General features: G+C 43.8%; 3 protein-coding genes across 3 annotated transcripts in view; 2 read left to right on the top strand and 1 right to left on the bottom strand.

The window, feature by feature from the left end:
- The window catches only part of LOC115786063 (phospholipid-transporting ATPase ID-like), a 37,217-nt gene extending 5,336 nt beyond the window's left edge, over nt 1-31,881 (top strand). Inside the window, exons 2-28 of the mRNA XM_030738085.1 lie at nt 9,581-9,678; nt 11,506-11,564; nt 14,023-14,136; nt 14,665-14,763; nt 17,834-17,895; nt 19,437-19,509; nt 19,895-19,965; nt 20,049-20,131; nt 20,781-20,939; nt 21,039-21,127; nt 21,850-22,040; nt 22,164-22,372; nt 22,541-22,584; nt 22,781-22,946; nt 23,137-23,325; nt 23,430-23,545; nt 23,959-24,123; nt 24,248-24,359; nt 24,469-24,574; nt 24,654-24,780; nt 24,959-25,142; nt 25,252-25,475; nt 25,977-26,060; nt 26,155-26,400; nt 26,491-26,629; nt 27,026-27,156; nt 28,228-31,881. Coding sequence (XP_030593945.1) covers nt 9,636-9,678; nt 11,506-11,564; nt 14,023-14,136; nt 14,665-14,763; nt 17,834-17,895; nt 19,437-19,509; nt 19,895-19,965; nt 20,049-20,131; nt 20,781-20,939; nt 21,039-21,127; nt 21,850-22,040; nt 22,164-22,372; nt 22,541-22,584; nt 22,781-22,946; nt 23,137-23,325; nt 23,430-23,545; nt 23,959-24,123; nt 24,248-24,359; nt 24,469-24,574; nt 24,654-24,780; nt 24,959-25,142; nt 25,252-25,475; nt 25,977-26,060; nt 26,155-26,400; nt 26,491-26,629; nt 27,026-27,156; nt 28,228-28,557 — 3,615 coding nt within the window. The 5' untranslated portion in view covers nt 9,581-9,635 and the 3' untranslated portion in view covers nt 28,558-31,881. The remainder of the gene's footprint in view (nt 1-9,580; nt 9,679-11,505; nt 11,565-14,022; nt 14,137-14,664; nt 14,764-17,833; nt 17,896-19,436; nt 19,510-19,894; nt 19,966-20,048; nt 20,132-20,780; nt 20,940-21,038; nt 21,128-21,849; nt 22,041-22,163; nt 22,373-22,540; nt 22,585-22,780; nt 22,947-23,136; nt 23,326-23,429; nt 23,546-23,958; nt 24,124-24,247; nt 24,360-24,468; nt 24,575-24,653; nt 24,781-24,958; nt 25,143-25,251; nt 25,476-25,976; nt 26,061-26,154; nt 26,401-26,490; nt 26,630-27,025; nt 27,157-28,227) is intronic.
- A 3,378-nt stretch (nt 31,882-35,259) lies between these two features.
- On the top strand, nt 35,260-36,954 carry LOC115786318 (RING finger protein 208). The gene is made up of 2 exons (XM_030738429.1): nt 35,260-36,100; nt 36,635-36,954. The coding sequence occupies exons 1-2, from the start codon at nt 35,394-35,396 to the stop codon at nt 36,885-36,887; spliced, it is 960 nt and encodes a 319-aa protein (XP_030594289.1). The 5' UTR covers nt 35,260-35,393; the 3' UTR covers nt 36,888-36,954.
- Nucleotides 36,955-48,331: 11,377 nt separating this feature from the next.
- LOC115786109 (intersectin-1-like) lies at nt 48,332-57,340 on the bottom strand. Its single transcript, XM_030738152.1, has 8 exons — nt 57,306-57,340; nt 53,969-54,122; nt 53,620-53,866; nt 53,276-53,376; nt 52,910-53,060; nt 49,368-49,515; nt 48,949-49,097; nt 48,332-48,421 (listed from the first exon to the last, which is right to left on the bottom strand). The coding sequence occupies exons 2-8, from the start codon at nt 54,115-54,117 to the stop codon at nt 48,332-48,334; spliced, it is 1,035 nt and encodes a 344-aa protein (XP_030594012.1). The 5' UTR covers nt 54,118-54,122; nt 57,306-57,340.
- Nucleotides 57,341-71,024: the final 13,684 nt, after the last annotated feature.

Genomic DNA, 71,024 nt, shown 5'->3' with positions numbered 1-71,024 from the left:
TCCTTGTGCATCAAATGCAGCGTGAATGTGAATGCTGGCTGGATCAGTCAGTATCTGCCTCTCATCACTTCAGACTCAGAAACCAAAGTCCTGCTAATTCTGATACATACATGAACAATCTCACACCTTTCCTGGGAGCTGTCTGCAGCAGGTTGCGTGCACTCAGCAAACAAGTGGTTTTCTACAACAGCTCCATCCAGACCACGGTGCGTCAAAGGCACCAAACTGACTGAAGCTGTGGTTTAACTGTGGCCAGGTGACATCCAGAGCCCCACGCAGAGCGAAAGTTTTACACGTTACTGTACTCAGTGTATGAGCCAGATACATTTTAATGACCTTTATTTGGTTTCTTTCTTTTTCTGTCCGAAAGCGAGTTCAGAAGTTACTGCTGATCAGCCAGTAATCATCAAACGGCTGTTTCCTGCTGATATGAAGTGGTGGTGGATAAAAAAAAATCATTTTAGATTTCTCAGTATTTTAATGTAACCACAGATCCCCAGGTTTTTGTGACTAGTGTGAAACATCACGAGGTGAATGGATCCTCAAATGTAATCACATTAACAGCTTTGTGAGTGTCGGTGTGTGCAGTCTTGAACACTTTAGTGGCTCTGAGTTGGCTCACAGTCGGTTTTTACTGGAATTCTGAACGCGCTGCTGTTGAGGACATTAAACACGATCTGGCTGCTTCCAGCAATTGTTGAGTTTCTGTAACAGACGTGTGGACAGAAGTCGGAAAGCCTGCAGTGAAATAACACAAACGCCCCGGTTCTGAACCTGCCGCTGCAGGTGCAGCTCTGAAATCACCTCCTGAGCTGTTCGACTGAGGCAAACACGGAGACGTTAGCCTTCTGTCTGTCATGGTCCTGTGCCGTCTGCCCAGCATTTTGTGTTTAGTTCTGTTTTCCCATGAGTTTTGTTATTTTTCAGTTGTTCTGATACGTGTGTTCCCTTCATCCCTGTCTCCCCTGCTCCATGGTCTTGTCTGTTTTTGTCATGATGTCTGAACCCTGACCTCCTGTGTTTTCATGTTGAGTTTATTCCTAGTGTTGTGACTAGTCTGCGTCTCTGCCCCGTGTCTGTGTGCCAGTCCCCCGTTTGTAGTCTGCGTGCACCTTGGTTAGTCACTTCCTGTTTTATTTTGACAGTCTTGTGTTCCCTGTGCTTTGTGTTTAGTTTTGCTTCCCCTGTTATTAGTTTCATTTGCTTCACCTGTTGCTCCCTGCTGTTTCCTCTTGCCCTGATTACCTGCTGTGTATTTAAGCCCTCAGTTTGCCTCTGTTCTTGGTCGTGTTGTCGTCTTGCCTCTGTCATGCGTGTGATCCATTTCTTGCAGTTTAGTTCTGGCTTCAGCCCAGTTTTTGTTATCACCTTTCTGTTAATAAAACCACTAAATTCATCACCCCCGAGTCCTGCGTTTTGGGGTCTCCCTGCTTCAGCCACACGGCCCGACATGACACTGTCAGAGCAGTGTTCTGTGAATCAGGCTCAACTTAAGCATTGCTGTCCTAACTTTGTGAAATGAAATCTAACACATCAATATATCCAAAATAATTTCCTTTATTCCTGAAACAGTCACATGGGGGAGTATTTCTCAGGACTGCACAGAGTCCTGAGACCCCCCTTCCATGATTCAGCAGCTTGTTGAACCACCTTTGGCACCAAGAGCTTGAAGTAATTGTTCTCTGTGTGACTTTATCGGCCTCTCACATCTTCGTGGATGAATTTTGGCCCACTCTTCTTTGCTTTGCTGCACTCCTTGAGGTTTGTGGGCACCTTGTTTGTGCACAGCTCTCTTGACATCCGGCCGCAGCATTTCAGTGTGGTTGAGGTCTGGACTTTGAGAGGGCCGTTGCAGCACTTTGATTTTTTTTCAGTCATTCTGTTGCAGATTTGGGGTTGTGCTTGGGATCATTATTGTGTTGCACAACATCATTTTGGTCACCTGTTGGACAGATGTTGAACTCTGGTTTACAGAGGACCTCGTGGTTGGCTCAGTAAGGCGCCCGGGACCTGGAGTCCGAAATATGACCCCTCCACCACCGTGCTGACAGCTGCTGTTTGAGTTTGGTTTTCTCCAAACATGGAACTGTACATTACAGGGTTCTAACCAGAACAGGCCAGCTCTATCAGACGGGGTGGGGGGGACTGAGGTCTGGAGACTGACTAACCCCTCCTGGACCTTAGTCTGCTTTTTCTCTAGCCACTCCTTTGTTGCCTTGGTAGTTTGTCTTGGGCTGAAGGATATTAATTAATAACTCAATTATGTGTTGCAGCTGTCAGTCGGCTGAGGGCTGCTGAAACATAGAGACTACAGGGGGCTATTATTAGCAAGAAGCCTGATAACACAAGTACTTGCTGATAGAGATGCAGCAGGAAACTTAGGAGGAGGTTTGGGAATGCTGAGTACTGACAATCCAAACCAGGATCACCAATAAAAATATGAGTTTTTGTCTTAATAATTGGTGGATAATTATTATTTAACGTAGGGTTTTTTTGGAAAGTCACAGAGTTCAGAGTAAAACTCGATGCAAACTGACTGTGAGGATAAAATATCCACAAATTGATTCAAAGTAATCACATGAAAGATGGAAAACCCAACAACTTTGATTCTGTGTGTCTTCACTAAGCTCTGCCTCACTGCTTTGTAGGAAGCAAACCTTTCCTCCAGAAACAACCTAAACATGTTTCATCCATGCTGCTCTGACCTGCAGGTATGTTTTCAGCATGTTTGCTGTCATATATATATGTGTGAGCTAGTATCATCATCTTTAGGTGTGACAGAAAAATTGGTTTTCTCATAAAGGCTGTAGTAAAGGCTGTACTTCAACCCAGTCTTCAGTCCTCAAACAAGTAGTTTGGTGTTTAATCCTGATCCCACAGTCAGTGAGAACAAACGTGAAACAGTGAGTGAAACAAAGCTGAACTCCAGGCTGTCTGCTTCCTGTCACTTCTTCGCCGCGTTAAAGCGAAACCACTCCTATACCGGATGCTGCTCAGGGGAACGCTTACGGGATGCTTTCAGTTGTTGTTATAGTTGTTGTTAAACCCATGGCTGTGGCACGTTTAGGCACAGGGTGGGTTACAGCGCCTGTGAGAGGGTCTGTAACAGCTGCTCCTTACACAGGAGTCTCCACAGTAGGTAACTTTGACTGAGAACCCTTAAACCTGTGAGCACAGGAGAACACCAAGAGCCATTAAGAGTTTGTCTCCTGCTGAAACACCTTTTCTCCTCACTGAGAACAGGAGAGCAGGGCCCATTTATCCAGAGCTCTGTTTGCTATTAGACAAAATACACACAGAGGGAGAACATGTGAAAGCGCAGCAGCTGTGCTCATTGGCTTATCTTTTACTGTGGGCCGTTGTCGGATTGGCTGTTCTATGGAAACTATGTTGCAACCCTCCGGTCTGTGTCAGTCCATCACTGAGAGCACAGAGCTCAGTTCTGTCTGTTTCACTGGTTTTGATATGCCTTATTGGAGAGCTCTATGAATTTAACATAAACATTCGAACCACAGCACTTCCATGGAGCTCAGATACATTTTAACGTGTCCTCTGGGAATTCTGTGCTTTCCTCAAACACTCGTTTTAAAGTAAGACAGCATCTTTGATCCACAGGTCACTATCACAATCAGCCATTTGGTTGTTAGCCTTAAGTAGAGAACAAACTAGACACACACACACACACACACACACACACACACACACACACACACACACACACACACACACACACACACACACACACACACACACACACACACACACACACAGGAAATGGGTCTTTGAGCTGCAGTGAAACAGTCAGTTTTGATAATAGAGCTCTGTTCAGCTCAGAAACCAGAGATCAGCCATCAGACAGCACAGCCATTCATTCGTGTGACCTCTGACCGGCCACAGGTGACTCTGACACTTGGATACTCTTACACACCTTTGTTTGCATGGAATAACTGATGCCAGTGTTTGTTGCACGTTACAGAGGGGAGCTGCACAGAGGAAGTGTGTATGTGTGTGTTTTTCTTTAGAGGCAAAAATCTGTTGTTTGTTATACTGTGAGGATGCACCTACAGGTCCAATGATCTGATATTTGTGTCTCAAAATCTATTTAAACACCACTAAATCTAGTTTTGAAGGATATTTTACCAGAAGTTTGGTGAGATTTTAAATATTTTTTTTCTGTTTTGTAAGAATTCCTGTACTTTCATACTTTTTTCATACCTAATGGTTTTGCAATCCACCAGCTCAGCACTGGCTTACATATCTGCACTGTACGGTATGAAAAGCAATTATCTGACTCTTCTCTGCCTGATATGATTTACCAGTGAGTGCACATGTGATATTTACAATAAGAGATTACACAATCCAAGCATGTTTCATAAGCCTGATAGTTGAATTACATAACTAAACCTAAGAAAATGTTTGTGTCATAGAACAAAATAGATACAACAAAAATGTGCAGCATGGATGTCAGACGCTACCTGACTCATAAAAATGGTTCCCAAAACTGTAGTTACTAGAATATAACACTGTGATTCAATAAGATGTAGGAAATGAGGCAGATATTAATACCATCGTGGAGGAAACAGGTTTCAGAGACTCGTGTGACGGCTGCACTCGCTGACTCAGGAACGCGATGATTTCCAGCACCTGTTCTGGTTTATAACGATTAGTCCGCTCTTCAAATTCACAGCAAATGCTGCACAACCACATCCTAATGAGAGGACACAGAAACGCTGCTCGCTGGTGATTCAATGCTTCAGTTCATGAATGTGCCTCTGATTACTCTGGACTATATAATATATTAATATATAATATATACCCTGGACAGTAGTATAGAAACATTATGCAGCACCACCAAAATAATTAAAACAAGAGCATAAAACAAAGACTTCAGAGGTCCTCAGAGGACCTTCTGTAACGTATTCAGCAGAATCAGTTTGGGCTTCATGCAGCAGTCAAACCTGGACCTGAGGGACACGCTGACCTTTGGACATTTTAAGTCCTGTTAAACCTTCATGATGGATCCAGAAAATTGAAATGCTGTTTTTTCCTGTTTCATAGGCATTTGTGTGCATCTCTGTTGTGAGCATGTGCATATATACTGAGACACAGCAGCTGCTCATGTGGAGGAACTCTGGATTCCTGATGATAGCTTTGGTGTAAATAACAGTGAGAAGTTGCCTTGGAAACTTCAGTCTCTTATCTCAGAGAAAGTGAGTCCTGATAGTGTTGTTTCATAATCTGTGATTGATTACAGAGTGAGCGAGCTTTAGTTGGGCAGTGCATAAAACCCAGTTTTTACTTCAGTGCCGTTTGCTCTGTAAAATTTCCTATTGATTTTTTGTTTAATGATTACAAGCAGGATGTCACAATGAGGCTGTGCGACAGGCAGAGTCGGACCCACATGCAGGCCTGAAAATCCCAAACCCAGGGCAGGATAAAGTCCACAACCCTCGGGAAAAAACGAAAACACGAAGAATGCGCGTGCACGCAACATGTGGGAAACATCGACGACGACGCGACAAAAGACGGGGAAACACAGACAATATATACACAAGAGATAACGAGGACAAGTGGAAACAGCTGGGACGAGAACTCAGGAAGCAAAACTGAACAGAATAAACACGGAACGATGGATTACCAAAATAAAACAGGAAAAGACCAAACATAGCACAAACGTGAACTTAACGCAACACACAGGGAAGAGAAACCAAACACAAGACACGAGATAAGGGACGAAGACACGGGGAACGAAACAGACACGGGAACGGAGACCGAACAGGAGGACACGGGACACGCCGGAGAACTGGGAATCTAAACATAACTGACCAAGAACATGACTCTGATAACTAAAGTGAGACCTAAAAATACAAACTGCAAACCCAAAATGAGACTGAGGCAAAAGCAAACTAAGAAACACAACTAGGGAAATTAAACAGAACAAACACACACAACACTGGGCAAAAGGCCGAGGACCATGACACAGGAGTTAAAGTGGGATTTGGCAGTTGGGGAAATCCTAAGATTGGCACCATGGGGTTAAAGAATTACTCAGCAATAAGTCACATAATAACTCGTTTTGTGAAGTCCAGTAGATTTTGGGCTGGGATCAGCTGACCTGAGGCTGGGATTCACTGTGAAACTCACAGAAGGTTAAAGCTGGTTTAAAAAGTTGAATTCTGTGAGTGAATCGAATCAGCGTCCTTCTGCTGATGGAACCTCACACCGACCATAAACACCACGTCTGCTCTGCACCAGTTCAGTTTGCTGCATCATCGCCACAAACTGCAAACAAACCACCTGCTACAGCGTGGATACATCCCATATCTGACTGCAAAAAATAAAGTGAATTCAGACATTACATGCAAACTTTAGAGTTGCATTCTATAACAGTCCTCGCTTTGAAAACAACCCCTCACTTTCCTCTCCACCCCTCAGTGTTGCTCATGGTTTCTTGAACACATCACAGGGATGAGAAGCAAAGAAGGAGCTGCAGTGCTGCAGAGGGTCTGTGACTGTGAGCTGCAGTCCAAGATGGCAGAGGTCATTTGTCAGATAGTGGGATTCAAGACTCAAGACAGCTGAATCAGAACCAGCTGGTTTCCAGGGACTGAATTTCCAAAGTAAGAGCGAGGGGGTTCAGCGGTAGTAAATCAGTCATGTTTATGTCTTTGATGAATTAAGAAAATAAATCCCCAAACATCCCAGGGCAGCCCGCCCAAATGTAATGTGGGAAACATGGCCCTGAGTGACCAGATTCAGATTTCAGTTGGTCCAAATTGGATCTTTCCAGCCCACTCCCACTCCAGCGATGTTTTAACAAAGCCACGGGTGCCCTGAGACGGCTCTGTTACCACCAGCATGTCACATATGAACGCTTCTTTGGGACCATTTGACATCACATTGAAAATATGCAAAAATAATGTCCAGGGTAAACCCTATTCCAAAAACTGAGGCCCTGACTTAGAAATTTGAGTCTCAGTGAGACTGTGTGGCTTCTTAAAACAAACCATTAGCTCACTGCATCAAGCACCAAAGCCAAAGGATAGCCGCTAGTTTGGAGCCTCTGACAAACATCAGCGTTTGATGGCAGGAGAACGCAAACTGAGAGTGTCACAGTGTTCCTGGCCTGGTGATTGTTAACAGTACAGAAGAAGCTGCAACACAAGCTTTAGGAGTTCCAGTCAGTGAATACACTGATTACAAAGTAACGGAACAGAAAGAAGCAAATGCTGAGAGTCTGTGAAACAGGAGAAGTCTGATGAAGTCACAACCTGAAGCTAAAAAAATAAGTGAAATTTCCCCTTACCCAGAAGTGTGTGTGTGTGTGTGTGTGTGTGTGTGTGTGTGTGTATTTCCAGACTTCCCTCTTAAAACGCACAATCATCAACAAACTCATGTGGTTGATATTTATGACTCCCACGCTGACGTCACTGTGGCAACCAATACCTGAGAGGCGGGATTTGAAAAACCACAACAACTACTACACACACACACATGCACGCATGCAGACGCACTCATAACCACGTATATTTGTTGTACATTTCTTGTTCCTGTACAAATGTCACTCCCATCTAGCAGCTTCTTTTCCTCGTTATTAGAAACACGACGTGCTCACAGTCCCGTCTGCAGACTCTCTGCTGCAGCCACGGCTGTGAGATACATGATAACGGCCATCGTGACTGTCTTTATGATTCCTGCTGCTGCTTATAGAAATGCAGTTGCATCACTTCCTGTGTAACTGGCACCACGGTTCCTTTGACTGTAGGATACGTTACCACATCAACTCACATGTCACTCTATGTGCCTAAAATTCTGTCTTTTAAGACTGTCTCAGTCTTTAAATGTCAAATTAAACAATCGTTAGAAAGAAAATGTCAAGAGGCTAAAAGTTTCCACCACACTGTGCCTTAATTGATCCTCCGGATCCCTAACGACGTTCAGATCTGGATGGGTTTGTTATTTCTTCTTGAAAACATCAACACAGTGTCTCCTAATTTTACTGTTTTATTTGGATATTTATGAGGATTTGATGCCAAAGTGTTGCCACAACTTGCAATGGTATTAAAAGTAATAGTGATAAAAAACTCTTCCAAAACTTCCTGGATCTGGATCTGGATCTGGATCTGGATCTGGATTGACTTCAAAAGTTCTCACGTTTTTGTGTTCATGTTCTTTAGTATTGTGAGTGTGAGGTATTGGTTCCTTCAGGGTTCTGGTTTCTCGTCAGTGGTTCTTTGTTCTTGAGATCTTGTTGTTTGGTGTTCTCTCTTTATGTTCTCAGGCAGTTCTGTTATCGGGCTTCTGTTCCTTGTTTCGGGCATGTTAGCCTCTCTGTTGTGTAGTAAGCTTTCATCTATTAGTGATTCCTGTTTAGTTACTTCCTGTTTTATGTTGTCGGTCTTTCGTCTCGTGTGCGTTGTGTTTAATTTAGCTTCACTTGTCTTATCTGCCATGATTAGTTTCAGCTGTGTGTGTTTTCTCCCTCCTTATCTTTATGGATTTAGAGCCTCACTTTTCCTCGGCTCCTTGTGGGATCAGACTGTTTGCTCTCTGTGAGTTTTTCCCTGTTTGGATTTTTGAATCATGGACTTTTGCTTCCTGTCAGAAGGTTGTTTTTTTCTGTTGGATCAGCTCCGATCTGCATTTTCCTCTCTATGACATCGTTGCTGCTCTGTACATCTGTAATCACCTTTGTAACTCCTTTATGGATGTAAATCCCAGGAACAAAGACGTTTGCACTGTTAATTGTGTTTCATATTGAGTTTATATAATGAGTGTTTCACACATTTGTTATTGAGCAAATTTTCAGATCATATCAAACCTGTTTAAAATAAAAAATGTGATGTGCTGCCGCCAAGATGACAAATAACACAGATCAATTTCTATATTGTAGTAATGACATGTCATCCTTGCTCCATATAAAATGAATCAGTTTAAATTCATGTGCCCTCTCACATGGATCTTTATGGGCAGCTTCAGCTGTAACCATCAGCAGCTACATGGCTGAAGGTCACTTTTTGGTCTCAGCCTCTCTTGGCTGAGACAGACACCAGGACCGGATGTGGCTCCTGGCTCCGGCCTCTTCCTGTCAGGGATGCTGTGAGAAAAGAAGAAGTGAATATCTGGCCTAAGACTGGAGCCTCCCTCTGAGTCAGTCTGCCCTACATGGGCAAGACATCAAGAAGCCTGATGTAAACCTGGAGTAAGACTTTTGGCACAAAGGAGGAGTCTTTCCCTCGAATAGATAGCCTCAAAGGTGTGTTTACTTAGTTTTTCCCCTATATGGAGACATTTCCTAACACACCTACCATTTAAATGTCTAAACCTCTCCTTGGTCTGAAAAATGCCTCGTAAAGGGCCGTCTGGAGAACAATTACCTCATAGAGCACATTACAGGAAAACGCTCTAATGACAGCTGGCAGCAGTTCCTACATCGGCAGTAGGTTGGAACTGGTAGTTTCCAGGAGAAAGGCAATAGTATGCTGGAGAATGACTTTATTTCCTGTAAAGGAGATAATTGGTGACTCGGCTGTGACCGTTGTGAGGCCACATTATGACAGTTTCCTCTTGCTCTTCACAGATCGGCATGATGGGCAGATAGCAGCAGCAGCAGCAGGAGTTCGAGGAAAAGGAAGATGTCGTTCTTCGGCCTGGACTGTCTCAGGAAGAAAGAGAGAGGTACACTCAGACCCGGTTTACTTTATTAGTATCAGCACATATCATAATATGTAATGTCTGTATCCTTATCACTGGCATTTCCTGAAAATGAAAATGAAAAATGGGCGTGTCCTAAAATGTTACAAGAACTTCCTCTGCACATGTAGCAGTGTTATCAAGGCACTTTCTAATATTTAGAGTCATAAAGTTATTGTTTTAAGTGCATTTCTTTAACACACACACACACACACACACACACACACACACACACACACACACACACACACACACACACACACACACACACACACACATACATAACATCATCAACAGCAGCAGCAGCAGAAAGCTCCTGCACTCATGCTGATGACCTCAGATGAAACTGAAGCAGAGCCTGAGTTAACTAAAAGATAACTACTGCTGTAATAATCCACTAAGCACTGCTAACCCAAAGGTAGCTCAGCTATGTGGAACTTGTTTTACAGCAAATCCCTCTGGTGAATCCAGGCGGAGGCACTGAGGGTCACCAGACTGTGTATTCACGTAGCCGCGCTTTGGGGGAGCCTGAAAAGGAAGCTGGGTTGTTAATAAGCACACAGAAGCGAAGGCGGATGCACCTCACACGTTCAGCCTGATCTTCTTCCCACCACATTATCCAAGCTTTGGCTGCATCATGCTACAAAATTCAAACCTGTCAAAATATGGGCTGGTCCTCTAAAGGCAGAGCTGGTGATGCACCACCACAAACACCACATCACAGCAAAGAGGTGCTGGTGGGGTTCAGGTCTGCCTCCAGGCTCAGAGATGCACCTTATTGCATTGTTGACAGTCAAAACAAATACTCTGATATTCACAGCAATTATGCTTTCAACACCATTGTTTTTATATATACTGTATATATATATATAAAATATATATATATATATACACACTGTGTTGATGGCAGGAGAAAGATAAAAATTGAGGATCTACTCACAGCTGAAACAAATAAACATGAAAAACAATTTCAATTCAATTCAATTCAATTCAATTTTATTTATATAGAGCCAAATCACAACAAACTGTCGCCTCAAGGCGCTTTGTATTGTGGGTAAAGACCCTACAATAATACAGAGAAAACCCAACAGTCAAAACGACCCCCTATGAGCAGCACTTGGTGACAGTGGAAAGGAAAAACTCCCTTTTAACAGGAAGAAACCTCCAGCAGAACCAGGCTCAGGGAGGGGGGGTCATCTGCTGAGGGGGGGGCTGAGGGGAGAGAAAGACATGCTGTGGAAGAGAGCCAGAGATTAATATCAATTAATGATTAAATGCAGAGTGGAGTATAAACAAAGTAAATAAGGTGAATGAGAAACAGTGCATTATATGAACCCCCCAGCAGACTAGGCCTATAGCAGCATAACTAAGGGATGGTTCAGGGTCACCTGATCCAGCCCTAACTATAAGCTTGATCATAAAGGAAAGTTTTAAGCCTAATCTTAAAAATAGAGAGGGTGTCTGTCTCCCGAATCCAAGCTGGAAGCTGGTTCCACAGAAGAGGGGCCTGAAAGCTGAAGGCTCTGCCTCCCATTCTACTCTTAAGTATCCTAGGAACCACAAGTAAGCCAGCAGTCTGAGAGAGAAGTGCTCTGTTGGGGTGATATGGTACTATGAGGTCTTTGAGATAAGATGGTGCCTGATTATTCAAGACCTTGTAGGTGAGGAGAAGGATTTTAAATTCTATTCTAGATTTAACAGGGAGCCAATGAAGAGAAGCCAATATGGGAGAAATCTGCTCTCTCTTTCTAGTCCCTGTCAGTACTTTAGCTGCAGCATTTTGGACAATCATGGTGGTTTTATTTTTTTCAGAGTTGGAGAGGAAGCTCAGAGCAAATGACCGCGAGTACAACCTCTCCTTCAAATATGCAGTAAGTACCGAATATAGGTGTGTGTGTGTGTGTGTGTGTGTGTGTGTGTGTGTGGGGGGGGGGGGGGGGGGGGGGGGGGGGTTGTTATCTGGATGTCAGCCAAAGAGAGCTGAAGCTGCTGCTGAACAAACTCCTTCAGTTCCTGCTCTCCGTCTTCTGTGTGAATGTTGTTTTAAAAAGCAAAATAAGAACATGGATACATTGTTTCAGTCTTGTGAACATGGATGTAGCAGACAACGCTCTTTTAGAGTTGGCTCTAAATCGTCATAGAGGATATTTTTACTCAAAAATAAATCCTGAAAAATATCTGATAATCATGAGTGAATAGTTCAATGTTAAAAGGAGATGCTGGATATTGAAATGAGAGTCAGATATTGTGGAAACACTGAGCTGCATGTTAATTAACATTCAGTTTAAAGTGGACCAAACCTTTGGAAAATCACCCAAAACAGACATAAACAGTCATTTCCTCTGCTTACATAATTGTTCATTTACAGTCACAACAGCGTTCTCAGTGTGTGGGAGGTGCAGATAACGTGACACGTGAGCCGCGGTCCAGCTGGCCGGTGGGGCTTTCAGCCTCCTGATAACATCCACCTGATGCAGGCGGAGTTTCGTTACAGTTTCCCAAAGTGAACCCAGAGATTCATGTACAAACAGAGATGGAGGATGTTTTCTGAGAATAACCCAGACTGCTCTTTGCTTCTATTTTGGTCCTCTGATTAACCTCAGCACTGCAGAGTAAGGTTATTTTACTCCATCTGAGAGGTATTCGTAGGTAATGTACAGTCAGAACCAGGAAATCAGCTTCGCAGTTATCAGTGAGACACTGTACAACAGCTACCTCAAAATTTCTATGTACAAGGAACACTGAGAGAGGTTAGCATCACAGACAGGCTCCATAATGACCTGAGACAGTGGCTCCAGTACACCAAGATCATAATCAATAAGCAGCTAAGAAAGGAAGCAAAACATTAATCAATGTTTTCCCCTCTGATAGTTTAAAGGTAAGGAGCTCGATCATTGTGAGGATTCAGAGTAGAGCCTCTGCAGCTCCTCATTTAAATGAGCCAGCTGAGCCGATTCAATTCAGTGCAGTTTTATTTATATAAAAAACAGTCAAGTCATGGTGCTTTATATTGTAAGGTGAAGACCCTACAAACAAATGATCAGGGTAACTTACTGGGATGTCTCCTAGATCAGATATGGGATGTGCTACTGGGAGGAGACTCCAAGGCAGACACGTCAGAGCAGTGAAGTCTCTCGGCTGGCTCGGGAACGCCTCGTTGTCCCCTTGAAAAAACTGGAAATCAATGACTACGGAGTAGGAAGTAGCTCATTTTATTTAGACTAAAATGACACAGTGGTGCAGTGGTTAGCACTGCTGCCTCACGGCAAGAAGGTACTGGTTCGAATCCACCTTGGCTCAGACCTTTCTGTGTGGAGTTTGCATGTTCTCCTCAGGTTTGCATGGGTTATCTTAGGGTACTCTGATTTCCTCCTATAGTCCAAAGACAGGTTAACCTGGTGAGTCCTCGCCCACAGGTGTGACTGTGGGTGGTGGTCTGTCTCTCAGTGTTAGCCTTAGAAAAATGGCAGAGAAGCTCGTTTTGTGTTTTTCCTTTGTTGAATGGAGGAGGACCTCCTTACTGAGACGAGGAGACACAGAGCGACTGCACCAGGAATATAATGTCTTGTTGAAGGACAGTGCAGCAGAGCAAGTGCTTTTCGTCTGCTTACAAAGTACTGATTATTAAATTATTCTGGCTCAGGTATATTTCAGCTGTGCTCGCTTCTGCACTACCTGCCGTCTGTCTTTGCACCCAAACATCATTTTGGCCTCTCAGTCTCCAAAGGACCAGGAAGGAAGCACAGGCAAATGTTTTTAAAAGCCTTGGATGTGATTATCTACCAAGTCATAAAGGTTTTATAGATTTATATCAATGCAGTCCACACAGTCAATGCTGCACACAGGGACTAGATGATGTCAGACTTTATTTATACACTGGTTTCCAAGGTGTGATCACAGTGATCATGTCTGATTTGAATGAGACTACACAGATCACTCTGTGGAAACCCCACACTGACACTTGCACTGGAACTTTGTGTGATTCCCACACAGACCACTTTCAGTCTCGCGCTCTCATGCTGCAGAGATGTCATAACGAGAACGGGGACGTCTGAGATGTGATTACAAGATGAGTCCAGCCAAAGCCTCTGGCTCACTGTCTGTTCATCCAGTCCCACCCACCTCACTCCGGCTGATAGCTGAAAGTTTCTGACCCTCATCACAGGAGCCCTTATCACAGTAGGGACAGTAGAAGTTAGGCTGAAGATGCTAACTTGGCTTCTTTGCTTTATTGAAAACTTTATTAAAGCCCCAAATCTCTCGAAAACCTCTCTGTCAGCATTATTCTTCCATTTCTGCCACTTCATCTTTTCTTTCCATCTCTTCCAGACAAACGCCATCAAGACCTCCAAGTACAACCTCTTCACTTTCCTACCTCTCAACCTGTTTGAGCAGTTCCAGCGGATTGCTAACGCCTACTTCCTGTTCCTGCTGGTGCTCCAGGTGAGGCTTAAGAAAACCTTTAAGATGTCTCCAATGATACGATGCAAAGGATCCTGTCGACACTTTTGAGATTATTTGTTTTTATCCGGCTTTGCTCCCAGTTTGACCTACAAACAAAGACTTCTCTAACGAATGTCCAGAACAGGAAAGTGCCTCATCGTGTGCGAGACAGTCGTGTTGCATCATGGAGACATCAGAGGAACTGAAACTCTGCATTTTAAAAGAATGAAAAACAATGTATTAAAAATCAAAATGTGCTTCATGGGAAAAAACATCCATTTTGAATCTACCAAAGTACTCGAAACAGAAAGTGTGAGAATTCCTCTGGTTTACTGTTAAACAGCGTTTCAGTGTTAATCTGCAAACACACAAACAGCAAAATAAAACCAGAGCTTGTGTTTAATAAAAACTCGTGTTGACAAAGAGATCCTGTTTTTGAGACCTTTAATGAGCTTAATGAACAGAATCTTCTTGTACACACACCTTTGTTTTCATCGTGTCACACCTGTGTGTGTTTGTGTTCTTCAGGTGATCCCTCAGATTTCCTCTCTGTCCTGGTTCACCACAGTCGTTCCTCTGATCCTCGTGCTGACGGTCACCGCTGCCAAGGATGCGACTGACGATATTGTGAGCACGTTTGAAAATGTGTTTTTCTCACTTTTCATTGTAAACAAGCGAGATCGCATTGAAGCAAACGCACACCTCTGTCACAGCCAAAGAACGCACTGCTTTCTTTGCTGTTACTCAGGGTTTTGTATCTGATGTTAGTCACTCACGCATGGCTTCACCCCCGCGGCTGTATAAACTTTAACTGGAACCCCCCAAAAAACTGAATACAGATAACCCACCGCACATCACTCCATTAATGCATCAATCATTAACAAAAGGAAAGGATGCAGGTTAAATTATGGTCTGCACAAAAGCATCAGGAAGCTCTTTAAATCCTCTTAATTTAACTGAAGTTCACACATCAGTTTTTACTCTTGTCCCTGCAGCAGTGAAGAAAGGGACCCCCCCCATCCCCAGTAAAGTCTTTCTCTCGTCAGCAGCTCTCCGATAACCGTCTGTGCACTGATGTAAGAACAGAGCAACTTATACTTTGGTAAATTCATCGATATCTGCTCGCGTGTGCGGCCTCCTTCACGTCTCTGTCAGCAGTTCTTTAGCCTTAAACACACTGAGTAATAATTCAACTATTTTTGTTGAGTGCTACAAATATGGAATATATTCCCAAACTCCCAAAATTGTGTGAAGCTCATGAGTGAAAGCTGCTGTACTTAAAGCGGTGGGAGAGGGAGCTGAGCATTTATTCAGGGTAATGGGGGGACAAACGGCGCTTACACTAAACTCACTTCTTAAATCACTGGCCATATGTCTGTTAAATTGTTGCTCAACTAAATATTTTGTCAGGCGTTTTTGTGAAATTGCCTCCTAGTTTTGTCATCTTGCAGTTAAGCCTGATTAAGAAATAATAAGTTCCCCTCTGACTGCGCCTACGCTGTGAATGATGATGTTAGTGGTTAAGTTGTTTCCTTTAAAGTAAATGACAGGAAAAGCTTTTATTTGATTTCAGTTGTCAACGTCAAACAAAGAAATGTGAATGTGTGCCGACGGTTACGTGTGACCGCCAAAGGGCTTAATGTCAACCTGCTAAGAGGAAATAACTGCTGTGATGAAGGGTCTTTCTGTTAAACAGTAAGTGTCTGCTGCTTCCACAAGGTCACTCGCTTCAGGGTTAATTTGATCTCAGCATACCAGGAGTGACCAAGTGTGGCGAGGCGAAGCAAACCGAGGCTGCTGTTTGGAAAAGGAGATTTTTACTAACTGGTTCCACTGAGCCAGCCTGAGCTGCAGAAATCACAAATATTTGTGTCTGAAATGGTGAAAGAATACATTTACAGTAATACTACGTCACACTAATGAATACTTATTAGCTTGTCTCACTTATACTGGTGAGATTACATCCTGGAAGTAATGAAACTGCTGAAAGTAACTGAACACAGTAGAAACTAATTAAAGAGCAGCGGAGGCAAACAGACATGAAGTCAAACAACATTAAAGAAAAAAGCACCAAACTATGACAGGAATATATATATATATATATATATATATATATATATATATATATATATATATATATATATATATATATATATATATATATATATATATATTTTTTTTTTTTTTTTTTTTTTTTTTAAAACTACTTCCACCCCTGGGTGTTACCATACACATGGTCACTAAGGGAATATGATGGTTGTTCACAGTGGACATAGATGGCTTCTTTTACTCAATCTATGTCCACTGTGAACAACCATCACTGAACAGAGGACGTGGATTACGTCACCATCTTTCCTCTGCTTACAGTGCTGTCCTGAGCTCCCTTCCCAGACGTCTCAAACCACATTCACACCTTTGTTCAGGTGCCCTCAACAGGTCACATGAAACAATGGAGCAAAGTCCTATACTGGTTTCATCTGAAACCACTGATTCTAATGACCCATGACTTTCACACCATGGCACATGTGATTACGAACAAGAGAGGCTCCGGGGGACCACGCCCACTGGGGTTTAAATACCTGGGTCTCTCCACCATTTGGCTGAAAACTGAAGAAGCCTTTCGGATGAGAGGTGAAACATCTTCAAGAAACAAAAAGAAGTCCAATCGCCTTTTTTCAAGCTTCAGAGAAATTGCACGATGTTTGTTGCAGTCTGGGGACGTCTGACTCATTTAGCTCTAGCAACAATAATAATCTACTGAAATCAACACCTCCAAATTTATACCTGTAATTTTGTGTGAAGTGCATTTTGAAAATATTGACACGTAACGGCCGTCTGTCTGCAGGTTGGATGCTGGAAAGCTTGTAGTGCACTTCGAACTGCAGTACAGCTTTGCAATGCTCATTAAAACAAGGTGTGATTAGTATTTTTGTCTGTTTACTTACTAACAAATGCTGCTGTCATAAATGAAACATCAACATGACTCTTTAACCTTCATACTGTACTGTCGTATCGCAGGCCATCAGTAATGCAACACATCTGAATAACTGCAATCTGTGCACAGAGATGTACAAAGCAGTGCTTAGTGGAGCAAAACACTCTACGAAGCCATCCAGTGGCCACGATAAGTGGGCTGCTCTGGCCCGCAGGCCATATGTTTGACAACTCAAAAATAGAAACTCTTGGAGTTCTCAGAAAGCAGAGCATAAAATTCGGACATAACCTCCTCTGGGTGTAACACAGGAAGTTCAGTTTTAACAGCTGCGCTCTAATTAAGATGAGGTTTCTGGTGTGGACGAAGCTGAAACATATCTGATCTGTGAAATAATTAGTAGGAGGAAACCTGAAATGTTTCCATGAGATAAACCACCTTTAACCTTTTAGAAATTTGAATAGAATTACAAAAGGGAAACCACCTTTGAACCCGGCCGTTGCCTTTGTCTCACATACAGAAATAAACAGTAATTAAAACCCGACTCTGAGACAAGACAAAGAGTCATCATGGAGCCCAGGAGGGGCTCAGAGTCTGAGGTTTCAGTCCCCATTTTATAGTAACTGTGACATCATATGTCTGCGCTTTCTTTGCTCTCTGTTATCTGTTAGATGATGACAGATCTGTTTAAAGTTCATAACAAATGAACAGATCAGTGAGTCTGAGTTTCCTGTTTGTAACTCAGTGCTGTTGTTGTGTTCCCAGAATCGCCACAGGAGCGACAATCGAGTCAACAACCGAAAGGTTCAAGTCCTTATTGATAGAAAGTAAGTTTGTGTGTGTGTGTGTGTGTGTGTGTGTGTGTGTGCTTCTTCTGTGCATTCATACAGGATCCATTTACATGTGGGTGGTCCTCAGGGAACCTCCTTGGATCTCCTGTACTTTTGTTACAAAGCCCAGAATAAATCCTGTGATTCTCAGTATTTGATTGTTTCAGCTTTGAATGCAGCTCATGTGTCTCAGATCCCAAACACAAACAGAGCATACCTCACATATTTGAAATGGCAGACATGAGACCAGCAACAAAACAAGTGCTGCCCACCATCCTGCAGCTGCTTCCTGTGGCTATATCGGAGCGCGTGAAGGAAAACACAGGAATTTAATGATGAAAACACGCAGAAGGATCAAAATATCCAGTGCGCTACACTATTATCAGAGGACCTAAACAACATACATCACAGATTTGTAGAAATCCTGTACAAAACAAGTCATTTCTGTCTAGTCCTGATTCCCACTCACAGTAAGAATCAGACACGATGCTTTCTTTTATTAAATATGCAAAATAAAGATGGCTGGATTCTCATGAATGGAGAACATTGTTTATTACTTATAGTGTGTGTTCCTGTTTTTATGCTGTGTTTAACCAGTGGACAGTAAGAAGAGAAAGTTCTCCTACAAACAGAATTACAATAATGGTGTTTACATTTGTCTTTAGTTTCATGTGCGTCTGTTTAAAACTCTCTTTTAGGATCCTTGTTGATGAAGTTTATTATTGGTACATAAAGGAGGGTCCTTCCTTTACACATGTGATGGTGACGGGCTCCTATCAGAGTTTAACGACCCAGAAATATCAGAGTGCTGGATGAAAACAGAATGCAAAGATTTGAAAATGAATTATTTCTAAAAACAAAGTGTGATGATCACATACGTTCTCACCACAGTGTCAACAACTGAAAAAAATATATTTGTTTATAGACACTGTACAACAGAGTAAAATGTGATGGTTTCTTTTTCTTCACTGAAAATTGGGCTGAGGTTAAAGTGAAGAACCTCGAGCAGTGATCATGTGATCCTCACTGACATAAATATCAGAATATACAAATTGGCTTTAGTTGGTATCGAGTACTTTTACAAGAATAAATAAAGATTCTTTTTAAAAATCAGTTTTGGAAAGATAAAAAAAGCTCAGCTGGCAAAATGTGAAACGTCATGTTGTGTTTATGAGCTTCATTTTATTGCAAACATTAAGAAAACTTTGTTCATAGTTAAAGAAGTCAGCTGTGGGAATTTGAAACATGTCATGGAAATCTTGGAAAAGCGTCCTGCAAACTATTAAAAAGTCTCTGCTATTATTGGCAGATAAACATGCAGAGAGACGATACAGGAAACGGGCAGCAAAGGAAAATGACTAATATTAGGATGACCTCGATGCTCAGTGGTTATTTATGAGCCCGCAGAGCATTTGTTTCCTGGCAGTCCTCGAAGAAAAGGGAAAATGACACCTTTTACTTTGCAGTAAACTCACACTGGGCTACACACACACACACACACACACACACACACACTTACAAGCTTTTCTTGTTCTCAGGCTGCGGAGTGAGAAATGGATGAATGTCCAGGTAGGAGACATCATCAAGCTGGAGAACAATCAGTTTGTCACAGTGAGTAAAGGTTAAAGGGTGAAAGTACTTCCTGTTTGTTTCTCTTCCCACCGTGAGGACTGTAATCGGTACTTTTTTCAGTGTGCGCTTCTGGGCTGAATTTTTGTCTGCACAGAGAAGCGTAAACAAATGAGGTTTTGGGGAAGCGTATTATATTATAATTTTAACATTTTCTAGAAGAAGAAACAACAATCAGTGATGTCAGGAAAGTAAAGTTTTAGTTCAGTTACATTAAAATCTGGCACAGATCCTATGATAGATGATAGACATCCTTTTCTCTCTGTTATTGATCACGCTGGGCATCACCTCATACAGAACACATCCTGCACATTTTCCCAGCGCTGTGAGACAGAAAACAATGTTTTTGTATTGTTTGTAATTTCAGGCAGACCTCATGTTGCTCTCCAGCAGTGAGCCACTCAACCTGGTGTACATTGAGACAGCAGAACTCGATGGGTTTGTCTGTTTTTCTCTCTTTTTGCCACCATCTTCTTTCACCCCTCTCCCTCTTCAGCCAGCTTTCTGCTCCTCTTCCTCAGAGAGACGAACCTGAAGGTGAGGCAGGCGCTCCCAGTCACAGGAGACCTCGGGGATGATATTGAAAAACTGGCAGACTTTAATGGTGAGGCTGGTGTGGGAACACACACACACACACACACACACACACACACACACACACTTTCAGTGCTCTATATAAATAACATGTACGTACTTGCTCTGTTGAGGATGCTTCTCAAAGGGTGATGGTAAGGGGATGAAGCCACTGCAGCAACCCCAAAAACCTCAAATTGGTTCTTTATTTTTAATTAATTGTAAAATAAATGGCTACATCTACTTTATACATAATAAAGAAAATGCCTTCCACAAAAGAATAAAATCTGAAACTGCTGTTTATTGTTTCTGGCCTCCCTGCACCTTTACACATCTTATCTACATGATATACTATATTTTTTCTACTATATATTTATTGGAGTGTAACCACTGCCACTCATTTCACAGCTGTTTCTGAGTGGGTCTCGATCCTCTGATGGGCTGTGAGGTCATATAAACATTTGAAAAAGATAGAAAACAATAGAAGGACTAAAATGAAAAGAGTTTTATCCTGAACTGTAGTAAGAAAGCACTTCTGTGCCTTTTCATTGGTCCTCGTTCTGAATCGGCCTCAAACATGTTCATCATCACTGGATCTGTGTCCTTTTAATCAACAGAAACTCGAGTGTGTAAAAACTCCTTTTGAGCACCACCTTAAATCTGCTGTGTCTTTCCTCAAGGCGAGGTCCGCTGTGAACCCCCCAACAACCGCCTCGACCGCTTCAAGGGCGTGCTGACCTTCGCCGGTCAGAAATATTCACTGGACAACGAGAAAATCCTGCTGCGGGGCTGCACCCTGAGGAACACCGAGTGGTGCTTCGGACTGGTGCTGTTTGGAGGTCAGACGCACATTAATAAGGAATTACTGTGATGGAAATGATGAACCTCGTGACTGCAGATCATTTGATTTCTTGCTCGTTTCGGTTTCTCTTTCGCAGGTCCAGAAACAAAGCTGATGCAAAACTGTGGGAAGAGCACGTTCAAGAGGACCAGCATAGACCGTTTAATGAACATCTTGGTCATCTTTGTGAGTGCTCCACTTTATCTGTTTGATAAAATCTCAGGACTGGCAACAGTTTTAGAATCAGATGTGTGAAGAACTGAGGTTCAGATTATTTCTTCAGATTGCTGCTCTCACTTCTGCTCCACATCAGCACGAGGAGTTTGTTAAAAATCACACTCTGATGCAATCATACGGAGACAGTAAAGGGTGCAGTGTGACCACAGCTACTCGTTTTTACTGCATACACATGCAGTACAGCTGCACGTACTGCTGCTCAGAGGTTTAAGGTCCCTGTGAAATGTCCCCGTTTTTGTCCCTTTTGCCTCAGGTGACCCCAGTAGGTCACATGATCGGATGGGGCAAGGTCTCACGGTGGTTTCACCTTTAACCCCCGGTGATGGTAAAGACCCACGGCTTTTCTCACACCTTAGCTCATGTGAAGACTCACGTGATCAATAATGGGTCAATGACCCTGAGGAGCACCTCCAAAGGGGACGGCCCCCACTAGGCGTCATAGGTGGGGCTCTCCACCTTTTGTTTTAGGACTGACGGAGCCTGATGGATGAGCGCTGACACGTCTTCACAAACCTAAACAAGTCCAGCTGTCATTTTTTTTAAGCTCTCAGGACAAGAATCCGATCACTTACTTGAGCTCACGTTCTGAAAATCTAGAAGTTTAAAAACCTCCAGAGGTTCTTTTTTGTTCCTAAACAACCAAATGAAACCTGTCTGTGGTCCTTCTGCAGATCTTTGGGTTCCTGGCCTTCATGTGCTCTGTCCTGGCAATAGGAAATTACATGTGGGAAAAAAACGAGGGCTCCCAGTTTACGGTCTTCCTGCCGAGGCTGCAGGACAATCCCGCTTTCTCTTCCTTTCTCACATTCTGGTCCTACGTTATCATCCTCAACACAGTGGTGCCCATCTCGCTCTATGTGAGGTAATATGATTTACTTAGATAGATACAAGGCTTGACTGTTACCTTTTTAAAATGAATTCAACAAATGCATAAAAAAGCCCACATCTGCCTCTTTCTGACCGCTGTGTCCACGTCTGCCTGCAGCGTGGAGATCATTCGTCTGGGGAACAGCTTCTACATCGACTGGGACAGGAAAATGTACTTCGCTCGCAGCGACACCCCCGCTGAAGCTCGCACCACCACCCTGAATGAGGAGCTCGGCCAAATCAAATATGTGTTCAGTGACAAAACAGGAACTCTCACCCAGAATATCATGATCTTCAATAAGTGCACTATCAACGGCAAATGCTACGGTAAGATATGTCTGGAATTTTAGGATCCCCGAGGGGCTCTCAGAAGAGGAGCTGAAACTCTTTCTGCTTGTTTTTCAGAGGTTTCGTGTTTGATACATTTTTCTTAAGGTTTTGCTGCTCCGCTGTAACGCCTCTTTATGTGATTCACAACTTTGCTCTGCTCTGCAGGAGATGTGTATGACTACACCGGCCAAAGACTGGAGATTAATGAGGTGAGTCTGCGTATGCAGATGTTAGTCTGAAGACAGTTAATCCAGGTTTACAGGATTACAGCTCAGATCACAGATTAATAATGTTTCTGACACATTGTAATTATGTTACCACTGTCCTGATAACAGGCTCAGTGTGCTCTTCTTCCTCTTCTTCTCTCATATTGTATCCTTCTCTTTTACTCTTACTCCTCTCCAGCGCACAGACACAGTGGACTTCTCCTTCAACCCGCTCGCTGACACTCGCTTCGTCTTCCACGACCACGCCCTGGTGGAGGCGGTGAAGCTGGAGAACCCAGAGGTCCACACCTTCTTCAGACTGCTGGCCCTCTGCCACACCGTCATGGCCGAGGAGAAGAAAGAGGGTGAGGAGCGTTTCAGTGGGCGGTTGAAAGGCAGCATGTGTGTTGTAGAAATTATCAGCTGACCTTCGAGTAGTTCTTGTTTTTTCTGTTGTTTTACAAACAGCAGCTCCAACTATGAGCCTGCTGTGGCGATCACTCTTGCTCTGTTCAGGATGAACATTTTTACTAAAGGGCCCGTTTTGTGCTCCAGGAGAGCTTTTCTACCAGGCCCAGTCTCCAGATGAGGGCGCACTGGTGACAGCAGCCAGAAACTTTGGATTTGTCTTCCGCTCACGAACGCCTGACAGCATTTCCATCGTGGAAATGGGAAAGCAGCACAGCTACGAGCTCCTGGCCATCCTGGATTTCAACAATGTCCGCAAGAGGATGTCAGTCATTGGTATGCATGGGTTCCTATTTAGTGTAAGGTCTCATACAAGCTGACATTTTTCCAATGCAATTTGAAACATGCTTGTTTTTCTGTGTACATATTTTTGTATCCAGTGAGGAGTCCAGAGGGGAAACTGTCTCTCTACTGCAAAGGTGCCGACACGATCATCTACGAAAGGCTGCACCAGTCCTGCAGCAAGCTGATGGATGTCACCACGGAGCACCTCAATGTCAGTAACATTTCTGTGTACATGTGTTCAACAGAAGAGACAGTTTCCTGCAGGAAGAAAAGGTCCTTTTGTTGAAGCCATTTTCAGAAATTAATTTATGCCGTATTTATAGAAGATTGTTTATGTGAGCTTGGCCCAACATAAACTGCCCACATTCATCATAAATGAGGAGATAACTGGCTTGTTTTTAGTAGAGTATGTGGACAGCAGTTGAATATGATTGAAAATATCACGTTTGTATGTTTTCACCCTCTTATGCTGCCTTTATTTCATCTTTTATTTCTGCTCAAGTCCAGTTTGAATCTCTAACAGCTGAGGATGAACTGATGCCATGAACTCGAGTTTGTGTTCAGTGTGTTTGTGTGTACACGTGCAGTGTTCATCTATATGAGTATGTCCATGTTGATGTGCAGGAATTTGCAGGGGATGGGCTGCGAACTCTGGCTCTCGCCTATAAGGATCTGGATGAAGAGTACTTTAACCAGTGGATACAGCGCCACCATGAGGCCAACACTGCACTGGAGGATAGAGAGGGCAAACTGGACGAGCTGTATGAGGAGATAGAGAAAGATCTGCTGGTAGGAAAAGAAGGGAAGCTTCATCTGTAAAAACATAACTGGATGTTTTGATCTGATTGTGTGTGTGTGTGTGTGTGTGTGTGTGTGTGTGTGTGTGTGTGTGTGTGTGTGTGTGTGTGTTCAGCTTCTCGGAGCAACAGCCATAGAGGACAAGTTACAAGATGGAGTTCCTCAGACTATTGAGCAGCTGTCTAAAGCTGATATCAAGATCTGGGTTTTGACCGGTGACAAGCAAGGTACAGACTCCAGTCTCTCTCTCTCACACACACACACACACACACACACACACACACACACACACACACACACACACACACACAGTAATGTTGATTATTTGTGGTGCAGAAACAGCAGAAAACATCGGTTACTCGTGCAACCTGCTGCGGGAAGAGATGAATGATGTCTTCATCATCTCGGGAAACTCACTTGAGGATGTTCGACAGGAACTGAGGTCAGAGGAGTTTCTCAGTCTGGACTGAACACCTTTTTCTAGCTGATTATGAGCACTGATTTGATCTGATTGTGTTCAGAAATGCCCGGACCTCCATGAAACCCGACGCAGCTGAGAATTCAGTGTTTTTGCCTGAAATGGATAAAGTGGTCACGGACGAGGTGGTGAGCGGGGAATACGGCCTCGTCATCAATGGACACAGTTTGGTACAGCATCAAAACCACTGCCTGTTATTACTTTTCTTGCTTACTGTAAAATGATATGATGTTTTATTTTGAAACATCGTGCTAATGCTTTAATCTTTAACAGCCACGGCTGATCTGTCACACTTTATCGCCTCTCTTCCTGTAAGCTCACCTTCCTTTTACCCCCGCTGTTCCTCAGGCGTACGCCTTAGAGCACAGCCTGGAGCTGGAGTTCCTGAGGACGGCGTGCATGTGTAAAGCAGTGATCTGCTGCAGGGTAACTCCTCTGCAGAAGGCTCAGGTGGTCGAGCTGGTCAAGAAGTACAAGAAGGCGGTCACACTGGCGATTGGTGATGGAGCCAATGATGTGAGCATGATCAAAGGTAAGAACAGAGACGCCTCTCTGTCTCAGATACCCTCATAAACAGCAGCTTTCGTTTGTTTCAGAGAAACCAAATTTCTCTTTGCTCGTCCTCGTTTGTTTCCACCCAGCGGCTCATATAGGCGTGGGCATCTCAGGGCAGGAGGGCATGCAGGCTGTGCTGTCCAGCGATTACTCGTTTGCCCAGTTCCGCTTTCTGCAGCGCCTCCTGCTGGTGCACGGCCGCTGGTCCTACCTGCGCATGTGCAAGTTCCTGCGCTACTTCTTCTACAAAAACTTCACCTTCACCTTTGTCCACTTCTGGTTCGCCTTCTTCTGCGGCTTCTCTGCACAGGTGAGACAGAGCGTTAGTTATAAAATCATATATATCACATGTATATAAATATATGAGTGCAGAGATGCTTTAACCTAGAGTAGCCAGCCGGGGTCAACTCCTCTCAAAGTCCCAGAGAAAATCTCTCCTGCTTTAATACCACAGTAAAGATTTTCCTCATGAGTTTATGGTCTCAGTCGTTAGTTTATGCTTTAAAGTGGAAGAACAAATCAGTGGGAGAAGTCATGGTGGCGTCTGAGTTTTAGTAGATGATGAGAAGAAACAGGTCAGAAAACACTGAGGTCTGAAAGACTCGCATGTACATATTTAAGACATATTTTTAGTTATAAATTTAATAAAACATATGAAGCAGAATGACTTCACACCAGGTACCGGCAGTATAATTAGGATGAGTATTATCAGTTAAATATATATATATTTATATATATAAGTTTCACATTTCTGTTGAGTCAAAGAAGTAATTTACTTGGTTAAAGCTGCACTCCTGATGTTGCTTTGCAGACGGTGTATGATGAGTGGTTTATAACGCTCTACAACCTGATGTACACAGCACTGCCTGTGCTGGGCATGAGTCTGTTTGATCAGGTAATATGATGATGGTGTGTGTGTTCAAGCATCATAAACCTAGGCTAAAAACACAGAGATGGCTCTAATGTCTTCAACTCCCCCTGCTGGTTAGGACGTGAATGATGTTTGGAGTTTCCAGCATCCTCAGCTTTATGTCCCAGGTCAACTCAACCTGTACTTCAGCAAGAAGTCCTTCTTCAAGTGTGCACTCCACAGCTGCTACAGCTCCTTGGTGCTCTTCTTTATCCCCTACGCCGCCATGTATGACACAGTGAGGGATGATGGGAAGGACATCGCAGACTACCAGTCCTTCGCCCTCCTCACTCAGACATGTCTGCTGTTTGCCGTCAGCATCCAGGTATCCAGAAGCCTTCCTGTGGGGTAATAAATTTTTATTGGTTTATTATAAATGTGTATAACTCTCTCTGCGTTCTCTCTCTGCCTGTAGCTGGGATTTGAGATGTCCTACTGGACGGCAGTGACCATATTCTTTGTGTTGGGCAGCCTGGCCATGTACTTCGCTGTCACGTTCACCATGTACAGTAACGGCATGTTCACCATATTACCATCAGCCTTCCCTTTCATAGGTGAGTGGCAAATGTGTCTCAGCGTCGGGCTGCATGAATGTCCTCCTTCCTGCTGCTGCTCATTCTTTTATACCAGGCTAAGCTCAGATTTCATCCTCAGTGCAGGAACTGTGTCAGGTATCTTTGCAGAAGCAGCATGGGTGATTTATGAGATCAGGTCATGAGGTTTTGTTCTCACTAAAATGTTCCCTTCAGTCGTGGAAAGTGGTAAAACTTATTTAAATGTTTGTCAGTCATGGAGCATTAGATATACAGGATACAGTTCAGACCAGAGGGGAACGCTGTGAATAAATACACTGTGTGTGTGTGTGTGTGTGTGTGTGTGTGTGTGTGTGTGTGTGTGTGTGTGTGTGTGTGTGTGTGTGTGTGTGTGTGTGTGTGTGTGTGTCTATCCAGGAACAGCCAGAAACACTCTGAGCCAGCCCAACGTTTGGCTGACGATCTTCCTCACCTCCATCCTGTGTGTCCTTCCTGTGGTCACCTGTCGCTTCCTGATGATGCAGCTCTGCCCCACCATCAATGACAAGGTATCAGAGGAGGTGTTGCTTCTCTTTGTCCTTGGTTTTCATGGAAAACTCACACCTCCATGTCCGGTGTGAGGCTCATTCAGCACAGATGTTTTCAAACCGTGAGACGTTCTCAGGAAATCATCTTCAACATGTTTTACAAACTAATGTCAATAAGCGAGTGTGGAAACGCGGGGAAAGATCATCTTACAGTCGAGGTATACGTGCTACAAAGTAATCCAGTGACCAGTGTATACAGGAACTACTCATTAATCCTACTGTAACAGAAACAAGCACAGCTCATTCAGAATCAATGCCGACATTATTCCTAAAGATGGGCCATGACATCACAAATACTAACTGTGCTGTAGCATGATGTGGCATGTTTGGTTAGAGTAATATAATATAATATAATATAATATAATATAATATAATATAATATAATATAATATAATATAGGAGCAAAGTTCTGTAATTTGGCACCTTAATCAAAAATATTAATGTGCTTCATAATTTTCTTCTGCTTTGACATTTTGAAGAATTTTTAACAGCTGTGATATTTTAGCATTAAAAACTGATTAGACAGCACAGACTGGTGGATTAACTATTACAGGCACATAAGCAGTGATTTTGTTGAATCACCTTTTGGGTGGTGGTCTGATACATTTATGAAGCAATGAACTGATCAAAACTGAGCACAGATTTCTGGATGAGCTGTATCTCACAAAAGACCAAATTACAGATAATTTCATTAAAGATGCTCCAAACATCAACCTCAGAGAGAGGTGGAGCTCAGTGCCTTGAGCTGAGATGATGTCTAGCTGACACCTGCAGACTGCAGCCACCTCCGTCAGCATCCACCTGCCACTCAGTTTTTTCCTTGGAGGATGCAGCTTGAATTATATGTACCTCAGATGGAAGGTAGAGAAATAATGATGTTTTTTGTGTTTAATGTGAGATTGAAACCCTCGCTCTGTCCTCCTACTGTCAGGTTTTCCTTTGAAAAGTCTTCTTATGAATGCAGAAGGTTTAAGATGGACTCATCAAACATTTCCTTAAAAAGCAGCATTTTAATGATGTCACTTCCTTTAGGTCATGTTCAGAGTGAGGCAGGCTAAAGCAACACCTGCTCCACCAACTCGCCGCATCCGCATGCGCCGCACCAGCTCCCGCCGTTCAGGCTACGCCTTCTCACACGCGCAGGGCTACGGCGACCTGGTGACGTCGGGTCGGTTCCTGCGACGTCCTGCTGTGACACGATCTTCCGGTTTCACCCACATCGGCCGCACCACCACAGGCTTCAGTCCGATGGGACGATCGGCTGGTTACAGCCCAACAGGACGCCCTCAGAATACCAAGGCCCCGGACATTGAGGGGACTTCACTGCAGATGTACAGGACAATCGTAGATCCTGCTCCCTGACAGACTGTTTGGAGTAAAGTGGGAGCAAATACTGAACTGCTGATTGGAGACCTGCAGGATGTTTGCAGCCAGAAGTCTTCAGAGTTCATTTGTACATTTGTTACGATGAAGAGCTTGCTTGGGCTTTCCAGAGAACTTCATCTCAAAGATTTTTCAGACCTGAAGATGAGGTTTGATGTGTACATGACTTAAGCTCCTCACAGCTCTCTCTGAAATGCTTTCATCAAAGGGAACTACAGTAACATATGTAGCCACTTCTGATGATGGGTATATGATGCCAGCAGATAAGAGGCGGACTGATGAAACCTTTCTGTCAGTATCAGTAACAACAGGGTGCTTTTCTCCAAAGGACAGGAACCACAACGTGTTTACAGACGACCTGGTCTATCTGGGAGTCCCAGCAGCATCAGCAGAGGGAATAACAGCAAAGCCGAAATATTTATTTCATCTTTTTAAAGCATTTTATTTTCCTAACAGCTGTACAAGGAGTCAGCACAGTGTCAGTGTGGAACAAGCTTAAACTGCTTCTATTAATATAACAAAATATTAAGAGCCAGGGTGGGGTGGGGGGTACTGAGAGCAAATAACCTCATTAATTTAGGAAAAACCTCAGAAAACATCGCTTAGCTTCAAGGTTTGGTGAAAACCAACAGGCAGAAAAACTACACTACAAGAAGTTATTGAACACGTTTCCATCCATCCATCCATCCATCCATCCATCCATCCATCCATCCATCCATCCATCCAGCGTATCCGGGGGAACACTGAGGCGTTCCCGGGTTGAAAGGTGTAATCTTTCTTTAGATGTTTCCCAAAATTTAAAAAGAAAAAGAGTCAAAATTTATTCTGAAAACTAAATTTTGATGCATGAGAGTGAAGTTAAAGTTCAGTTCAGTCCCAGTGAGCCCCGTGATCCCAGGGGCTGTGCTCTCTGGGGGCTTATCCCCCTGGTAGGTTCTCCCATGGGTGTGGGGCCAGACAAGGAGCAATTCCAACAACCCCTCTGGAAGAGCCACCAAGGGAACAGCTTACCTTGCTGGGGGTTGGGTTACTGGGGCTCCACCCTGGAGCCAGTCCTCAGGAGGGAGCGTAGCCCAAAGAGGAGACGTGGCTCCCCTTCCTGTAGGTCCACCACCCACAGGAGACATCATCGGGGTCAGGTGCAATGTGTATCAGGCGGCTGGCCAAGGACAGAGGTCCTGGTTAATGAGACATGGAACGTTGCCTCTGTGGTGAGGAAGGAGCCTGAGCTACTGCATGAAGGTGAGAGATACCGGCTAGATATAGTCTCCTGGGGAGGGGCTGGGCTCCTCTGCTTAGGCTGCTGCCCCTGGAACCCGGCCCCCTGATAATCGGAAGAAGATGGATGGATGGAATGATGGATGTTATTAATCCAAATCCTAGGAGGACTTGGTTTGATGAAAGAGGTGTTGTTGTGACTTTATGACTTACTGATGTTGGTAGTTTAGAAATGGGAGATTTTTGCTTTACATTTGTGAGGTTCCTGACACCTTCAGTGGCTTCAATACCCCATTGTACCAAAACAAATAATAATAATGATGATAATAATGTTTTAGCCATAAAATTCAACAGTCTTCCTGTTTAGCTTTTCAGCAAAGTTTTGACTATTATTTAATTTCTTCTTGTGTCCTGAAACTATTTCAGAAAACTTTGGAAAACACATATTTTTGATTGACATTCAAAGCAAAGAATGCAGCTGCTAATGAGACAAACTCTTTGTTTCAAGAAAGAATTTCTGTTTCACAGAAAACGAGTCATTTTAATTTTTGCCACTCTCATCAATATTAATTACACCTGTTCAAAGCTTGTTGATCCCAGTCTGCTGCTTTTAAAGAGAAATTGCAACATAAATTTGAGGAATTCTCAAGATGATTAATAAGAAAAGAAAAACAGGTGTTTGTGTATCAGCCTCTAAAAGCAGATGCAGCGTGTGGGAAGACTCGTCAAGGCTTTATTAATGGCTAAAATTAATGGACAGCTTGTTCATTCATCCTTTTTACAAAGTGGCCTTTGATTCTCTGCAGTTTATTTCCCTTCAGCTGGTTTATGTTTTTGTTTGTAGCAGCTGATGCATCCTGATCCTGTCCAGCTGGTTTGTAAAGACTGTTGTTGAGTACAGTGTGTCTGAAATGCACCCTCAGTGGCAGATTTTGCATCCTCGCTAAGATCAAGTGGACTGATGGCTGTGAATGACCTGCTCTAAGTAAGACTTGCTGTAGAAACGTAACCACATCGAGCTGTGTGTGGGAGGTTTGTCACAGTGTGCACACACTACAAGTTCACTAAATGTTCCTTTAACCCATTCAGGGACGCATTTGTCTGCACGATCATCTGTTTTTGTTTGTTTTTGGTGCATTAACTCCTGCAGTGCTCAGATCATTCCTACGACTGTGTAAACAATAATAATCATTAATACCTCACATTAACATCAGAGCTTGAGCTTGGAAATCATTTCAAATCCATGTATTTGCTTTAAGCCTCAGTGCTTCTGTCTCAAAGAAAACACATATGCTGTCTTAATACTAAAAGAATGATTTTATCAGAAATTATTTTATAATGTTTGATTAGAGATGGAGTTTGTTTTGTTGACTAAAGGATGTTTTAAGTTAAGAAAGGAAAGAATTATTTTTTTACACTTAAACGTTGTCGTTCACTGAAAAACTAAAGAACTGATCAAAAATAACTGGTTTCATATTTGTAAGTTACAAATATTTCATGTGTGATATCTGCTGGACTTTAACCCTGAACCAAAGATTCTTTATGATGCTTTGAATATTCAAGTTTTCTCAAAACAGAGTTTAATGCTGGTAAAACCAGTTTATACCACAGTTATTATTTACAGTGAGGCGTTCCTTATGGAAACATGTTGATGTCTGTGGGACAAACATTTATGGATCCTTTGGAAAACTGATGCTGTGATTGACCCAAGTTTGTTTTTAAAGCTCCAAAAATCAACAAAGTGAAAAAGTTTGGAGTCAGATGTTCCTAATTTTACTAACTCACCTTTATTCTGACAGCTGATAGATAAATAAAAAAGCTTCTGAGTTTGTGAGTTTGTGTGGGGGGGGGGGGGGGGGTAGGAAGAGGAAATGATGTCATGTTTAAATGAACCTACAAAATAGATAGCAGGCATACATTTACATTTCCATATTTATCAGTATGTTATTGCTGCGTCTGAACACAGAGTGGAACAGGAGGGATTTTTTTCATCGTTTCTCAGACTGATTTCTGCTCTTTCTATCGTTTTGTATCATTTTGTACTTTAAAAAGTTTTTACTGCAATAAAAAGATTTAAAAGATCAACATGTTTATCTTTGACTTATTTATATTAATAATAAGATGTTTGATTTTTTTTAACCTCTTTGTACATCTGGTGAGTTCGTCCAGGAAAGCAAACACATGTCAGTGTGATTTCCACCTCACACGTTCCCTGGATCTAAATCTGCCTGATAATCGATATGGATCGATATCTGCCTGATATTAAAGGCTGATTCGGAAATGTTTACGTGACAAAAATGTAAAAAGCTAAGAAATCAGGAAGGGTGCAAAAACGTTTCACAGCTCTGTATTCAGAACTGTGAATTATTCAGAGCTACTGTAAAAGCGTCCCCAAATATCAGCGTTAGTCGACTGTACAGTGACCAGCATGTGCTCAGTGTTTCAGCCCACAGCCACCATCACCCCCACCTCCCACTGCCTGCACCACCCTGCAGAATTATTCCCAAGTATTTCATTCATGTTTAACATGTTTTGACCTCTTCCTCTGACATCTTGGAGCAATAAACAAATCATCAAAAGTATTAATCAGCTCAGGGATTTTTTTTTTCCTATTCAATGTCACTGCAGTGTTGAAGGATTAAATGGATTTGTGTGTGGATCTCAGGCTGAGCTCAGTTGGTGACCTTTAAGTCTGAAAACGTTATTTTTTGGAAAAACCTTCTTAGAAATGTTTCCACTTTTCCCTGTGTGGTGTCTGATCTACTATGACTTAAACTGCATGTATGTACGGTTTCTTCCATTAGGATGAAGGCCTTGAGTTCAGGCCTGCATTGACGCCACCACAAAGGTATGCACATGGGGCCTCACGTTGGGCTATCTCTTTCCAAATAAGGAACTGACCGTGCATCCATATGGTAAACAACTTCGGTTGAAGCTGCTCTCCATACCTGTGTATGGTCAAAGTCAGGATGGTGGGAGTTGGTCAGAGAGAACAGTATATCATCTTTGTGATGCCTCTTTTGAGACTGAGTTTAGGAAGATTGGGCCTCCTCTCCCAGATGGCTCACGAAGCATCTGTTTGACACTGTCTGTTTTTGCAGTAAACTTCATATATGCATCAAGACAGCCAGGTTTTTTATTCAAGGACACACCCATCAAAGATACAGCACCTGTCGTCTTTTAACTTCAGAAATTCATAACTTCTGTGTTATTATTATGTTGGCCGTGTTTCAAAGTACCCGGAAGACATGCAGTGAGTGTGGTTAGGTGATCTGGTGATTCTAAATTGGCCGTGAATGGTTGTGTGTCTCTGTGTTACCGCTGTAACAGCCTGGCTACCTGTACAGGTGTACCCCGTCTCTCCCCTGTGACAGCTGTTATAAGCTCCATCCCCCCTATATTTAAAAAATATATAACTTATTAAAAGACAAATGCATGCCTTGAATGTAAATGAACAATTGCACACAATATTTTATGACTTTTGCATTTCTGAAGATGGATAATACAAATGGGTTTAATGAAGAACTGGACGGAATGCGCTACATTTCAGGTGCTGGGCGGGATACAGGTGAGAAACTTTGAGTGAACTGTTTAATCAGCATCACCGTGTTCAGGTGTGGAAGCCTTCAAACAGCCTGCAGCCGGCCGAGTGCGGGGCCAACAGGTGATTTGACTGAACCCGTTTCCTGCTTTTATTCAAATGTGAAAGAGAGAAGTTGAGCTGGCCGCAAAACAACTCTGATAGTTGTAGATAAACCTGACGGGAAGTTTACTGAGACACGGTCATTATGGTGCAGCGCGGGGCGGGAGCAGACGGCAAACAGCGGCGATTATAAGCGGTAAGAGCAGTTTTCTCTGCAGCTCGCCACACTTCACTCATAAATCATACAATTTTACACCTGATACTCACACACACGGACACACTCCACGCAGAGCAGCTTGTTTGAGATATTTTACAGATTAAATGGGATTTAAATCGAGTTCGGCTCCGTCGACAGGTGTTAAAAAGCGCTCACGTCATCCGGTAACGTTGTGACGCAAGAACGAGCTGAGCTGGACCTGACAGCTTTATTTATTCATAGATTTATTCCCACTTTCCATTTCACATCATCACAGTTTAGTCTGCTTACACAGCGAACCAACTTTTAAAGCTTATGAAGATTACAGCTGTTAGATGTTTTGGTGCAGGGTGTGCGTACATATGCACACCCTGCGTTTCTGATGCAGGGCCTACTGCAAACTCAAGATAAAGGAAGCACCTTTAATGCCCACATCATTAAAAATGTCTCGACCTGATCATTGCAGCTTTGTTAAACTCCACACAGACTGACATTTGTGATGTATTCATATTTGTCTCCACTGCCACTCATGTCAGGAAATGTCAGCCTTAATGTAAAAAGATAATCTGGCTGATCTCATGCTGGGAGACTCTTGTAAACATGTTGGAGCGTCGAGGTGATTCCTGCTCGGTGTGCTTCAGTGTCACAGCAGGAGGCTCAGCTTGCTTTGCATGATATTTACCTTTTGGAAATAAACTGGACGATGCAAATTTCTGTGCAGTCGCCACTCTGTGGCACAGAGCTCCAGCACCGCGTTATTTATTAAAAAACAGACTGTAATTCAGGTTTGTGTAATCATATGCAAACCAGTGGAAAGATGTTGCTGTATAGAAAGCTGGTGTGACGAGAACCACGGGAGGTGGTAGAGGGGCTTTTAAAGCTTTGAAACTCTCCCACATTTCTGGGGCATCATTCTGTATCTGAAAGAACAGAAACTCCATAACTGAGGTCTTTTCAGACTGAAGCATGAGGTCGGGAACAGAGGTTTGTGAGCCTTCATCGGTGTGAATATATGTACTTGTGCTTTGCATGCAAAGGAAAGTTGCTGTGGCTTCAATGGAGACATCAGTTTGTTGCATTTTGAACACCAAAAGTGTGACATCATCGTGTTTGTCGTCCTCTGTAGTCTGTAAACAGTGTGATTTTGGTATAAACAGGAAGGTAAAGGATGACTGGGGGCATTTTAAACTCTAATATGCACCGAAACCTTTTTAACCAGCTGCTTGCAGTGTTTCATCAGCTCATGCATTTTGGTTGCTATGTTACAAAATATCAAATTGGTATTATGAGTACCTGAGTGTGACCTTGGCTGCAGTCCAGTAGGTGGTACAACAACATGTAAGGTGGAGGTGAGACTGATGACAGCTGTAGGCATCTTATAAAGTCACCAACATGTCTGAGACTCTACAGGTCTGCTCTGATTGGATGAGAGATTTTTTTAGCTCAGTTAAAAAACAAAAACAGTTGGAGAGACATTAAACTGAACTTTATTTTAATGATGCAGGAATGCTCATGTCAGTGTAGACTCTACCAAGGCAATAAGATTTGGTGGTGTTGGTTCATACTAACTGACCAGGTTTCCTTATTTTTTTTAGAGTTTGGAAAGGCTGTGATGAGCTGAAGACTGGGGGGCATTATCATCCCTCCATCCTGTCTCTTAATCCACAACTGATGCTTCTTGTCCCGGGTTACTGAAGGCTCAGCCTCCGTCTCAGAGCTGTTCCTCTCTTCGGTGATCAGCCTGTCGGCACACGCGTCATGAACCCCTACAGAGTTTCGTATCCGAACTCTCATCCGAGCGGCGTCGCGGCATCTTGTTCACAACCCCCTCCCCTAGAATCGGCTTCTGATCCTTCGTACGATCCATCTCCTCCAGTCATCCAGACGGATCGTAGTTCTGTTATAATTTCACACCGGGCCTCATCAGACCACGCAGGATGTCAAGACTCGGTCCCATCACCGAGCACCGCACCCCAGCTTCCAGACTCAAATCCAGAGTTCAGTGTCGGCTCCAGTCCTCAGTCTGCTCTAGCTTTAGTCTCCTCTCCAGAGCCTGCTTTCACAGAGAATCCCTACCCTCTTCCAGGCTCTTCATATCAGGTCTCTGTGATCGTCCCCTCCTCAGACCTCCACCCATTTCCCCTCCCAGCCGAGCGCTCTGAGGAAAACTGTCCAGACCTGGAGTGCGCCATCTGCTTCAGTCAATTCAACAATGTCTTCCGCTGCCCAAAGATGCTCCAGTGCAAGCACACATTCTGCCTGGAGTGCCTGGCACGCATCAATGTCAAGTCGACCGAGCCCAGCGCCATCCAGTGCCCGCTGTGCCGCAGCTTCACGCCCTTGCCCACGCTTGGCCTTCCCAAACTGGCCACAGACTCAAACGTTTTGTCTTACCTTCCAGCTGCTATGCAGAGAGTCTACAGCATCCGCTTCCTCCGCAGCAAAGGGAAGCTGCAGGTCAAAAGGTCAGCAGTATGTTTTGCACACTGTTCAATCTAAAGCTACGGTTGCGCTGACTAAAAGCCAGGCAGCCTTTTATCACATAATTTACTATCTAAGTAGATCTGAATGAGCCTCAGAGAACCACAAACTCCACAAACCTTCAGTGTTCAAAGTTTAAGGTTTACTGCACTGACCTGAGATCAGCAACAGAACACTTTTAATAGCATCTATGAACAGGAACATGCTGCTGAACAGTCTCAGGGTAGGCTTTCAATAAAGGGATGTGACAGTTAGTCTCATATGCTGAATACAGCTGGACTTGATGCTGACTCAGAGTCTGATTAATGAGCCATGAAACTAAAACTGAAGTTATTCAGTGTTGCAAAGAGAAGCTGACAGTTTAATATTCATATTATCTGATTTGGGAGCTGATGTAATGGTGGGTCAGACGTCTGCTTCATTGGAGGCTTTCTTTATGCACCATATCAGTTATTGATCACTGATGTGTGTGACAAAACATGTGAAGCTTTGTTTGTTAATGAATGTCCTTTTTTAAGGTCGACTGAAGGTCAACGGCGATGGCCTCGGCAGTCACTGACGTCTCTGAGATCCATCAACCACTCCCTGGATGTGGGCGTTCCCAACTCGGCACCGGAAGGTCTCGGCGAGTCCGGTCGGGCGAGCGGCTCTCTGTTCAGGCTGACGGGTCAGCCGGTTTGTCGGGCCTTCCTCCTGATATCTGTGGTGCTGATGATGATGCTCCTGACGGGTATAATCGTCTTCCTCCTCACCTTCAAAAGGTCACAGTGAGTGACATCACGTCCTGTTTTTCTTTCCCGTCAAGTTTCACTTCTTTTTGTCTGAATCAAAGCAAAACTTTTTGCTGCTGCGGTTAAAACGGACACAGATGTGCAATAAAAATGACTTTCAGATTATTGTTTTTTGGAATAAGCAGCTTTTAATTCACTGATGGAACCCAAAGATGTGGAGGAGAGCTCTTAAAACTGAATGAAGAGACTTTTAATCGTGTCCGTATCATTTCACTTGTAAGTCCTTGGATCTGTTTATTCCTTAATAAGTTAGAATATTAGTGGACCTTTATGTCTCACCTGTGCTACAGGCTGTAAACTTCCTGCTGTTGAAGCCATAAACTGCAGAATGACCGCTGGGGGAGCAGTGCTCATTAATCTGCATCAATGCACTTTTATTCTGTCTTAAGGTTAAAAAAAAATGCTTTGTATAAAAAAATAAGGGCTGACGCACGTGAGGGCACAAAGTGTTTGCTGTCCACTTTGTAAAAACATGCATTTAACTGCTTTTACACTCAGACCCACTCAGCTGTGTTTCATAGTTTAATAAGACCCGTTCCAGCTCATAGTTCTGGTCTTCTTGTGTCACTTTACCATAAGCTGGTTTTTCTTCATCACGTTCTCACTTTTAAATGTTCGTCTGGAAACTCTGAGCACTTTAAAAAGACGAAGAACCCAAAGAATGAACATGTTTGATTCGTGTGGATTCGACTGATGACCCTGTTTCACGTAGTTGGAGCTGCAGGCTGCATTTTCATAGACAGTGGATCATTATTTTATGACAGAGAATAAGCTCATTTTTCCTCGTTCTCATCCATGCTGGGAGTCTTTGTGACCAGAACATTTTCTATGAAAATGCCTTTTTATTTTTTTCTCTAAATGCTGTGAACGCTGTAAACTCCTCTGTAAAAGTGTATGCACCTTCCTTTTGTAGTTTGAGATGTGCAGCACTGACAAAGCAAACCGGGACCGTGTGGCCTGTCATATTTGTGCTGCAGGAGCTGAGCTGTGGGACGGCTGCTGAGTGCTGCCCTCGTGGGGATATAAATAGTTGCTGAAGCCTCCTTGTCTATGGACTCGATCATGGTTCAGCAGTTATATTGATATTATGTTGATCTACAGCTCTGCCATCAAGCAGAACCTGGAAATCAGACTTTAAAATGCAAACTTATAACTCGTATCATGGAGAATATATTTTAGTGGTTTTTTTTGTTTGTTTTTTTTTATGTATATGACTGTTTTAGCAAAGCTTGCAATATCACCATGTTATACTTGAATAAATTTCTATTAAGTTGAGCATCTGTCCTTGTTTTTTTTATTATTTTATGCAGCAGTGAGCTGCAGAGGATGGTACGGGGGTGCAGTGGTTAGCACTGTTGCCTCATAGGAACAAGGTCCTGGGTTTGAGTCCACCAGCCGCCTCTGTGTGGAAACTTCACGTTCTCTCCGGGTTCAGTTTCCTCCCACGGCTCAAAGATGTGCAGTTTGGGTGATTCTAAGTGGGAATGTGAGGGTGACTGGTTCTTCCTGTGCCCTGGGATAGACTGCCAACATGTCCAGGCTGTACTCTGCCTTTGGTATCATTTAAAAACTTAATTTAAAATTCAATCTGTATATTTGGGAAATTATGAATTAAGAATAGACTAATATTTTATGCAGTACCTGCTGGCTGAGGCAGGTGGCGCTGTAGTATCAATATAGGAAGTGAGGTTTGTCTAAACAAGAAGAGCTGGCATCCCTGTCAGCTGCTCTTCCTCTTTTCCTGCTCTTTTTCACCTTTTTTCAGGAATATGCAGCAGCCTGCTACTTCCACAGGACAGTACTGAGACTGTACAGTACTGTCTCTGTACTGAGACAGTACAGTACTGTCTCAGTACTGTACTGTCTCAGTACTCTGTGTTCCAACAGTCTCTTTATCCAAACAGGTGAATGTAATGGCACTAAATTAAATGCAGTGCAAATAATTTTTGCTCTGAGGAGTTTCCTGATCGCTGAAAGTTTCTCTGAAAATTACTGTTCTGTTTCTGTTCTTAAATTTTCTTTTTCATTGGGACCCTTAAATACTTCAATATGCTTTAAGGTGTGAACTGCTTGAATTTCAACAAAAACCTGGGGAAAGAAATTCTGGGTCATGATATTAGATCTATTTAGAAAGTGTTGCTAAAACAGCCCACATGCCCCACTATAATTCTGAATAACTTCTCATGTAACCATTCTTTAATTTTCAGGTGACATTAAAATGGGCTGAATCTCACACGGTGTTCTGATATCAGAATCATCTGTGTGTGCTGGCCCTCCAACCCTCCAACCCTGTGGCACCCTGACCCAGTGTGGGACTGCCTCTGTGCTCTTTGGTTCCTCCCTCAGTCCAGAGATGTGCCTGTTAGATTTGCTGGTTATTAATGATGAACTGGCCACAGCTGAGTTAAAGTGCTTACTGTACAGAATGTGAGCTGCATGCATGCTTAAATGTGTTATAGCTTAAAGCACTTTGAGTGGTCAGTAAGACAATAGAAGCACCACATGGTAAATACCTGATGTTACAGTGCAGAACTTTGCAGCAGCAAAAACCCAGACTGTGTTCCAACAATGAGTCCAGACAGAGGTCTGTGTGTGGCTTAGTTTACACTTTTCAAGAATTAAAAAAAAAAACTGGTGTAGATCATGAAACAGATCCATAATCAGTGATATGGTTGGAAAGATCAGCAATATTAGTTTCCATCTTTATTCAGAAGAGTATTTGAAGCAAACACCATGCTAGATGATGTCCTCAGATAATCTGTGTGGGCAGGAATTTAAAGGTAACTTCAAACCTGCAGGGCTGAAAGATGAACCCAGGGTGGAAGTACCAAAAACGACCTTTGTGCTGACTCTGCTTCCTGCCTCAGTCCAAAGACGATCACCACAGCCTAGTTGGTGACTGGTGATATACCGGCTGTATATGTGAGGCAGATAAATGGGATCAAACTTATAGAATGGACTCGTCTATTTCCATTGACGACAACTTCTTGTTTTAGCTGCTCCCTTTAGGAGCTGCAGCAGCAGATCATCTGCCTCCATCTCCCAGCATCCTTCTCGGTCACACCAACCCTCTGTCCTCCTCCACTACATCCATAAATCTTCTCTGATGTGGTCCTCGTTTCCTGCTGCCTGGCAACATCTTCATCGTGCTTTATCCAGTATATCCACTGTCCCTCTTCTGCACATGTCCAAACATCTTAATCTTGCCTCTCTGTCTCCAAACTGCTCAGCCTACCCATTCACAATCCTATCTGCTCCTAATTGGTCATTCGCAATGAAAAGCTTAATCTTCAACTCTGCCACCTCCAGCTCAGCCTCCTGTGTCCCACCACCAGTTAAAATCATGTTAAAACAATGTTGAGCTAACTACCCCTTACCCCCCCTGTTTCACTTCCTGTGGTAGGCTTGAATCCACCTACACTTCTCTCTGCCTTGCTTCCCTTCCTCCTGATCTCCTGCACACACAGGACAAAAGAGAGCCAGAGATTAATAATAACTAATGATTAAATACAGAGTGGGGTATAAACAGAGCTCACCATGGGAGCCCCCCAGCAGCCTAGGCCTATAGCAGCATAACTAAGGGAGGGTTCAGGGTCACCTGATCCAGCCCTAACTATAAGCTTGATCATAAAGGAAAGTTTTAAGCCTAATCTTAAAAATAGAGAGGGTGTCTGTCTCCTGAATCCAAGCTGGGAGCTGGTTCCACAGAAGAGGCGCCTGAAAGCTGAAGGCTCTGCCTCCCATTCTACTCTTAAGTATCCGAGGAACCACAAGTAAGCCAGCAGTCTGAGAGCGAAGTGCTCTGTTGGGGTGATATGGTACTATGAGGTCTTTGAGATAAGATGGGGCCTGATTATTCAAGACCTTGTATGTGAGGAGAAGGATTTTAAATTCTATTCTAGATTTAACAGGGAGCCAATGAAGAGAAGCCAATATGGGAGAAATCTGCTCTCTCTTTCTAGTCCCTGTCAGTACTCTAGCTGCAGCATTTTGGATCAGCTGAAGGCTTTTCAGGGAGCTTTTAGGACAGCCTGATAATAATGAATTACAATAGTCCAGCCTAGAAGTAATAAATGCATGAATTAGCTTTTCAGCATCACTCTGAGAAAGGATGTTTCTAATTTTAGAAATATTGCACAAATGCAAAAAAGTGGTCCTGCATATTTGTTTAATATGTGCATTGAAGGACATATCCTGGTCAAAAATGAGTTCCAGTCAGTTTCCATAGACTCTTATGTATGACACGAGTCAGTACAAAACCAAAGCAGTGTGGAGCTTAATTGGTGATTGATGAAAAATTAGCCACATATCTAAGTTAAAAAAAAAACTTCATCTACCTCAGATATGTAAGTGCTGTTAAAATGCCAGACTTTTACAGCAGTAACAGCACATTTGCACCCTGGTACAAGAATCCCCTCTCATGACTGTGCTGGGGGTGAACTGTGTTATAATTCTCTACCTGAAGGAGGAACAGGGGGAAAACACATTTCTGGCACTTCCACAGTTGGTTCACTTTTCAGCCATGCAGGCAACTTCATGGTGTGCAGTTACCTTCTTATTTCCGGGTCTCTCAGACGATGCTGAGGAACTCACGTAGGCCGACACGGGTTTTATCTTTCAGGTATTCCTCTGAAAATGTTAAAGACCGAACATATGTCTGATCTTTCTGTCAGGTTTACCAACTGTATCACTGATTACTGAAGAAATGATTCAGAGTCCTGCTGGTATCTAAACTTGATCATTTTATCAACACTTCATTGCAGTGTTTCATGATTTACATTACTGTGGTGAGAAATCCTTGGACTGTGGATTCAGTGGGAGTTAGAGCTCAAGCCCACTGATCTCTGAGTCCCTGTTTTATTTTTTTAGGGTGGTAATTGTACCACATGTAAAAACTGATGAGAGAGGAGGGAGGAAATGTTGGTGTTTAGATTGTTCAGCTCGGAAAGCTGAGACAACCACCGGCTCGGGAAGTCTCATCAGGGCTCACAGAGCCTGTGTTTGCTCACAGTGAGTCTGCTGCACGTCTGCAATGCCTCCTTTATGACACAGTGTGGGTGTGTGCATAGGTGTGTTCAGAGGTGGCTCTGTGCATGATATCAGCGCACACACCTTAACAACACAGCGACCAATTAAACAAGCCCGTTACCGTGGAGACCAGATTTGTCCTAAAGTACTGGAGAAAAGTTGAAGCCTGTCGGTCCTGCTGCATCCAAAGGGAGGAAAAGAGCAGCTACATCCAGGCTGCTGCTACATGCCCTGTCTCCACCCTGAACTCTGCACCACGTCACACTGGTGTGGTCAAAGGTCTGCTTTGGACCAGCAGAGGTCAGCATCACTTTTCCAAAACACCAGTGTCATGGGCTCACACAGTGAATGATGGTGAGCCAAAACAAGCTGGACCTGGTTTGTATCGGTGTCCTCGGTCCAGATGCAAACATCCCTGATTCCTTACTGCTCTCCTCACAAGGAGACATGAAGAGAGCGGAGCTGAAATCCTGACTTCAAGAAACAGCAATTCAACATGGGCAATTTACTTTGAATTACCTTCAGAAAATGACACACTGTAATTATGTGGAATCATAATATTTATCTATTTGTGCATTTATGTTTTATTATTCATATGTACTAGCTGTGATGTAATTTCTTCTGTAGTAAAGACGTCCTCAGAGGATCAGCCCGTGCATCCTCCTACTTCCTCTTTCATGCCTCCTGTGAGACGTCCTATAAGCTGACGCCCTGAGATCGATTTCCAGGTCACAGACGAAGGAATCATGAAGCCGTCACCGCTCACAGTATAAAATACCCACGTAACAAAGAAATCCTGCACTCAGGAGTTGCTGGAATTTTCTGTCAGCGAGGACAGAGAGAGGTTTCTGTGGAGGGTTGACCTCATTCAGAACACACACACACACACACACACACACACACACACACACACACACACACACACACACACACACACTTTGTATGATAGAAGGCTTGTTGTTGATGGAGGAGGAAAGAACATCCACATTGTCTCATGATTGCTTCTTTCCCAGGATTCCATCCTCTGCGTGGGCACGTAGGCGGGACTGGACGCTCCGTCTGAGTCTCCCAGAAAGAACAGGTTTGATGCCACTGAGGAGAAAACTGCTTTTGTTACAATATTACAGTTAATATTCTGTGTAATTAGATACAATTAACTAATGATTTGGCATGAGATTCATCAAAATTCCACTGCTTGAACACTTAAATTAATTTTGAAAAGCTTTTTCTATGACATGATGATCAAACAGTGCAGGTCTGATCAGATCTGACTGACAGTAACTAAAACCACCTGCTGTCATCAGACATTAATGCTTAAAAAGTAATCTGGTGCATTAAGGATCTGATGTCACTCAGTTGACATCAGGCCTGGCTATGATTGTCCTCCCTTGTTAACAGTGTCTTTGCTTTATTCCTTTTCTCTCGTCCTGACACTCGCTGCTTTCTCACATGCAGAATCTTCATCATGATGAGACAGAAGAGCGCTCTGATGGAGGACAGTCAGGCAGCTTGTTTAGGGCTTTTTAAAAAGCAGACATTTTCAGTCATGCTGCATGGAGGGACCTGCTGTTTAGGAAGTGTGTCAGTCACACGCTCAGGCACAGTGATGCCAATGATCCTGAAGCCAAGTGTGGTATCAGTGTGGATGAAAACCAGGCTGTGACACGTCCACAAGAGACCGATCCTGACCTCACTCCTGTGCCCACGTGCAACTACACCATCTTTGAGCTGCTCAGTGTGTTTGAGTGCTCTCGATCCCAATGATCCGAAGGACAGCCAAGTTTGAGCCGAACCTAACTGTGGCCAACACAGTTCAGACCAATGAGAGGCGAAAATTTATCTTTCTGAAATAACATAAAGTATTTTTGACTGATAGAAAATCAATTTAAAAAAAAATCAGATTTAAGAAAATCCAGCAACATTTTCTGTCACCTCTTTTACTCACTTTATTTATTCTAAAACCTTCTAATCTGCATCTGTTTAGACACTTTTGTGTGTATTTAAATTAAAGCACTCTGTAGGGACTATAATACTTTTTTAAAAACTTCCTGCCTGTTTGGTTATCGGTATGATAAACTGCTGGAACCACGTGAAAACAAACCATTTAAAATGTGTGAGCTAAACTTCATGTCTGTGTAGAGACTGGACTGTTTGTTTGGAGGTGAACGTGAGGGCAGAATGACACAAATGATGGTCTCTGGAGCTTGAAAAAGGCGACTGGACTTCTTTTTGTTTCTTGAAGACGTTTCACCTCTCATCCGAAAGGCTTCTTCAGTTCTCAACCAAATGGTGGAGAGACCCAGGTATTTAAACCCCTGTGGGCGTAGTCCCCTGGAGGTGGTTATGACCCTCTATTGATCATGTGCTGAACACATGTGCCCAGGTGTGAAGGGGGGCGTGGGTCATATTTAATCAGTGGTTTCAGTTGAAACCAACTTAGGACTCCGCTCCATTGTTTCTTGTGGCCTATTGAGGTCACTGGAACAAAGGTGTGAATGGGGGTTGAGACGTCTGGGAAGGGAGCTCAGGACAGCACTGTAAGCGGGGGAAAGTTGGTGACGTAATCCACCTCCTCTGTTCAATGATGGTTGTTCACAGTGGACATAGATGGCTTCTTTCACTCCTCTTTCAAACCATCTGTTTTCCCTGTCCAAAATGTGAACATTGGCATCCTCAAAAGAGTGCCCTTTTTCCTTCAGATGCAGATGTACTGCTGAATCTTGTCCCGTCGAAGTGGCTCTTCTATGTTGTGCCATTCGTTTGTGAAGAGGCTGTTTGGTTTCACCAATGTAGAGGTCCGAGCACTCTTCACTGCACTGAACAGCATACACTACATCGCTGATCTTGTGTTTGGCGGGTTTGTCCTTGGGATGAACCAGTTTTTGTCTTAGGGTGTGACTTGGTTTGAAGTATACTGAGATGTCATGCTTGGAGAAAATTCTTCTGAGTTTCTCTGACAAGCCTGACACATATGGGATGACAATGTTGTTCCTCTTGTCCTTCCCATTCTCTGTAGTTTGTGTTTGGCCTTCATTCCTGTGCATCTTAGCTGATTTGATGAAGGCCCAGTTGGGGTAACCGCATGTTTTGAGGGCTTTCTTAATGTGTGTGTGTTCCTTATGCTTCCCTTCTGCCTTAGAGGGAACACTTTCCGCACGGTGTTGTAGGGTCCTGATCACCCCAAGTTTGTGTTCCAGAGGGTGGTGGGAGTCAAAGAGGAGATACTGGTCTGTGTGTGTGGGCTTCCGGTAAACTTCAATGTTGAGGCTTCCATCTTCCTCGATAAGCACCGCACAGTCCAGGAATGGTAACTTGTTATCTCTGGTGTCCTCCCTGGTAAAACGTATGTATTTATCCACTGAGTTAATGTGACGAGTGAAGAAACTACAAGAAAAAAGTTGTTTGCTGCCTGCAACAACTTGAAAAGGAAAAAGCCATTGACCGCCCCACTTACTACCGCCTGTACCCTGGAGAAGCCACTCCATGCATTTATGGACTCCCAAAGATCCACAAAGAAGGAGTCCCACTTCGACCCATTATCAGCAGTATAAACTCGGTCACCTACAACATTTCCAAACACCTCGCCACCATCTTATCACCGCTTGTTGGCATCACACCCCACCACATTGAAAACTCTACAGATTTTACTAACAAGGTCCAGAATCTTGTACTGGATCCAGATGAAACCATGGTGTCCTTTGATGTGGTTTCACTTTTCACTTGCATACCTACAACTGAGGCAGTGGAGACCGTCAGAAGACGACTACAGGAAGACGATTCCTTACTGAACAGAACCAGCTTCACCCCAGATCAGATTTGTGCACTTTTAGATCTCTGCCTTACCACAACATATTTTAAATACAATGATGGATTCTACAGACAGAAGCATGGATGTGCCATGGGCTCCCCAGTGTCTCCCATTGTAGCCAACCTTTACATGGAGGAAGTGGAAAGTAAAGCTCTTGGTTCTTTCAAAGGGAAGGCACCTAGCCACTGGTACAGATATGTAGATGACACCTGGGTCAAAATCAAAACCCGAGAAGTAGAAGCCTTCACTCGTCACATTAACTCAGTGGATAAATACATACGTTTTACCAGGGAGGACACCAGAGATAACAAGTTACCATTCCTGGACTGTGCGGTGCTTATCGAGGAAGATGGAAGCCTCAACATTGAAGTTTACCGGAAGCCCACACACACAGACCAGTATCTCCTCTTTGACTCCCACCACCCTCTGGAACACAAACTTGGGGTGATCAGGACCCTACAACACCGTGCGGAAAGTGTTCCCTCTAAGGCAGAAGGGAAGCATAAGGAACACACACACATTAAGAAAGCCCTCAAAACATGCGGTTACCCCAACTGGGCCTTCATCAAATCAGCTAAGATGCACAGGAATGAAGGCCAAACACAAACTACAGAGAATGGGAAGGACAAGAGGAACAACATTGTCATCCCATATGTGTCAGGCTTGTCAGAGAAACTCAGAAGAATTTTCTCCAAGCATGACATCTCAGTATACTTCAAACCAAGTCACACCCTAAGACAAAAACTGGTTCATCCCAAGGACAAACCCGCCAAACACAAGATCAGCGATGTAGTGTATGCTGTTCAGTGCAGTGAAGAGTGCTCGGACCTCTACATTGGTGAAACCAAACAGCCTCTTCACAAACGAATGGCACAACATAGAAGAGCCACCTCGACAGGACAAGATTCAGCAGTACATCTGCATCTGAAGGAAAAAGGGCACTCTTTTGAGGATGCCAATGTCCACATTTTGGACAGGGAAAACAGATGGTTTGAAAGAGGAGTGAAAGAAGCCATCTATGTCCACTGTGAACAACCATCATTGAACAGAGGAGGTGGATTACGTCACCAACTTTCCCCCGCTTACAGTGCTGTCCTGAGCTCCCTTCCCAGACGTCTCAACCCCCATTCACACCTTTGTTCCAGTGACCTCAATAGGCCACAAGAAACAATGGAGCGGAGTCCTAAGTTGGTTTCAACTGAAACCACTGATTAAATATGACCCACGCCCCCCTTCACACCTGGGCACATGTGTTCAGCACATGATCAATAGAGGGTCATAACCACCTCCAGGGGACTACGCCCACAGGGGTTTAAATACCTGGGTCTCTCCACCATTTGGTTGAGAACTGAAGAAGCCTTTCGGATGAGAGGTGAAACGTCTTCAAGAAACAAAAAGAAGTCCAGTCGCCTTTTTCAAGCTCCAGAGACTACTATGACCTGGATAACTGAGAATCTACACAGACATACGACACAAATGATGCAGTTTATTAAAAACAGGTGTGTGTGTGTGTGTGTGTGTGTGTGTGTGTGTGTGTGTGTGTGTGTGTGTGTCAGTCAAAGTTGGGTATTCCAGACTGGCATCAGCATCCTGTTTGACCTTAATCAACACACTCACACACGGCTGCTGCGTCATGTTGCATCACTCACTGCTGCTGACCACTGGATGTGGTTTCCAGTGCACTCAGTCACTGAGGAATTTCTACAGTTAGACTGAGGCTATGTGCACTTCAGCAGCAGAATTTAAGTCACACAGGGCTGCAAACCTGCTTCACTCCTGCACTGTGCAAAGAGCAGAACCAGAGTTTAAGTCTTTCATACTCTGAAGAAAGGGTTTAGAAGAGTAAACGTGGCACAAAAACAGCATATAAGATGTGTTTTAATCTCTGTCTCTCTCCCCCCCCTCAGCAGATGACCCCCCCTCCCTGAGCCTGGTTCTGCTGGAGGTTTCTTCCTGTTAAAGGGAGTTTTTCCTTCCCACTGTCACCAAGTGCTGCTCACAGGGGGTCGTTTGGACTGTTGGGTTTTCTGTGTTCTTGTAGGGTCTTTACCTACAATACAAAGCACCTGGAGGTGACTGTTTGTGATTTTGTGCTTTATAAATAAAGCTGAATTGAATTGTTTTTGTACTCAGTTACTACTGCAGAGGCAGCTACAACAAGTGCATTTAGCTGTGAATAGTTTAAGTGCGCCTCATGTGAGATCTCCCAGTAGGACCTAGAGACGTCAGCTGAGCCATCGGCTGGGCTGTGGTGATTGCGGAGCTGAGTTTGACTCTGTGGCCTCCCCCAAAAAGAAACCCCATTCTGGAGCTACTGTGGTCACCATTATGAATAAAATGGTAACAGTGAGGTTTAAGGGCCAGAGCTGGATGATGAACATAGAGTGAAGATCCACATGCACAGTAACTGAAGCTGGAGACTGAATAATGAAGCATGTAGGAATCAAACATGTAAATGTCCTAAGTATTATTTGGCTGCCAATCAGGAACAGTTTTAAAAGCTGTTTATTTCATTTATGTAGGCATAAATCTGATACACAGGTGTGGGTGTGTTAAGGTGTTTAAGTCCACAAACAGAGGAGTTGTGCTCAGCAGTCTGCAGCCTCTGCATGAGTGTCCAGAGGAGCCGAGTGGGATGGGTCAGGGCTGTCATGGATGCCTTCTGACAGCAGAGCTTCCTGAGGGATTTATGAAGAAACATGTTACAAACTGCTTTATTTTGAAGTGGTGAGCACAAAACTGTTATTGAGAAATCATATCACAAACAGCCCGCTGTCTACAGTCATTCTGCTTCTCTACAGCAGCCCACAAACAAAGCTTTTACCAACTCGCCCAAAATCCTGGGACTGCTGAGCTCCTAAAAGCTCCACTTTCTCCCCTTTGTGAGAGTTTGTCTTTGATTACAGCTCCACGTGAAGCTGAACAACAATGATGGCAGAGGCACTGAGCTAAGAGCCTGCTGATGTTTCTCTGAGCTACACATTTTACACAGAAGCTGTCATGTGCCCATTTACTTTGATACTATGAAACAAGAAACTGCAGCACTGGTATAAATGTGTGTTCAGTCTAACAGGCATGAAAATAATACGGCAGTTATTGGGTCTAAATCCTTCCATGAGAGATGTCAACAGAAAAACAATGCAGTGTTGGAGTATCTCACACACATGTCCACAGAGGAGAAAGTGAGTGAGGAGTCCTCACAGACCTGAGGAGAGGCAGCTGCCTGCAGGTGGGCTGAGCACCTGCTGCACAGGTGGCTGCTTTGGATTTCCAGGAGGGTCACAAGGCCGCAGTCGCCTGGCCTGTAGCGGACCAGTAAGAACGATAGATCTGTGGCAAGGTTCAGACTCTGTGCTGTGGAGGACAGAATCATAGGGTCATTATGTCTGGCGTTATCATTTTATACTCCACCTTTCTACTTCCTTATATTTTTGCTTCCACTCTGTTTCATGAGGTTTTTGAAGCTAAGAGAGTTTTAGGAGTCTTATTTATAGAGGTGCACATTGTTCTTTGAGCCTCAGCCAGGCAAAGATCCAGTTCCCTCTGCTGCTGTGAGGAAGCTGCCAGCTTTCAGCAGATATCAGAGCACCATTTTCACGACTCATTACACTAACGTACACAAACCAGGGCAAAGTGTTTCCAAGCACCTGACTGGTCCGGGGCCAGATGTCTCTGGGGAATCATAAAGAGCGGACTCTGTTCCATGGGAGGCGCTGCTTTCCAGGATCTCACGCAGCTTCTTCCACTGAGCCTCGGATACTTTCTCTGAGCCCTCCACAGGACACACAACAAAACAAATGATCCCAGCGGATGAGACAGTGCACACATTACTGGGTGAGCCACAAAATCAGATTTTGTTCTCATATTACTGCAGCATAAAAGACAGTAAAATTAGTAATGCTCTCTTCACCTCATTATTCAGATGCTGTGACCATCTCTGAGCCACCCGATGTGAAAATGTCCTGGATTGAACTGTGTTCCTGTTCTTGTAAAAATCTAAAGTACTCAGCAAATAAACTGCTGATGATTCATATTAAGATAAATCACAGCATCTTATTTCTTAGGCAGGCATCAAAAAAATATGACAAATCTCTGCCTCTTGCAAAGCAATGATCAATACGCCGGCTCCACATGTCAGTATTTGTTGGTGCTTCTGAAATGAGTGAGGTTACTGAATGGAAGGTAACCAGCATGCAGAGAAACTGTGTACACAGTATAATAGAATAGAATAGCCTTTTATTGTCATTGTACATGGTACAACGAAATTGTGCATGCTCCACTACACTTCTTTGTGCTAAAAATATAGGGAAATTAAAATAAATAAGTGGAAAAATACTGATAGAATAGAAACTGTACATTACTGTACATACAATACACATTAAATATACACCAAAAAATACACACAAAACTGTACATTGGATTTCACAGGTTTTTTTTGTTTTTTTTCCCTTTTGGGGGGGAGTCATTGTCTATTTGCAGTCCGTATGGCCCGGGGGAAGAAACTGTTCGTGAGTCTGGTGGTGTGTGATTTGATTGACCTGAAACGCCGTCTTGAGGGTAGCAGGTCAAACCAGTTATGGGCAGGATGTGAGGGGTCTTCTGTGATTGCGCTGATTCTCCTGAGGCAGCTGGTTCTGGATCGGTCCTCCAGGGAGGGCAGAGGGCAGCCGATGATCTTTTGGGCGCTGCTGATATCCCTCTGCACTGCTTTCCTGTTTTCAGCTGTGGAGCTGACGTACCATACACCCAGACAGTACGTCAGGACACTTTCCACTGAGGAGCGATAGAAGGCCATCAGCAGCTTCTTGTCCAGATGGTTTTTCCTGAGGACACGGAGGAAGTGAAGCTGCTGCTGAGCCTTCTTAACTAGGGCCTTGGTGTTTGGAGTCCAGGAGAGATCAGCTGAGATGTGGGTGCTGAGGAACCTGAAGGTGGTGACAATTTCCACATGTTCACCATTTATTTCAGGGGGGGTGTGGTCTTGTTGGTGCTTCCTGAAGTCCATTATCAGTTCTTTGGTTTTTAGAGTATTCAGTGTCAGATTGTTCACTGAGCACCAGTGTGACAGTTTTCCTACCTCAGCCCTGTATGCTGTCTCATCCCCTCCTGAGATGAGCCCAACCACGTTAGCGTCATCTGCATATTTGATGATGATGTTGGTTGGGTGAGTTGGAGTGCAGTCATATGTGTAGAGGGCGTACAGTAGAGGACTGAGCACGCAGCCTTGAGGGGAACCCGTGCTGAGTGTGAGTGTGGGGGAGAGATGGGGGCCACATCTGACAGATTGTGGGTGATGAGTGAGGAAGTGCTGTATCCAGATGCAGGTGGGAAGGAGGATCTGCAGTTTTATCAGTTTGGTGGTTAAGATATCTGGGATGATTGTGTTAAACGCTGAGCTGTAGTCCACGAAGAGCATCCTCACATAGCTCTTCTGGTTTTCCAGGTGGTTCAGCACTCTGTGAAGTGTTATTGCGATGGCATCCTCTGTGGACCGGTTTGTAAACTGGTGGGGGTCAAAGGAGGGAGGGAGGTGGTCCCTGATGTGCTTGGAGACCAGTCGCTCTAGGGACTTCGACTACTGACGTGAGGGCTATGGGTCTGTAGTCGCTGAGATTTCTGATGTTGTTTGTTTTTGCGATGGGAATGATGGTGGAGGCCTTTAAACAGGTGGGGACAGTGGCATGTGCCAGGGACAGGTTGAAGAGTTTGGTGAGGATCCCTGCCAGCTGGTCTGCGCATGCTTTGATCACTGCTCCCGGGACGCCATCCGGTCCAGCAGCCTTCCTGGGGTTCACTGCTCTCATTTGTTTCCTCCTTTCATGTTCCTGGCGGGAGAGAGGAGGGGTGTTGGAGAGCTGGTGGGTCCAGGTGTGTGGTGGTCTCGAACCGAGCAAAGTTGTTGAGCTCCTCTGCCAGCATGCTGCTGCTTACTTCGGAGCATGTGGGGCTCTGGCCTCTGTAGTTTGTTAAGGCCTGGATGCCCCTCCACATCTGTCGAGAGTTGTTATCCATCAAATAGCTTTCTATCTTCTTCCTGTAGGCCTCCTTTGCGTTTTGGATGCCTTTTCTTAGGTTCTTTCTGGCCATGCTGTACAGTGAGCGGTCCTTTGTCCTGAAGGCTGAGTGTCGTTCTTTGATCAGGGCCTGGATTTCACTCGTCATCCAGGGTTTCCTATTTGGGAAGACCCGGACGTGTTTGTTTACTGTCACATTCTCTATACAGCACTGTATATAGAAAAGGACAGTCTCAGTGTGTGTCTCCAGGTCCTGGTGTTCAAAGATGTCCCATTTCATGCTGGCGAAACAGTCCTGTAGCTGAGTGAGAGCATCCTCGGGCCAGGTTTTGATGACCTGTGTTCTTGGTTTAGTTTGTTTTCTGAGGGGAGTGTAAGCTGGGATGAGGAGTAGGGAGAGGTGGTCGGATTGTCCTAGGTGGGGGAGGGGAGTCCCTCTATAAGCATGCTGGATGTTGGTTTAAACATGATCAAGTGTCTTTTCCCCTCTAGTTGGACACTTGACATGCTGGTGGAATTTAGGGAGTACAGTTTTTAGGTGGGCTTGGTTGAAGTCCCCCGCGATTATGTGGATGCCTTCTGGATGGGCCTTCTGTTGTTTATCATGTGTTGAAGCTGGCTTAGCGCTGTGCTAACCTTTGCATCGGGGGGGAACGTAGACCGCAGTAATAATGACTACCGTTAGCTCCCGGGGCAGATAGAATGGTCTGCACTGTATAGACATGGCCTCTAGATCTGGCGAGCATTGGCTGTCTATTATTCTGCTGTTTGAGCACCAGTCTTCAAGCACATAAACACATAGTCCCCCTCCTCTGCTCTTACCGGAGACTTTGTTTTGGTCCTGGCGGTGAATGGTCTGGCTAGCCAGACCCACAGTAATTCCTGCGTTTGCAGTTTTAGGGGTCTTTCTCAGTCTTACTTGCATATACAGCAGTGTATTTATAGATTATTAGATGATTTATAGATGATTGCAGTGCATCAGATTGTGTAATTTGTGAATCAGTATTTGCAGCTTTATGCAGCAGGACCCTGTCTGACGGTCCGGAGGATTTCCAGCATTCCTGGATTAATACCAACCAAACTGGACCAGCAGCAAACGTTCTGATACGCTGTGACTGTGATCACAGCATCGCCATCAGGCTGTGTTCTTACCATCACAGCAGGTCTCAGTATGTTTGCTGCTTCCTGCACGTCTGCCTCAAGTTGCCTCCTGCTGCTCATCTCCTCCTGCAGCTCGACCTCCACCTGAGGCGCCACGGCTGCCATCTGACTGCACCTCTCAGTTTCTGAGCTCAGCTGCTGTCTGAAACGATCACACACAGAATAAGAGTGTGAAAGCTCTCCTAATGTGGGTGTAGCTCAGTGACAGAGCATTAGACTGCAGAGCAGAGGTCTCTGGTTGAAGTCTGACCTCTGAGGCCCTTTGCGGTCTCATCCATGTTACCACTATGAGGAACTAGTATCAAAAATCTGGAGAAACAGATCTGAATCTGACTGTATGTTATGGAGATCTTCTACCTGAGGTCCAGCTCCTTGGCCAGCAGGAGGTGATGCATTTTGCTGCAGTCGTTCAGCTCAACCATGAGCTGCTGGCACTCCTTTATCAGCTGCTCTTGTTTCTGAAAATTGGATGATAATGCTCATGTGGAGTCAGGAAAAATGAGAAATCAACAGTTATTAATGGTGTATCCATTTGTTTAAAATTATACAAGACGTTTTTGCCTTTATCTCAGGTGCAGATCCTCCTCAGTGAGAAAAGGCACATGGTCAGGTAGTATTCAAATGTAGCATACAGCAAAGCAAATCTAACAATACAAACGTGACTCATAGCTCAGGCAGTCACTTCTCTGCAGACATCGTACCTTACTGAGTCTGTCGATGTCCTGGAGAGTTTTGTGGAGAGCCACCTTCCTGTCCTCCATCTTTATGAGGAGCTCTCTCTCTTTAAGCTGCAGGGCGGCCAACTCCTCCAACAGTTTTCTCTTGTCTTTCAAAGGCTCCTGGACTTTTGCAAACACCTCCCTGTGCGGAGTCGTCTTCTCCTCAACAGCAGCTGTGACCTTATTTCTGATGGAGCTTTTCACTTGATTCTTAGTATCCTGAAACACGCTGTTGGGGGCAGTGAGTCACAACCAGCAACCAGGAGGGAAATCCAGAAAGTCCCCTGGAGGTCTAATTCAAACTGTGGATTAACTCTGTACGAGGCCTTACTGTGCTTGCTCTGAATCCATTTGGCTCTTCAGTGTGGTAACGGCAGCTTCATGTTCCTCCCACTCAGTGATCAGCTGCTTCTCTATAGACTCCAGGTGGGCCAGCTTCTGCATCAGCTCCTCCTTCTTTTCCTGCTGCTGCTCCAGCATCTTCTCTGAGTGGAGGAAAGGGCAGTAATATGTAATATTCATACATTAATATAGTTTTCCTCTGGTCTGCCTACACGTGTGCACAGCGGTACTTTTAAGGCAGTAAAATTGTTTCTATATATATTCATTTTGTTTTCTGTTCTTTTTAAACGTGCTTTAAGAAGTTTGTAGTAAAATCAGATCATGGCAGCATGGCAGACGTTTACTCTGATTATTACTGACAAGGTATTAATTTGTAAATTACTGGACATGATTATATAATATTAAACTGCAGTTTATTTCTAACTACAGCGATAGTTGCCACTGAAGGAAATGAGTTTTTATGAAGTTTCATGAGGTTCATGGTATAAGATTGTCTTTACTAAATGTACATTTATTTCCCTGAGAAATTTGTCTGGAAAATAACATAACTGATTAAAACACACAAGTACATAATGTTTTAGGTCAGAATGTTCCTGCTATGTGGCCACTGTATCAATAACAGAAGCAAGGACTCCTGCGTGGAGTGGTCAACGATGATAAAGGAACCCTTGGAGGGAGAAGCAGCTGTGGATCCTTTTTCTCTGTCTTGCACATTTCTTGTTTTGATGATGATGTAACCAAGACTGATAAGCTGTGACTATATGTAAGCTGAATTAGAATGTGCCAGTACTTCATGCCATCTCACACAGGCATGGCATGCAGTCTGACCCAGATTAATCTGTAAACTGTTTGAAATGGTTTTATTAAATTTAATAATTGGACTCCTTATTCCGTTGTTTGGTGTCAATCCTGTTTAATAAACGAACATGCCGGAACCTGGGGGGATAGGCTGGTTTTCAGGTTCCTTCACCACCCGGGGTTCCGTACTTTACGAGACAGATAGCAACTCTAGCGATGATCCACTCTGTGTTAAAGGAAGTCCATCACAGCGACGGAGAGATTTTTAGAATCTTTGTGTGTGTGTGCGTGATTCACACTCCAGTCCAGTAGGTGGCGATAATGCAGTTCTATGTTGGTTTGCCAGCCACCAATAAACCCACAAAAAGACGACGGAGCGCTAATGCTGCTAATGCTAGTGAGGAGCGCCGGTTACACCGAGGCAGCTGAGCGCTGCAGAGTTTAAAGGAAGCATCGACACAGTAAATTTGTGTCGATAATTTTTTAGAATCGAGTTAATCGATGAATCGTTGCAGCCCTAATAAAATCTAAAAGCATATATACCACTTACAGCAGTAATGCTCCTTCCGTCTGGTCAGGCTGACCAATAACATCATACCTGCCAGGTGAAAATGGTTTTCAGATTTGGACTCAGTGAAATCTGTGAAAGACTCCAGGAGCAAAATGCTTGTTGTAGTCGTCCTTCAGTTACCTGTGTATGTACGCAGGTGTTTTCATTTCCTTTGTTAAGATTATGTCAGTCTTCATCTGCTCCATCCTAATGTTTGGGGCGGCTTCTCTGCTGGCCAGGTTCACCTTTCTCCCTCTGAGCAGCAGCAGCTCTGTTAGCTTCAGGCCTGTTGCCTGTCTTAAAGCTGGAGCAGCAAAGGCTGCATGTGCTGGCAGATCAAACTGACTGTATTAATAGATTTATGGTCACCTCACCTTAATGCCCTTGGTTTTCATGTCTGTGCTCTTATCTGCTCTACAGACACACCTCACAAATGAGAGGAAACATTGAATTTCTCGAGCTGCAGAGTCGTGCATGCTTGTCTGCTGACTCAGTCTGCTTTAGTCTCACTCCTGGTTTTATGGCATTACTCCCCATGAGAAAAGCTCAGTGATGCTCTGTGGGGCAAAAAACACTAATACGTATGGATTAAATACCCATGAAGGATGGTCTTTGACTGGCAACAGACATACATATTTGTGAACATGTAACTACACCTTCACATTATACAGTCACAGCACAGGAATCACAACACAGGAAGAGGTTGTCAACACCTCCCTGCCAGAGAATACGAGCCAGTATAATTCAGCTTTGACAGATTTATTGTTCTTCACCTTCTGCATGGAGAGCAGAGGTTGTTGGAAGGTTACTCGAAGACTAAAGAAGTCTTTTTATCACAACTAAACTGACCTGCCTTCAACACACCATGAGATCCATCCCACCCACAGTTCTATTAATACCTGCATACACACAGAGGTGCTCCCTGAGTCTGTGGCTGCCAAACCAAAATGTTTCTCTAATTAATGCCTTTGCTAAGCTCACCAGCAGCTGCCCTGCAATATATCTGATAACCAGAGAAACATCCCATAAATCTCTGACTGAGTTCTCAGCAGAGGTGGCAAAAGTACTGACATTCTGTACTTAAGTAGAAGTACAAGTACTTATGTTAAAAAATACTTTAGTAAAAGTCGAAGTACTGGTTCAACTTCTCTACTTAAGTAAAAGTAAAAAAGTACAGGCTCTGAAATGTACTCAAAGTAAGAAAGTAAAAGTAGTTCTTTGGAGGACGTTTCTACCTGCTATTTTTGTGTAAAACTAACCGAACCTCGTTATATATTATTGTAATAATATAAAATAATATTACATGAGAATGCAAACATTATTCCAATCTAAATTTTAATCCTAATGAATGCACTCAGCTTGAATCTGTTATGTAGGACACAAACTGTTAAAGGGAATTTAAACACAGCTCTGTTCTCTGTGTCCTCCATAGTAGAGGGTGACTGTGCCTCCACCTAAACACCAACATGAGGATACTCAGGGGTTACAGTGGGATTCAGAAGGTGGAGGAACCCTAAGATCAGCTGTAGCAGCTCTGCATGGGGAGAAGAATCACAACTTTCTATTGTAGCTCCAGTAAATGATGTTGGTGTGCAGACTGTGATCAGCTGACCTGCTGCTGCTGCTCTGAGGTTTACTGCTCTGTGTGGATGAAGTGAACTCACAAAGATGTAACCCAGTATTTCACAGCTATCTGAGCTGATCTCCATCCCCTACACTGACAGCATACAGGCTGTAGAAATGTTGGATTCAGTGATCTCAGCATCAGCAGCTTTGATTCAGACTCATCTCTGCTGCACTGATGTAACCTGTAACTCTGACCATCAACACAAACACTGTGCTCCAGTCCAACACAGAGCTTTACTGTAAATACAGTACAACAAACTAACCTATTTATTACACACTAAACTGCAGTATTTTCATAGAATCTTTGAATTACACAAAGTCAGCATACTTCAGTTTATTTTCCAGTCCTTACCTTTAATTCTAACCTCTCTTCTTCCTCTCCTGTCCTCTTTCTCCATCTCTGAGTGAACTTCTCTCTCTTTGCTCTCCCTGAAATGCAGCAGCTCTTCTTTTAGCTAGCAGACACACTGTGTGACAAACTGCACACACTTTGTGTGTTTGCTGATATTTGTTGAGCATTTAGAAACGTTGCATTTACCTGCCACACGTTACTCCCTTCATGCTCGCTCCTCTTCAGTAGCGCTAGCTAAGCTGTTTATGTGCCGCAGCGCAACTTACGGACTCGGTCCGGCCCGATTATAGCGCTATAAATGATACATTAATTATACGGGTTTACGTATTTAATCCCTTTGTACGAGATCAGCCCCGATGATGAAGGATACGCCAGTACGATTGTCTCTTATGTGTTATTATTCCTCCGTTTAGGCTCAGATCGTTTGATGACTGACGGCGCACTGACCGGAAATGCAAACTTCTCTCTGACGTGTTAAAAAGTAACGAGTCTGTTTGAAAATGTAAGAAGTAGAAAGTACAGATACTTGTGTAAAAATGTAGGGAGTAAAAGTAAAAAGTAGTCAGAAAAATAAATACTTAAGTAAAGTACAGATACCTGAAAAATCTACTTAAGTACAGTAACGAAGTATTTGTACTTCGTTACTTCCCACCTCTGGTTCTCAGTGTGGTGTCATCGCGGTCAGGCTGTCTTTCTCAAACGTTTACATACCCTGGCAGAATTCATGATTTTTTTTTGGGCCGTTTTTCAGAGAATATGAATGATGATACAAAAATGTTTCTTTCACTCATGGACTGTCACTCTCCATCCTCACGGCCGCCTCCTCCGTGTAAGCATCCTCCTCCTCATCCTCCCACAGGACTGCCGGTTCTAAAAGGTAAACGGTGCGCAGGGTGTTGGACCAGAGTACCAGGTCTGGTCTCAAGGTGGAAAAAACTAGATAACTGGAGTGGAATTGTAAGCTGATGGCCTTCATCCACCAACATTTCCCAGTCCCGTGCGCCTTGCAGCTGTCCATTCCTGGTCTGTGATGGAATTCTCTGTTCCGCTTCATGGACGAAGGATACCGAGGGGACTGCTGCAGATGATCTAGGGGGAGTGGCGTTGGTGGCTGTTCTTTTCGCCTCGATAGATGCAGCCAGGGATTTTAACACCTGGTTGTCCCTCCAAGTGTATCTTTCCTGGGAGAGGCTCACTTTGCAGCCAGTGAGTGTTGCTGGAACTTTTCCACAAGACCTGAGAGAGACAGATCCAGAATGCCATGTCCACAAAGGCCAATGTTGCTCAGAGTTTTTGGGACTCGTAACCATTTCCTCGCGTAGGCACTGATCATTCTCTCCATGTCCTGGACTGCTGTGATGGGGATGTCAACAACTGTCAGTGGCTACAACAGTTGAGGGAGCAGGCCAAATTGGAGGCTCCAGAGCTTTAGCTTGCTCAGGGAGCCCTGAGTCAGCATCCTGCTTGAGCTGCTTGACCTGACCGCCATCTTTGAGGTTTGTATCGTAACATCTTCCAAAGCTTTGAATGAGTTTCTCAGATTGGTATTGGTTCATCATTGATGAAAAAGCTTACCTCTGATGATCTTCATCTTTGCCCATGAGACGTTATCGTGAAGCTTCTCCAGCAGGCGTCTGATGCATGGTGCTGCTGTGGTCGAGGCTGATATGTCATCAATGAATGCCCTGATTGGTGTTAAGTGGACTCCAGATTTCAGTCACTTTCCTCCCATTTTGAGGTTTTAATAATCACAATTGATTTCCAGGCTCTGCCACATGATGGTGAAATCAGGTGTGGAAAAGCAGAAGTGCAGAGCCTGTAGGTAGGTCTTAACCAGGTTTGTGATGGGCTCAGGTGCTCTGAAGAAGCTCATCAGAGGTTTACTTAACCTGGAAGTTTTGGCATAAGATACACACATGGATTTAAAGGGCTATTAAAGGTAACAGTCCTCACCTGTGATCTGTTTGCCTCTAATTAGTGTGTGTAAAAAGTTTCTGGGCTCCTAACAGACCCGTTTCATCCAGTGTTGCTCTGATGTTGGATTTGGAGCCACGAGGAGCCACCAAAGCCTTCGAGCTGTCACTGATGTTAAAGGAGGCCATACAGGTGTGAAGAACTCAGGTGAACTTGATCAGGGAGAGTTTCTGTTATCATTAGGATTTAAAAACACTGATAATACGCAACCACTATCCATGAGTGATAGAAAAGCTGTGTTATTCATAATCTCTGAAAACTCTCCCAGATATCACAAATTCTGCCAGCGTATGTAAACGTTTATTTGTTTTCGGTTTCTGGAGATTGAGGATGATCTTTTTTAGCACAAAGTCAAAACATTGAGTAACTCCAATATTCAGTCAGACCTTTACAAAGTTAAATGTTTGGTTTCCTGAACCTGAGTTCAGACCCAGCATACACCTGTGTTTGCATACCTTCAGGTACAGTCAATCATTTTCATTGCTGAGGTTTCTCCCGTGCACACCTTCATAACCTGTGAGGTGTCCTGCACGCTATCTCCACCACCCACAGATATTCAGCCTGAGGCCGGCGTATTGTAGCTCAGCTGCCTCCGTGTTACTGTCTGTTTTTCTCTGTTGCATCAGCCCCTGGGAGGACGATGCCCTGAAAATACAAATAATGTGCTCTTTGCACGAAAAGTGAAAGGGATCTGTTTCCTCACCGAGGGAGGATTAGATGGGGGAGAAACATGAGCAGAAACACAAACAGTTTGTGGTGGAAAGTGAGGGTGTGGAGGTGGAGACGTTCAGCTCTCACGACAGGAGTTCATATTCCAAAAATATGTTTTTCACTTATGAAAAACTGCAAACCTGAAATATTACAGAGAAACTTTAGGTAAAATAAACGGTCTCATGTTCATCATACCAGCGAGATACAAAATATCTGAAATAATCATTGGATATTTGCATGTTAAACTTCTTAAGATTACTTTGACAACTACAAAATCTGGCATCTCAGTGTCATATTATAACTGTGAGTGAAGCAAATATACACACAGTAAAAATGACAAATGTTCATGTATGCTGTTTCTGCCTGTTTCTCAGTTTATTAAAACCTTTAAGCAGGACTGTGCAGTCATGTCAGCGAGGACATTTATCCTTTTCTGGTATTTTCTGAGCCCTCAGCCAGCTTTATGCAGCTCTCTTTGTCTGTCTGATCCACCCTCTCAGTTCTTGTCTAAGAGCCTCAATCATAATCCTGTCCTGATGACATTGGCTGCAGTTTGTGTTCTTGTTGCAGCAACAACAGATGAGCAGACTCAGAGAGCACGGCGTGACCCGCTGCAGGCCTCAGGCTGCGGAGCGCAGGAGAGGCTCGCATCAAAATGACTGCTTGAACAATGTTTGCACCAGTCTGTGTCTAAATATGTTAGCTGTTTGTTTCCCGGTTGTCATGGCAGTCTGTAATTAGATCTGCAAACACAGCAATCAGCTCCTGCTCCTCCTCCAGTTAGTCTCACACATTTTGGTGGTGTGGCTGAGGCTGCACTCGACTTCCTGCTGTAGTAGCACAGATGGCTCCTGAGGTTATTCAGCACTTTGCCTTCAAATTACATCCTATGGCAGTGTTATGATCTTACTTCATTGGTCCAGTAGAGCATGCCTCTGAAGTAGTATTTTATTAAATGACCTCAGACAACTTTAGGAGTTGTTCCAGAAGGCTGGAACAACTCCTTTAACAACTCCCCTTTAAATGCTCACATTTAAAGGGTGGTAGGTGGTGGGAGTGGAGCATCCATCAGTTGTCATGACAGCAGGAAGTGAAACAGAGTCGACCGAAACCCAACACGCTCCTTTGTACTGCTGCAGTCATCATTATCAGCCTTAAATGACATGATGTGCTGTAGGAACAAACGTGATCTGATGCCTTTAAACTGTCACGACAAAGAAGAATAAAACTTTTAGAAACTACTGAGCAACTCAAATTACAGCTATTTGACCTTTGACCTCCTGAACATCACTCATACTGTTCTCAAAGTGTTGTAACAGTGTGTTCTCTAAATTGGTCCTGTCTGCCCTCCTTTCCTTCATCACCTCTGCAGCAGGTTTTCAGACTCATCTGTCCTCCTTTCTTCTCCAGTTCAATTCAGTTTTAAGCTCCGATTCACAATAACAGTCATGTCAGGTGCTTTATATTTTAATGTAAAAGACCCGACAATATTAGAGAGCAGAGATGATCACAGAATCCCTCATGAGCACACGCCTGGTGGGGAGGAAGAACCCCCTTTTAACAGGAAGAGACCTCCGGCAGCAGCAGGCAGTCATGAGGTGAGACAAGCAAAAATCAGAGCAAAGAGGACAAAACTCAAACCATGGAGAGAGAGAAAGCAGAGGTGCAGTACAGGTGTGGCCCCTGCCTGTTTGGGGAGAACATGGGTCACCTCCTCAGGTGAACCATGTTCTCACATGCAGACCGTCACAATGTTGCCGCCGTCTTTGTGAGAGCCAGTTTGGGTTTTGGCCATCACAGTTATAATATTTCATTAAAAATGTGCTTTCACATGGCTTCAGTGGTCTGAGAGATCCTGCTTCCCTGGTTGGGGTTTGACACTGAGTTGTGATGGTTAAATGTAGGGTCTGCAAATGTCCTCATAAAGATGGCTAAACCATCATATTTTGGGATGAAGTTATTATCCACATACATTTGAAACCAATTATAAAAAGAACTGGACTGAGGCCCAAACTGTAATTCAGATGAATTCAAACAGGAATTTCCCTCCTTTGAGACAAAAGCTAAATAATGAGGCTGGATTCTTTGGGCAGGTTGTTAGCTGCTGTGATTACAGTTCAGGGAAACATTTGTCTGCACTATTAAGCTGTAATAACTTTGATTTTCAAGTGCTAACCTGCCATCACCTTTTGTTTCCTGCAGCCCAAAGGCCAAGCCTCTTCCTCTCAGCAGGTATGAACCAGGAGATCGGTATTCTGCTTCCACGCCAGCGCAAACAATTTGTAGCTGCATGTGAAGCATCACACACACAGTCAGGGCCGCTGGCAAACATCAGCACAAAGGGGATTCAGATGTTCTGGGACAGGAATGAAGGGGAGGAAGGATTAGTTCTCTAGTTAAGACCAAACGATGAGCCGTCTCAGCCCATCTAACCAGGCTTCAGGAGAATCAGCACATTACTCACACAGGCTTTCTGGTAACCACTCTGCACCACCACCGTCTCTTTCCCAGGTAAACCACCTGTATGGAGTGGAATTTCTGGAATGCATGCCTGTGTGCTCCTGCACTGAAGAACATGCAGTTAGGCAACCAAGTTTCACAATTTCTTTATCACAGACATGATTTCTATAATCGTGGAAGAGGATGTGAGTGATGGAACCTCCTCAGGTGGATTCATCCTTCAGGGCACTTGAGCCTCTGATGGGAGGAAGTTCCAGACCTCACTCTTCATGTTCAGTGTTACAGGCAAAATGGAAAAAGAACATCAGGGTGTGCTGTAAGGCTTTTACTGGAGATAACTGCTTGCATCATCTCAGCATCTGTGTCTTTAAATGAAACCAAAGCCTCCACAAACGATGAATGGAGCACAATAAATCCATGCTTTAGTAGAAACCAGATTCTAATAAACAGCTCGTTCTCTAAATCATTGGTTCTGGCTGTGAGATATGTTTCTATTAGTTTTAAATCAAAGTGCCTTCAGAGGTGAGCGTGGCTGTGGCAGCTCTCTCAGTCTCATAAAGGTTTTAGATTACTTTAAGAGGACTTGTACAGTATGTTGTTATGCTTAATTATGACATTTTTATGTGACTCCATCACACACTCCCATTCAGCTGGGTCTGTCTTAGTAAAGTCGTGCTATATGTCACCCTATACAGAATGTCCAGTTTAATATATGTAATTTTATATTTGGGAGGGGCTCAGAGTAGAGCCGCTGCTCCTCCACATCGAGAGGAGCCAGCTGAGGTGTTCCCCGCGTGTCCTTCTGGGAGGAGGCCCCCCCGGGACAGACCCTGGAAACACTGGAGAGATTATATCTGTCAGCTGGCCTGGGAGCACCTCTGGGCTTCAGACCCAGGTTACCACACAGGTAACCTGGGTCTGTTTCTGTATTTTTCCATTTAATTTATAGTATTAATTTAGGTTACCTGGTGATTCTAAATTACCATAGGTGTGAATGTCAGTGTCTGTCTCTCTGTGTTAGTCCTGGGACAGGCTGGCAACCTGTGCAGGTGTACCCCAGCTGGGACAGGCTCCAGAACCCCCACAACCCTGAAAAGGATGAGCAGAAGAGGATGGATGGATGGATGGATGGATGGATTCTGGAGGTATTATTAGGCTTTCCCCTTTGTTTACACCATGTTTTTCCAAAATATGTAACTGTGCAGTTAACATTAATTTTATTACCTTTTTATATTAAGACAGGAGGATGCGAGCGGTGTCCCAGACTCACCAAAGCCATGCCGGTGCCTGTCTGTGTCATTTGCAGAGTGAGGTCTGTCATCAGAACGCAGTCATTTGTAGATCACATAAACTCTACAGTTTTCTGAAACTAGTATAAAGACATATTTAAAAGGACAAAATGAGATTTTTTTCCAGTATATGATTTTTTTCAGTATGCAGTACCAAAGGTTTGGACACACCCACCTGTTCATATGAGTGCATGTAATCCAAAGTTTAGGAGGTTTTGCTTTTCCATGTAATTCTGCTGTGCATGCAGTGAGTAACTGATGCTGAACAGCACTGTGTGCTCAGGTGTTGGAGGGTCACACGCTTTCAGGAAACCAATGACGTTCTGTACGTGGTCCAGCAGTACTGAGAGTCCAGATCGGGTTCTACTGAGAACATTTGGAGCTTTATGAAATATAAAATATGAAAGGAGGCTCCAAACATCACACCCCCACCTTCATGTGCTCCTGACACAACAACACTTTTAAACACAAGTGCAGCTTTTGTGCGATCCTTTTAACCTGCAGCAAACCTGTCACAGCAGTGTGTCTCCACAGTTGTGTGGCGTGTTAAGCGTCAGCCATCGAAGGTTTACGTGGTGTCACGTGAACAGCAGAGTGACGTTAATGCTTTGAAAGCACACGTGTGAGCTTTGCAGACGATTTCTTTGTGTGCTAAAAATAATGTGGACGACAGCAGCTAATGTCACAGCTTTGATTATTGTGATCTATGTCAGTGACACCCTGATGAGCAGGTTAAAGAACAGTGTAACCTTTGCCACCAAAAATGCAGCCAGCCTCTGGTCTGTGGATCCTTTTCACTCTCTCCGTGGCTGCAGCAGCAGTTGTGGGTGTGTGATTACATGAGCTTTATAAATAGGCTCAAGGAATATGCGTCCCCTTTGGTCAGGGCTTAAACCGCTGACACGCTCTCAGTGAGTCACAGCTGACATCCACGTGCACCTCGGACTTGGAAACCGTTCTTCCGATTGTGTTCACGTGCTTTTAAAACCGGAACGTGGAAACAGTGGAAGCTGCTGAGATTGTGTGTTATGATTCTTCACATACTAAATACAAACAAATAAAGGCAATTAACATTCCTAATAAACTAAAATTCCATTAAAATCAATCAAAATATGAGATCAATGTGTGTCGTGGTTTGAGTTTTTGTTACTTTTAGTTTCATACTTGGTTTCTTTTGAAAATTCAGCATTGTGTATATTTTTTTGTTTATTATAGCCTCCCAGTCAGGGCTGTGGGACGCAGTGATGCTGGGGTGCTGCAGAGAAAACCCACCAGTCAAAATGACCCCCTATGAGCAGCACTTGGTGACAGTGGGAAGGAAAATCTCCCCTTTAACAGGAAGAAACCTCCAGCAGAACCAGGCTGTGGGCCGGTGGGTTTACTTCCTGTTTTTGGTTGTGTTTCTTATAGTTTAGTTTCTCTGTTGTTTTGGGTGATCTGTTTATTCAGTATTTTGTTTATTATTCAGGTTTTTCTTCGCTGTAGCTCAGGAGGTAGAGCAGGTCGCCCACTGATCGGAAGGTCGGTGGTTCGATTCCTGGCTACTCCGGGTTGCGTGCCTATATATCCTTGGGCAAGATACTTAACCCCAAGTAGTTCTCCGATGCACGTGTTGGAGTGTGAGTGTTAGATAATTAAAGCACTTAGCTTAGTCAATCATGGCAGTGCTTGTATGAATGGCGTAAATGCTTTGAGTGCTCAGAGTAGGAAAGTGTTACATAAGAACTCGACCATCTATCTTCCTGTCTGTTTGGGCTCTTCTGTGTTTGGTTTCCCTTCCTGTTGTTTCCTTGTGTAATGTTTGATTCCCTCTGTCACCTTCTCTGTGTTAGGTCTGCATGTGTGCTATGTTTGGTCACTTTTATTTTGATAGTCTCGTGGTCCTTGTGTGTTGTGTTTATTTTGCTTCCCCTTGTCTCGTTTGTGTAATTGTGGTCAGCTGTCATCCCACCTGTTGTTACTCCCCTCATTAGCCCTTTATTGTCTGCTCTTGTCTTTGCGGGGTCCTGAGTCACTGTAACATTTAGGTTAATGTCCAGTCTTCGTGTAGCTGGCCCCTGACCAGCCCCGTCACAGGGTTTATTTTCAGTAAAAGTTAAGTACAGTTCAGCTCTCGCCTCACGTCCTGCTTTGAGGTCCTCTCTGCCTGCCTCACCCAGCCGTGAGAGGCTCAGGGAGGGGCAGCCATCTGCTGTGACCGGATGGGGCTGAGGGGAGGGAGACAGGACAGAAGACACGCTGTGGAAGAGAGCCAGAGATTAATAATAACTAATGATTCAATGCATTTGATGCAGCCCTGTCTTCCTCTGGAGAAGCAGATCATGGATCAGGAAATGTTTGAGCTCATCACAGATCAGATTCCTGAACTCTGTGGACGGATGTGAGGCTCAGTGAGGGAACGTCAGGTTATCGTCACGGTCCTGCGTTTTGTGTTCTTTTGGTTTCATTGTTTTTAAGTTTACTTATTGTTTAGATTCTTAGTTTGTATATTGTTCTGTAGTTTATTAGTTATTTATATATTATTCCTGTTTGCCTTTGTACTTCCTGTCATGCTTGTGCTCCAGTGTGTGTCGGTCCCTCTGTGCCGTTCCTCTCGTCTCGTGTGTTTTGTTCCCGGTGTTGTGACGGGTCTGCGTCTCTGTCCCTGTGCTCATGTGTTTCCTGTTTTACTTTGGCAGGCCTGATCACTTACGCTGTGTTTAGTTCCACTTCCTGGTCTTGCCTTTTGTGATTCCCTGCACCCGTGCTTCCCACCTGTTGCCCGTTCCCTCGTTAGTCTTTGTGTATATATTGTCTGTGTTTTGCCTCTTGTTGTGTTATTGTCGATGTTTTCTGCTGGCTGTGTGCCCCCCTGTTTTGTGTTTCCCTTCTGTTCCCTGAGTCCTGGGTTGGGATTTTCTACTTTGCTTTCTGTTTTGTTTTCTGTACGAGCCTCCAGCATTAAAGCTGTTTTTTCAGTCAGCTCTGTATTCACGCGTGTTGCTGTTGGGTCCAACCCTGCCTGCTCCTCGACCAGCATATGACAGTTATGAAGGTGGTTAATTTCTTAGCAGCGCACATTACCACAGGAAATCACATCTGACCTGTTCAGGCTGTGTTTGAGCTATAAAACCAACTCACACGTACACCTCAAGGAGCTCAGAAAAGTCTGAGAGGTAACAGAGCGACTCTGCTGAGTCCCAGGATCTCCTGTTTACTGGGCAGGTGCTGAGCAAACAAACACCTGAGCATTGTACCTGCTGATCTTACATATATCATAAAGATACAGATTATATAAGTTACCTGTTGGCCGTACTGCCCTTTGCGTCCTGTTAAAAAGCTCCTTTAATATCAACATGTCTGTGTTATGCTTTGCATGACTATAATTAATTATAGTCAGCCATATGTTGGCTGAGGACTCCCAGGTACGGATCAAGCCCAGTCCCAAATAAATCATCTGCAGTGTTCGGTGTTTTAATATCAGCATCAGAGCTGATTCACCTGCTGCAGTTTTTCTGGTGCTGCTTTTGTAGTTTTTCACTAACAGATGATTTTATTCCACTGTTTGGTTGTAGAAATGTAATTTGCTTTATGTTTCATACACTAATAAATCAGACATTTAAAAATGGGAATAAAAATAATAAATATATAGTGAATAATTCTTATATTGAGCTTTTACAGCAAATTTACAAAGAAGCACAAACTGAAGTCTTTTCCTTACAGCCTTCCAAATTTCAAAGTTACAGTAACCAGTGAATCACAGCTGGTATCCACTTACTGCCTGTTCCATGCAGCGCTCTGGGCGTGATAAATGACTCTGCATCTCTTACTGTAATGTAATTGATGATATATGTGTGTTGCGTGCAGAAATCCAGACGAGAAGCTGATCAAAGCAACCTGAAAACATTCCAGAAATTTCAACAAATGTCTGTGGTCAAAGCCTGAGGAGAGACAAGGAAAACACAACGAACCCCACACGCAACGAGAGGAGGGAAAACCGAACGAGCTCCGGTTAGAATCGTATTCATGGACACTGTGTCATATTTTTTCCACCTTTATTGCAGAGGCTGGTCATAAAAACTTTACTTTTTAAAGCTTTAGTTTCTGTTAGCTTTAGTGAGGGAGTATTTGCAAGAGCTCCAGAGGGTCTCATGTTCATGAAGGAATATATCAGCCAGTGATGGTGTGTGTGTGTGTGTGTGAGGTCCCAGTCAAATGAATTACCAACACATCACATGCAGTTCAACAGGACACGTTTCATTGGACTTGATGATGATGATGATGATGATGGAGAAGCAATCCTCAACTTCACCTTCTGACTTGAGGGTGTGCTCGAGCACGGATCTCCCCTACAGCCGGGATTTGTGAGGAGCAGGGGGAGGAGGTAGAGGAGCTTCCTTGGGGGGGAAGGAGTTTGCGTGCATCTAAAAATAATAACTCCTAACAACAATAATTCCAGAGGTGGGCGGCGTCCGACTGGCCAAAGGCAGACTGACAACACCTACTCTGCACATATTTAAAGAGTCCGTGCTTCATATTCAGAACTATAACTAGACTGGTGATGAAGATAGATAGAAAAGGGCAAATCAGAGACATATCCTGTGTGCACAAGCTGCTTCAAGTCTCAGAAAGACAAGCAGAGACTGTTTTCAGAGACTCTCATATTAATACCAAGAAGAACAGAAGGAGCTGAAGATGTTGCATGACTGCAGCAGCAGCTGAAGATTTTCAGGGCAGGTCAGAACTGATAGATACTGAGGGAGTGTGATTTAAAAAAAAAAAGATCTGCCAGCAGCGAGGCACTAGTCATAAATTGTGGAAACTCAGCTGAAGGTAAAAAGACAGAAACTGAAGAACCTGGAGAGTCGACAATGCCGTCCTCTTCCTGCTGTCAACCTGCCCCTGTGGCCCTGGGCCCACTGGGAGCGTCCAACACCCTCACCACGTCCTACCCTACCTCACCACCTCCCTCTCCAACCCGGTTTCGTCGTCCCCGTCGGGTCCTGTACCCAGCCTTTCAGAGCAGGAGGCCCCCACTGAGAGAAGCTCCTGACAAGGCCTGCCGCTGGCTTCTGTTCCTGTCTGTGCTCGTCTTCCTGCAGATCTACACGGAGGACGCGCACATCTGCACAGGTGGGTTTGTACACACTGACACACAACCTTCATCTTCCAGGAGTCAAGAAATCAACACAAAGTCTCATTTAGGAATGAATTTTTTGCAGATCAGCAAAAACTGAATAAGGACACTTAGTTCTGGCAGCGCCAAAGAGTGAGCTTAGCTCAATAGTTATTTCATACAAGATTTCCTGACACAGTCTAACCATAAAAAGAGGAATTTTAAATATGTTTGTATGGAACATAACATACTTCTCATTGCATCTCTGTAATGTTTCTCTGTAACATTTTAAATAAATCATTTACAAAGTTAATTCTTGGTAAAATATTTTCTGTATGTGAAAGAAAACTTCTCTTCTCTTACAGCACTTGAGGGTCAGTGTCCAGATCCAGCAGCGTGCCCTCCAGAGGACAATGATGGGAGCCTGGGCACAGCCCAGGGATGGAGTGGGGAAGAGCCCTGGAGGATTCAAACAGTGGGTGGAGCTTCAGAGACACAGATGGAGTGTGTGGTGGCATGATGGGGCACAAAGACACTGAGCTACATCAGGCTGGACTGAAATCAGAAGTTCCTGAACACCAAAGAGTCCAGCAGGGTGATTCTGACAAGGGCCTTTATTTAAATGTCTGAGCTTTGGCACCATATTAATGTAACATGTTAGTGGACCACTTAGCATACTCAGGCAGCACAGGTGGGGGTGGTTTTCCAAAGAATGTGCTCCACCTGGTCAGCTCTACAACAGCTCTGTTCATCTGTGCCAGTGAAATGTGGACGAGCACAGTTAGAGCTGTTACAAAGCTCATTGTGTTCCAGATGCCTGAGGCAGATGTTGACGTTAAACTAGTGTAACCACATTACTAAAGAGGTAATCTGGAGAAGGGCGAAGGCGCAACTGTCTGAAATTGCAGAGGAGCTGCAAACGATGCTTCCCGGTCACATCCTGGGTCTTCCTGAACGTCGGGAAGCATAAATGAGGAAGCTCGCATGGAGCAGAACGATCCACGATGACATGAAACAGATCCACTTTACCCGGCACCTCACTGAGAGAGCCCGATGACCTCAGAGTCGATAACAGTAACACATCCAAAGCTTACATTTTCAAACTTCAAATAAAGATTCTGCAAATGTTTCAGTGAGTGTAACACTGGTGTATGTTTACAGGGACTGTATCTTTATAGGTACTGTTACTTTAGTTCCATCCTTACTTGGTTTGCCACATGTATTTGAACTCACCTGGGTTTCTGCAAATGCATCTATGTAAAATAAAACCATATCCTTTAGAGCTATGCTTCAAGATGATTTTACAGGTTATTCCTGTGTTTGTGCCTAAAAGCACTCGGCTGCTCGTATTAGATGATCAGTTTCTGGTTGAACCTGTTTTCTGCTTCGAAACTGAGTATTGTTGCAAACCTTAACTCAAAGCTTTCCTCGAGGCGATGCCAGGATGCGTGAAGCTTTGTGTGGGTGTTTACTTGGAGCACGGGGGTCTTTGAATTGAGGCGCTGACTCACAGGGAAGGTAATCCCTCACTCAGCCCACGCAGGCTGACACAACAAACACACACAAGTCTGAGACTGTCGGAGGAAATATGTGACCGGCTGGTATCGCTGTGAGAAAGTGAATGTGTTGGTACATGCCCGGTATGTGTGCTTGTGTTCAGCACCAGCTGATGTCTCTGACACAGTGTTGATATCTTTATAAATTACACATTTACTAATATAAGATTTTGATCTTTGGAACTGAAGTTTATGTCACAGCAGGAAAGGAAAAGTGGACCTGTGGGGCGGGAAAAAGATGCCTGAGATCAAATAAAGAGCATCAATTCAAACATTCATGTAAGATAAGATAAACCTTTATTTGTCCCACATTGTGGGACATTTATGGTGTTGCAAACAGCAAAGGGACAGCAGAACACTCAGTACAAAAACAAGAATAAATAATATATAAAATCAAAATAAAGACCATCAATTCAAATATTCATCCAAATCTTAATTACAGCAGTTTTCAATAATTAATTGCATAAAGTTATCATGTTTAATGCTTCAGTTTAAACAAACTGCTGAAAAACTTTTGATTTTTAAATTCAGCAGGTTATGAATAATGATTTCATGAGTTTAAACTTTCCAGTACGAATTACAGAAGAGATCCTTTGTGACTGGATACATTAAAGAAACTAACAGCAGAAATAAA

This window comes from Archocentrus centrarchus, chromosome 9 (genome assembly GCF_007364275.1).
Source record: "Archocentrus centrarchus isolate MPI-CPG fArcCen1 chromosome 9, fArcCen1, whole genome shotgun sequence".
Classification (NCBI taxonomy): domain Eukaryota; kingdom Metazoa; phylum Chordata; class Actinopteri; order Cichliformes; family Cichlidae; genus Archocentrus; species Archocentrus centrarchus.
This window is presented reverse-complemented; position numbering and strand designations above follow the sequence as displayed.

Excerpts from the sequence above, each read along its gene's own strand:
- LOC115786318 (XM_030738429.1), top strand. The coding sequence starts at position 35,394 with ATGAACCCCTACAGAGTTTCGTATCCGAACTCTCATCCGAGCGGCGTC. Across the intron at positions 36,101-36,634 it reads GGGAAGCTGCAGGTCAAAAG|GTCGACTGAAGGTCAACGGC; the intron begins GTCAGCAGTATG and ends TCCTTTTTTAAG.
- LOC115786109 (XM_030738152.1), bottom strand. The coding sequence starts at position 54,117 with ATGCTGGAGCAGCAGCAGGAAAAGAAGGAGGAGCTGATGCAGAAGCTG. Across the intron at positions 49,516-52,909 it reads TACTGAGACCTGCTGTGATG|GGCTCAGAGAAAGTATCCGA; the intron begins GTAAGAACACAG and ends TGTCCTGTGGAG. Across the intron at positions 49,098-49,367 it reads CTTGGAAACACTTTGCCCTG|CACAGAGTCTGAACCTTGCC; the intron begins GTTTGTGTACGT and ends TGTCCTCCACAG.